General features: G+C 45.7%; 6 protein-coding genes across 11 annotated transcripts in view; 2 read left to right on the top strand and 4 right to left on the bottom strand.

Moving 5' to 3' along the window:
* Positions 1-13795: 13795 nt before the first annotated feature.
* RPS29 (ribosomal protein S29) lies at positions 13796-14868 on the bottom strand. The gene is made up of 3 exons (XM_040969638.1): positions 14688-14868; positions 14374-14473; positions 13796-13893 (listed from the first exon to the last, which is right to left on the bottom strand). The coding sequence occupies exons 1-3, from the start codon at positions 14747-14749 to the stop codon at positions 13885-13887; spliced, it is 171 nt and encodes a 56-aa protein (XP_040825572.1). The 5' UTR covers positions 14750-14868; the 3' UTR covers positions 13796-13884.
* A 5991-nt stretch (positions 14869-20859) lies between these two features.
* LRR1 (leucine rich repeat protein 1) lies at positions 20860-38181 on the top strand. The gene is made up of 4 exons (XM_040969643.1): positions 20860-21058; positions 27353-27451; positions 30705-31426; positions 37568-38181. The coding sequence occupies exons 1-4, from the start codon at positions 20870-20872 to the stop codon at positions 37806-37808; spliced, it is 1251 nt and encodes a 416-aa protein (XP_040825577.1). The 5' UTR covers positions 20860-20869; the 3' UTR covers positions 37809-38181.
* A 4297-nt stretch (positions 38182-42478) lies between these two features.
* RPL36AL (ribosomal protein L36a like) lies at positions 42479-43744 on the bottom strand. 2 transcript variants are annotated; one of them, XM_040968906.1, is made up of 2 exons: positions 43655-43744; positions 42479-42938 (listed from the first exon to the last, which is right to left on the bottom strand). In XM_040968906.1, the coding sequence occupies exon 2, from the start codon at positions 42896-42898 to the stop codon at positions 42578-42580; it is 321 nt and encodes a 106-aa protein (XP_040824840.1). In that variant the 5' UTR covers positions 42899-42938; positions 43655-43744; the 3' UTR covers positions 42479-42577. The 2 variants fall into 2 exon arrangements, with proteins under 2 accessions (XP_040824840.1, XP_040824841.1); XM_040968907.1 differs by having other exon boundaries at positions 42479-42929; positions 43655-43723.
* A 90-nt stretch (positions 43745-43834) lies between these two features.
* Positions 43835-46412, top strand: MGAT2 (alpha-1,6-mannosyl-glycoprotein 2-beta-N-acetylglucosaminyltransferase). The gene is made up of 2 exons (XM_040968905.1): positions 43835-44068; positions 44340-46412. The coding sequence occupies exons 1-2, from the start codon at positions 44054-44056 to the stop codon at positions 45684-45686; spliced, it is 1362 nt and encodes a 453-aa protein (XP_040824839.1). The 5' UTR covers positions 43835-44053; the 3' UTR covers positions 45687-46412.
* Positions 46413-48537: 2125 nt separating this feature from the next.
* Positions 48538-56705, bottom strand: DNAAF2 (dynein axonemal assembly factor 2). 2 transcript variants are annotated; one of them, XM_040968756.1, is made up of 3 exons: positions 54879-56705; positions 51621-51764; positions 48538-49362 (listed from the first exon to the last, which is right to left on the bottom strand). In XM_040968756.1, exons 1-3 carry the CDS (start codon positions 56703-56705, stop codon positions 48865-48867), a joined length of 2469 nt encoding a protein of 822 aa, XP_040824690.1. In that variant the 3' UTR covers positions 48538-48864. The 2 variants fall into 2 exon arrangements, with proteins under 2 accessions (XP_040824690.1, XP_040824691.1); XM_040968757.1 differs by lacking the exon at positions 51621-51764.
* A 6279-nt stretch (positions 56706-62984) lies between these two features.
* Positions 62985-69476, bottom strand: part of POLE2 (DNA polymerase epsilon 2, accessory subunit) — a 28989-nt gene continuing 22497 nt past the window's right edge. The window contains exons 12-19 of one of the 4 annotated variants that reach the window (XM_040968758.1): positions 69036-69125; positions 68823-68877; positions 67669-67728; positions 67500-67577; positions 65704-65812; positions 65067-65243; positions 64167-64234; positions 62985-63089 (exon numbers count right to left, since the gene is read on the bottom strand). In XM_040968758.1, coding sequence (XP_040824692.1) covers positions 63071-63089; positions 64167-64234; positions 65067-65243; positions 65704-65812; positions 67500-67577; positions 67669-67728; positions 68823-68877; positions 69036-69125 — 656 coding nt within the window. In that variant the 3' untranslated portion in view covers positions 62985-63070. The remainder of the gene's footprint in view (positions 63090-64166; positions 64235-65066; positions 65244-65703; positions 65813-67499; positions 67578-67668; positions 67729-68822; positions 68878-69035; positions 69126-69476) is intronic. The other 3 variants (XM_040968759.1, XM_040968760.1, XM_040968761.1) reach the window with 3 other exon arrangements.

Below are 69476 nucleotides of genomic sequence, written 5' to 3'. Positions count from 1 at the left end.
AACCATAAATTGCATGCATGCCAGTGGTTGCTCTGATCCTTACCTGTCTATCCTTACCTGCATAGCCCCTCACCTGTCTTGACCTTTGCCTTAGATGTTTAGCCTGACCTAACCCAGCCTGCCCCCAGTCCCTACTCTCACTGGTGGGTGATAGAAACCAGCCAGGCATAGTCTGTTCCCATCCCTGGCTATGCAATCCAGTAGGTGTAACAGCCTAGCTCAGCTCAGCATGACCTTTGCTCCAGCCCAGTTTCTTTTTTTTTTTTTTAAAGATTTATTTTTATTATTTATTTTATTTATTTATTTGGAAAGGCGGATATACAGAGAGGAGAGACAGAGAGGAAGGTCTTCCGTCCGATGATTCACTCCCCAAGTGAGCGCAACAGCCGATGCTATGCCGATCCGAAGCCAGGAGCCTCTTCCGGGTCTCCCACGTGGGTGCAGGGTCCCAAAGCTTTGGGCCGTCCTCGACTGCCTTCCCGGGCCACAGGCAGGGAGCTGGAAGGGAAGTGGGGCTGCCGGGATTAGAACCGGCGCCCATATGGGATCCCGGGCGTGCAAGGTGAGGACCTTAACCACTGCACCACCGCGCCGGGCCCCTGCTCCAGTCCAGTTTCTGCGCTTGCCATTGAGCAAAGGTTTGCTCAGTCCTTCCCAGTCTGCCCACTTCCAAAACCAACTGACACATTAGCTAGCAGTTGGAATTACTTTGCCCAGTTTGCCAGACCTTCAGGCCTGCACTATGTGATCACCAACAGGAGATATGACCCACTAGGGGAGTTTCCCATGTTCCCCCACTTGGCCCACTCACTGACCCAGATCTCATACATGACAGTGTTAGGACCTTGCCCAGCACGCCCTGCCCCTCTATCTTGGCCTTGTATGAGCTGGTGAATGTTGCGGTCCAACCTGCCACACACCCTGTTTTAGGATGCACATGCAGATGCTGCAGCCTGGATCTGCCCAAACTGCTCTCGGTCCCTGTACCTGTGAGTGGTGGCAGGTTCCACAGTCACACCCAACTCTTAAGCTAACCAGCAGGACTTGTATTTCCACAGGGTTTGGCCCATACATCCGCCACAGAATCTACCCCCAGACCTGGTTCTCTCACATGCTGCTTAGTGTCATGGCCCTGTCTAATGCGACCCATCCCCTGTTCAAACATTCTCTCAGGTACTAGGATCTAGCCCTGCTAGACATGCCCCCTGCCTTAGCTGTCACATGGACTGGCATGTCGTGATCAGCAATGTTCCATGATAACAAGCCCTACTCAGAATTCACATGTAGACTGGCTTATCAGTCTGACCCATACAGGTCGTCAGGACTCTCCTCTCCAAACCAGTGGGTCTCAGTATACTCTCTTACTTTCAAGTACAGTGAACCTGTCATTGGGAGTCCCTCAGGATTTAGTCCTCAGCAACACGCACAGTGGCCTTACACATGGATGTCCCTAGGCAGTAATTCCACAATCCCAAGACCCCAGGGCTTGCTACCAGGCAGTCAGTGGGCAGAGCCCAGCGCCAATTGGCATGCTGATACCTGAAAGCCTAGGACTTGCTCACCACATGGCAGCTGTGGTTAGTGCCCCAAGAATTGAATCCAATCTGGCTCAGGTATTCCCAGCAGCCGCCAGGCTGCTGGAAGCTCTCACCACCCAGGCCCAAAGGCTGAACTCACCTAGGTCTCTCCCACCCTAGATGGTGGCAACAGGTGGAGCCAGGGCCCAGCCCAGCTCTCAAGAGTTCCCTTCACAGAGTACGTACCATGAAGGGAGAAACCTCTAGGGCCCGGGCAAGCCCAGGACTCACTCACTGTGTGGCACCAGTGACTGTAGGCACCGGTTCTTATTGTTTGTATTCCCAAGCCTTTTGCAACCTATTGTCAGTGCAGGAAAATGAGAAAGCCACATTCTAGCTCCATTTGCCACCAAGGAGCTAAACTCAGCTGTATTTCCTGACTCCCTGATAAATTCGGGAGTTGGGGGTGAGGTATAATCCAAGGGAAACACCAAAATACAGGTAAATTTGGAAAAAAAGAAAAAAAAAAACCCTTAGGGAGATGGAAAGGTGCTTTGGACTAGAGGTGGAGAGGTGGGCAGATACAGCTTATCTGGATCAGGAAGCAGCCCACACAGCGGTGACCAAAAGAGAGAGAGAGAAAGAGAGAGCTGCCCTCAGACTCTTAATCCTGCTTCCCCACTCCCCGTCACCCCAGAATGTCCCATGCAAGCTTCCTAACAGGTTGGATTATTCACACCGTGATCCAAGTGTCCTGAGAAATAAAATCAGGCAAGGAGCTGAGAAAACAACCTTCAGCCTTGAGAATAATCATTTAAAACTATGTGACAAAAGTAACAGCAGTGAGAAGCATGTACACATGGAGGGACTTGCCATTGTGTGTTCAACAGCAAAACTTTGACCAAAGAGATCTGGCTTTTGGGTTAAGTTCTGGAAGCTTTTGGAAGACCTAACTAATAGCAGCATCTTTGTTACCTGTGAGTCTTGGACCAGCACTGTGATTCAGGGCAGCATTTTGAGCCATGCCAACAGGTAGAGGAAGCAACGACTTCATGTTCTCTGATTCAGTGCAGCTTTGCCAGAGTCCAGCTTCAGCTGAGTTCGTGAAATAGGCGTAGAGAGAAGAGACGGACCACTACATTTCCAAGATCATTGTGGACCCTGCAAGAAAGCTGTCCACTTTATACAGAAGCAGTACAAGGTTTTCTTTTAGGGGCAATTTGACATAACCTCAGGAGGCCACATTTTACAAGAGCTTGAGAGATAAATGGGGGAGGATTACACATTCCTTGTTTATCTCGGCTTGCCAGTCCCCACCTGCTCTCCTCAAGTCTGGGTTCAATCCTTGGCACCACCTGTGACAACCAGACCCCTACCTTGAATTATGTATGGGTTAGTAAGTCCGGGGCCTTGGTTTGTGGGCTTGGGGGCCATTGGCACTACAGTCACGCTGGCCATTAGGCTTGCAAGCTCACACAGTTTGTTAGCTGAGCAAGTAAAGCAAGAGTTATAACGGCGAAAATAACTGCAGTTAGCAATGAGCCATGTTTACTCCATTTTGGTTTCAACTCTACAATGGACAAGTGAGTGTTTCCAAAGATAATTCTACAAATTGTTTCACCTTAAGACAGGGCATTATCCATTTTGATGTTGCAGTCAAAAATTTCTCAGTAGACAACACATCTTAATCAGTAATATACTCCTACTAAAATTCTTATTCTACAACTTATCCATCACTTAATGGGACAAATACATCAAAAGAGAAAAAACATAAAGATCTAAGACAAAAAGTTTCAAACATTAAATCCCTCTACAACTGCAGGCTCTACAACCTCATAAACGATCAAACAATAATCAAAGTATATCTTTATGATGTTAGTAAAATCGCCCTATATTTCCTCCACCTAAAAAAGTATGAAAGCAGCTAAAACAACTACATTTTCTATGTTCTAAAGAGTTGCAAGGACAGGCTAACCATTAAGGTCACAGTAACTATATTTTTTGCCATAACAGGATAGCCTTTAGGGTCACAGTAGCTATGTTTTTTGTCATAGCAGGATGGCCTTTAGGGTCCCAGTAACAGGATAGCCTTTAGGGTCCCAGTACCTATATCTCTTGTCATAGCAGTTTCAGCCCATACTCCCATCACTTCCATTAGTTTGTAAAATTCTTATCAAGCCATTTCCCAGAAGGCATGCTATATGTCTGGGCCAGATTTCATGGCAATGGGTAGGCACACAATAAAGGTGTCCAGAAGCAGCATGGGTTTAATTTTACTCCTATGAGCAGTTGAAGGCCCATTCACCAAGACATTATCAATAACATTAACTCTCAAGCTCATGTTGGTTGCAACAATCATCTCACATGGGCAAACAACAATGCCTCAATAGATTACAAAATTCTTAGTGGGGTGGTTGAGTGTCCATGCAAAAAGGGGGTGAGACTGCATCAAGGTGGTCAGAGGGAAATCCGCCAGGCCCTGCCAAACAGCTGGAAGCTCCCGGGCCGTGCCAAGCAGGGGAGCTGTTCTCTTCCCACCTTCTTGTTATCCATACCTACTGCACGGACCCCAGCACAGCTTCCTCAGGGGTTGGAGAATGAGGTCAGCCATATGGTTAGTCTGTCCTGTCTACATGATATGTTGGTACCCCATTAAAGACCCTGAGCTCCAGGCTCAAGTGAACTTCCTTGGTTGGAAGTATTCATGGGTGCTGCTCCACATGAGCTCTGAGGAGGTAATGCTGTCCTGGATTCCAAGAAAAGAGAACAGCCAAAGTTCTGCGTGGCACGGGTTACGTGCTTCTTTGCTTGGGTAATAATCTGTTACCCTTCTCTGAAATAATCCATAATGCTGAGTGGGAACAAGTTTCAGTGAGTTCGATGAGTCCTTCTAGGGAATTACTGAAATTGGAAATAGTTTTGGGAAAGTCTGAACTGTAGTTGGTGTCAGGAACCAGGGAGGTCAGGCAAGTTGTACCCCTAACTGTGCAGCCATGATGATGGGCTGTAACATCCAACAACATGAAGACACCAGTTCTAAAGAAATACACCTGTAGATTCAAGGTAATCCAAAGCAAAACTACATCACCAAAAAAATTGAACAAAAATGTTCATAAAAGCTTGTTATAGTAGCCATAAAATGGAAACAGTGAAAACAACACAGATGTTCATTAGCAGAACAGGGATAAAAAATAATACAGTCATGAAGAGGATACTATCCCCTAACAATCAAAAAGAATAATAACTATGACACTTGAACTAACTTTGCTGAAATTATGTCAAGGAACAGAACCCAGACACAAAATAATATACACTACAGGATTCTAGTTCAACGAGACTCAGGAATAAACAAGACAAATGTGACAGAGATAGAAGTTAAAATAGTGATTACCTAAAGGTGGGGGATAGACAATAGTTGCCTAGAAAAGAAAACAGTATTCCAGTATCCTAGAAATGTCCATATTTACATGTGGAAAGTCGTGAGTGGTTTCCCCCTTTGTCTCTCCCCTTCCTCCAGAAACAACAAGAAGAAATAGCAAATTTGGAAGCAACAGGTTCACCCAGTTTTCCCTAAACCTCTATCCTTCCCACCCTGATCAATTATGTAATCATTATAAAAAATAAATTAAAAATGGAATAAAAAAGAAATGTCCATAATTTATTGTGAGTGGTAATTACAAAGATGTGCTTATGTAAGCATAGAAATATATCAAGCTATCTACATAAGATTAGCGGTATACTTTATGTCCTTTGCTCTGTGTGCTATACATCAATTTCAAAAAGTTTAAAAAAATCCACAGTGAGGTGCATGAACATCTACAATAAACAGGATAAATAAAACTCACACATAGTCACATATCAGCTCATGTCACATCTTGTCACAACCTGAGTTTCTGACAGCAAATTTTATTTTTTAATTTTGTGTTCTAAACTTTCTGGATTTCAGCATTATAGATAAGGGATTGTGGACCCAGATTCATTTCATAGACTCGTAAAAGTAAAATGAGATGGTGCATAGAAATTTCTGGTGCAGGAGCATCTTCTGACAGGTACTCAGAGGTGTTATTAGCTCTCTCTCCCTTCCTCTCTTCCCCTCCTCCCCTTCCCACCATGTTCTTTCTGCCTCGCTCTTTCTCTCTTTCCCCCTCTCTTTCCCGCTCTTGCTCTCTTGACACTGGGTCTTCCCTCTCTTCCCCCTCTTTGTCTTTCAGCGTAAATGTATAAACTTCTATCTGCCAGAGAAAAATGTATTTTTAACTACTTTGGTGGCACCTACATAAACGATTTTGAAGGATATATGCACTGAAAAAAGAAAATAACTTTTCCTGTATTATAATTCATTTTTCTTTGGAGAAATTTGCTGTGCCTGACTGCTATGAAAATCATGGTCTGTTCCAGTCAGCTGTGGAGAGAAGCAAAATCCAATTTACAGAACAAGCAGACGAAACTTATGACTGTGGTATGCTAAATAATACCTCCCTGGGGTGCAGGCAACAGGGTCCTATGCATCCCTTCCAGATTGCAAGGCTTAGAGACTGGAATATTTAGATTCTAAAATTATAATTTCCCTATTTTCACGTGTTCAAATTCTTTCAAAGCATCCTTGTCAACAACTCTCTCCATCAATAATGTTTTCAACTCTGACTGATTGACAGTTTGATCTCCTTGATCATGTTTTCCCTCCTATCCTCACACTGAATAGTCCATCATCTTGGAGAAATGCTAGCTTCCTCTCTTTGCAGACCTACCACTTCCAGGCCAGGAGACTCCTGATACAAGGATCACTGGAGCAGGGACAGCAGCAATGAAAGTAGGATGGACAGACTCCACAAAAGGCTGACTCTGGTGGCAGCCGGAGGCAGTGACTCCACAATGCCCTGATGTGGCAGTCCCTGAGGCAGATGTGCCTGCAGCCCTACACACCCTGAGCTCGCCAACCCTGATGATTCCAATTATGACTGACTATTCTGTAGAACAATGTGAGATGCTTGCTCTGAGTGGGTTCACCCTCCCCTTGGGGTTTTAGATACCTGCAGGATCAGTCTTACATTGAATTCCTTGGCCGGGCCCAGTGTGATGGCTCAATGGCCTTACCTTGCAAGCACAAGAAGCCCAAATGAGCACTAGTTTATGTCCCTTCTATTTCACTTCCCATTCAGCTCCCTACTTATGGCCTGGGAAAACAGAATAAGATGGCCCAAAGCCTTGGAACCCTGCAACCATATTTCATTGACACTTCACTGTGTACAGGAAAACAAGCATTCAATTAGTGTGTAAAAGTCTAAGAGTGGGAACTTTTTACTTGCAGAAAGGTTAGAGATCAGTATAAACTAGCTTATCTCTAGGTGAACACAGATCACAAAGAGACAAAAGATGATCAACTTCAAAATCATGCAAGGAGAGATTGTATAGAACACTCTAGAGCTGAAAGTTGAAATGGCTGGAACAGATGTTGATCTACCCTCCCATACAGGCCCTCAATAAATGAGCCTTTTTATTTTATCCCTCGAATCCTCTACCTTCCCTTCTGTCTCCCTCACCTTCCAGGAAAATTTATTTTCAGTCTTGTCAAAAGGCAGATTACCACTTTCAGGAAGACCCAATTATTCTACCCGATAGTTCTGACACCCACATGATGTAAGTAGGCCTAGGGATGGCTTAAAACCTAGCACCCTGTACAAGTATAACAAGGCAGAGGTTGTGCACTTGCCAACCTATTTCTCTCAAGAATTTTCCAAACTTTATCTCATTTTTCCACATGCATTGCACTGAGAGAGGTAGGGAGTAAATGTTTTCCTAGTGTTTTTCACACACAGGTTAGGTAACTGATCCTACAGTGAATGGCAGGGTCTTGCAGTAATGAGATAGTCATTCTGCTCATTTGTTCCTTGTGTAAAAAGGCAGGATGGAGAGGAAAATGATATATTCCCACACAGACCGCTTCCTAACTCCCTTACCCAAGAAAAACCCAATTTTAACAACTGCCTGTTTTAGAAAAGCCGATAGTTGCAGGATTTGCTATTCTAAACTGTGAAAAAGAAATAAGGAATCTGCTATACAGGAAGGAAGTGAATGAGCAAGGTATCTTGGTCCATTTTGTGTTACTGTAACAGAATCCCAAAGCCTGGGTAATTTATAGACAGAAATGTGTTTCCTAACAGTTCCGGAAGGCAGCAAGTCCAAGATGGAGCTGCCAGCACCTGGCAAGGCTGCTTACTGCATCATCTTCTGGCAACAGAGCAAAGGAAAAAAGAGGAGAGGGGAGCAGGGCAAGGAAAAGAGAGAGCAACAGGGTACTGAACTCAGAACTTTTTAATGAACCCCTCATGTGATAAGGGAATCCTGTGATAACAAAATGAAGGCACTCGTGATGGTAGAATCCTCACAATGCCAGCACATGTTGACATTCCCACGCTAGGGCTCAGCTCAATGAGCTCTACAGAATATACTCAAACCATAGCACAAGTCTCCATAGAATAAGACTCTCATGGTTAGAAGGAACCCTAGAAATTAACGATCAGATGCCACCTCCACTTGGTAGAAGTTACAAGTTCACACACCATAGTTGTGAGACAGGGAGAGAAAAACTAGTTGGTTCCTATTATCTCTATGGAGTGTGGTTTTGGTTTCTCTTGCTCTGGAGATTAACAGTCCCTCTTTCTGCACCAGATTCATACCAGTTTGGAGGGCTAAATATGACCTATACTGGCCAATATACACTCAGTGTGACCCTTTAGTAAGCTACAAGATACCCCTACCAGTCATTATGACAAGAAACATTGGACCACATAAGGATTAAAAGAAGTAGCAGCTCAGGCCCAGCACAGTAGCCTAGTGGCAAAAGTCCTCTCCTTGAATGCATCAGAATCCCGTATGGGACCAGTTTAAATCCAGCTCCCTGCTTGTGGCCTGGGAAAGCAGTCGAGGACGGCCTACAGCCTTGGGTTCCAGCACCCATGTGCTGGGAGAGACATCTTCTACTTGCTGATTGACTCCTTAGATGGCTGCAAGAGCCAATCTTTGACCAGAAGAAAACCAGGAGCTAGGAGCTTAATCCAGATCTAGGTGGCTGGGGATCCAGGCACCTAGACCACATTCCACTCCTTTCTTTCCCAAGTGCGCTAGCATGGAGCTAGATCAGAAACAGGATAGCCAAGCTTTGAACCAGAGTCCAAATGGGATGCTGGTATTGCAGGATGCAGCTTAATTCACTGTGCCTCAGTGCCAGCCCCAATCAATAAATCTCCAAAAATTAAAAATCCTGATACTATACAATTTCAAATCTAAAAGCTTCATTTTAAATGCAAGATCCAAAAAAATAATTCAGCTCTTCAACAGTAGTGCTTTTTCCAAGAGCTGTGAATGCATTCTTCGCCAAGAACAGAAGTTTAACAAAGGAAGATGGAGAAATGAAAGAATTTTAGAAACAGGACCTCCAAAAGGCAGCCTCGGGTTTCTAGTCAGTGACGTGAACACATCTTCTCACCGGGAGTCCTGACTAAATGTCAGCAACTTTAGCCTCCTTGGGCAAAGTGTGGGAATTTCAGAAACTATAATTCCCTGAACTTGGCCTTTAGACCAAATCCTACGATGATAGCGATCACCTTCTGTGTTTTTCACGTAATTGGTCAACCGCACTCAGAAGTCCCAGGTATTCCAATGGATCATCTCTAGCTCTTCCTGTCTCAGCTGCACTTCCAAATACGGATTAATTTCACAAACCCTGCCCCTTGTGATTGACCAAACACATCATCTATGCTACAGATCAACACTCAATCCTCATGAATGCCAGTAAGAGTCAATTACCATCAAAGAATGAGCAGAGGCAAGGTGAACCAGACTCAGCCTGCAACTCAATCAGATTGTGAAGAAATGGCCTCCATTTCTTTTTGTTTTAGCCTTTTCTTGATTTCCTGTGCTGCCACTAATGTTTATCACCTTGTCAACTAACCCTTTAATACATAATTTTGTTACTAGAAGAAATAAAGCAAAAATCTTTCTTAGCGTTCACACAATGACATACTACTTTTATCAGCAACGAGATTTTAGTAACCTGCATGTCTTTGGTTCCCTAGGTAAAGGCTTATTGATTTTTCTAGCTCTTGCTGTTAATATTTAATGTTTGGCGATGGAATCTCAGTCTACACAGGGGAGTTGTTTACATGATATGCATAATTATTATTGAATTGTACAACATGCACAAGACTACTGGTACTTACACTCTTACAACATTATTAAGCTAAATCATTCTTTCATTGCCGCAGCAGGCAGGATCACAGATACCTATGGTAAATTTATTGGGAACTCAGGTGAGGCAGTCAGGAATTACAGTCAGATCCTGAACATAGCCTGTCCTAAAACATGATCCCAGAAGCCATCAGGATCCTGCATTACCGATGACAGAACCACTGTAACACACAAGCAGAAAGAAGCCGTCAGCAGCCTCTCCTGTTTCGCCAACCTGAGCAGCTCCAGCCAGCCTCTGCCAATGGGATTACTTCCAGGATGCTGGGTTTGGGCACTTGTCTCCAACACAAGAAAAGTACTGAAGGACAAGACATAGGTAACGGTCAAGAGAAAAAACAAGATTTATTTACACACCAAGTCCAGGTACGCAATCCCATAAAGGAGCGAGGGTATGTTCTGGAGAGAACCATACTCAGATTGGCTCAGGTTCGGATTCACTCTTTTGTATGAATTGAAGGCATCAGGGATGATTTTGGAGGAGGAACTTAACTAAACATTCAAAGAGGTGGGGTTGGGAACAGAACTTGAGTACTGCTCATGTCCTTGCACCTTCTTAGTAAATTTGAGAATGTAATGGTGTCAGGTGAGAGTAGGTCCCATCAAGAGAAGTTTCAGAAACCTTTCCCCAGGTAACAATCAGGGGATCTTCAATAATTCAAGCAGTGCTCCAACGGCTACACAATTACTCTCATGTTCCGAAAACAGTGCCTTCAGCTGCCCCTTGGACCAGTAATCCAAAGCATACGCCAGAAGTCGCACGGCGATCGTGTTAATTCTCAAGAAATTTCCAACAAATACCACCTGGTTAATGTTCTGAGCACATCAAAAACAGGCAATTAGTTTTCACCTTAATTTGTTTTCTGATAAAAGCTACCCTAAACTGAGCAGCGTGTGCAATTTCCAGCAGGAATTTGCTGATCAAACTAAACTGAGCTGGTCCAGGGCTGCTTCAGTGCGACCCCAGATAGCTCGGGACTTACTGTTACAGGGAACGAAACAGTGAGGCAAGGCATTTGTATTAAATACGAGTATCACTACTATGAAAATGTTCACATCCAACACAGAATGCAGAGTATCACCAGCAAGCAACCAATGCCCAGCTCTTTGTGAGTGATCCAGTTTACAGTCATGAAACAGCATTTTTGCAAAAACCATGAAGTGGCAGGTACACCAACTAAAATCTCTAAAAGACGTAAGACAAAGGAGGAAGCAGGCAGTGAAGACAAAGGGTGACGCTACGCAGATGGAGACATTTTTAATTGGCTCCTGAAGCAGTACTGTTAAAGTGACAAATCCTCTGGTGCCTTTGGAGGCCTCAATTGTTTAAGTCACAAGGCTGTATTTCCTAGTTAAAGAATGATTTTAAGCAAAAACGTGTAAGTAGGGACAAGACGCTTTTCCCCAAGGGCAGCCCATTCTTGGTTCTTAAAAGAATAAAAGAATTTTAAAAAGAAAGATTGGGCCCGGCGGCGTGGCCTAGCAGCTAAAGCCCTCACCTTGAACACCTTGAACACAGCGCTGGGATCCCATATAAGTTCCGGTTCTAATCCCGGAGGCTACACTTCCCATCCAGCTCCCCGCTTGTGGCCTGGAAAGCAGTTGAGGACAGCCCAAGGCTTTGGTATCCTGCTCCCGTGTGGAAGACCTGGAAGAAGTTCCTGGTTCCTGGCTCCTGGCTTCGGATCGGCATAGCATCAGCCGTTGCGGCTCACTTGGGGAGTGAATCATCGAACCGAAGATCTTCCTCTCTGTCTCTCTTCCTCTCTGTACATCTGACTTTGTAATAAAAATAAATAAATCTTTTAAAAATAAATAAATAAATCTCCAAAAAAAATCGATTAAAAAAAGAGGCTGAATTTAACAAAAGGGCAAGAGGGTCTCAATGTCGAAATGCTGGGTGTGTGCATACGAATTAATTTGGGATCTAAAGAACATAAGTATTATTTTACTGGTTCCAGATGTTCACTGTCAATACTTTTATCAGTATTGAGAATAGATATAACAAGTGTAACCTAGATGTGCTAGTTATTATTTAATGTCATTTTTTTTTTTTGGAAAATAATTAAAAGCCAGAACTACCGTTCTTCAATTACTGAAGAACCCTTTTGTTAAATTCATTTCAGCCTATCGTGTATTATCAACTGACACTCACATTGTCTTTTGGCACAGGCTGCTCTCCCCAACGTGTTAGCAGAGCGGGACCCAAAGCAGGCAGCTTGGACTTCCATCGTATGGGACACAGGACCGCAGAGCCAGGTTCTGAGTTTCAGTCTGGCCCAGCCTTAGCTGTTGCAACTACTCGGGAAAGGGCCAGCTGCCTATTAGTCCCCACTCTTTTTGACAATTAGAAGGTAATACCTTCCACCCACTGGTTCACTCCTCACATGGCCACAGCCCCCAAAACTGCTCACAGCCCCCAGAGGCTGCAGGCCTTCTGCTTCTCCAAGGGGATCAGCAAGAACGCTGATGACTCAGCAAACAGCTGGGACTCACCAGGATGTGCATTACACCATGACACCAGCCCCTTACATAATTAAAATTCATTACCTCCCAAGGACATACCTCCAAGAACATCCCATTAAGTCCACTTACTAAATACTGTCTACCTGATTCCACTCTGCTGTAACCCTATGGACTTAACATTTGCAGTTTAAGGACCAAATCATCACTGAATTAATTTAACCCAGTTCCCCACAAAACTGAGGGTCTTCTGATAAATATGAGGCATCTTGCTTCCATACTGTGGCAGACGTGAAAGGAAATTCAGCTTAATCCCAGGGACATTACAACCAGGGCTTCGTCCTTTTACCTCAAAGTGTGTTAAGCCGATTCAGCTATTGTGGCCATTGGGAGTGAACCAACTGTCTTCTCCCATAAACCTTTCCAACAAAAATGGATGCTTTAAAATCAGCCCACCCCTAAAAAACTTTCCGACCCAATAGAGAAGCCAGACCACCTATCCTTAACAGCCTTCCCACTCACATAAGGTCAAGGGTGGGGCAGAAAACACCTCCTTTGCATAAGCTCCCTAACACACTGCACAACTCAGTTATATTTGAAGTATACTGGCCCAGCTCACTCAAGATTTAACATGATCAAGCCAAACACCAGTGATTCTGCCCTTCCACCTGCCAAGCGTCTACTTAGTTCACATGGCACATCATCCACTGCACTACCAGCTCACCCACTACCACAAAGCTCCCCGTGCTGCCTTCCAGCTCCTCACCGTCAGAAATTTTCCCTGGAAAGGCAGACCAGACCAGATACAGAAAAGATCCTCAATCTGTTGGTTCAGCGCACAAATGGACACGACAGCCAGAGTTAGGCAGGTCCAAAGCTGGGAGCGCGGAGCTTATTTTGCGTCTCCCACGTTAGTGCAGGGTCCCAAGGTACTGGGCCATTCTCTACTGCTTCCCTGCTGCAAGTATTTATTAGCTTCTCCAGAACAACCAGGTATGGACGATGTGGCAGGGCCATCATCTGGATTTCCCAGCCACTTAAACCCCATCACATACACCCAGTATCAAAGCCTTCACGACACCGCTACACTTCGCCTGTTACTAAGCCCACTCAGTAGCCTACTGCCAAGACCATGGCTTAATCCACAGCCCCCTCCCCTTTCACTCCAAACGATTCAAGCAAACAGATAGTAACCTTTCAAAACTCTAAAAAAACCTGACATTTACGGCAATAAATCACCCACATAACTAAGAAGCCACATTTTGAAAAAACACTTCAAGAAAAAATGTTTTAGGGGCACATATTTGGGCTACTTCTGAGCGCCGAGTTCTACAGCTGTCTGCTGGTGGCCCCCCAGCAACGCACCAACTGATGATCAACTAATTGGGTCCCAGCCCCCCATGCGGGAGCACCCAGCTTGCCCTCCTGCCCCAGGTACAGACAAGCCCTAGCTGTTGAATATTCAGGGAGCAGATAGGCATTCTCTTCTTGGGCCTCAATCAAAATTTAAAAACAAATACATAAAAAGGAAATTTTCCCAAAACAATAACTCCCAGTCACTAAAACACTCGTAAATCGAAGTTCTTTATTTTATGTACAAAGAGCCGGCATGATTTTCCAAAGCGCCGATGTCTTGCAGCATCCACTCAAGGAGCATGACTTAATCCAACTGAAATAAAGAAGAAATGAATTACTTAATAATGCTTAAAATCCCAACTTACACTCTACAATTACAAACTCTGTACACTAGAAATTTGACCGATTAAACTGACCTCAATTAAGGTGTTTACACCTTAATTCTACACAATAAGCAAGCTCTGAGTTTCAAGATACTTTCTGTGACATCACAGTAATTTCGCATTAGTCATTCTAGCAAGTAGTTTCATCAAGGAACCACTAATAAATCCGTTGACGCCGAACGAAAAAACTGGCAAAGGTTAACTACTCCAAGGAAAATTACAAAATATTCCCACAGCATTTCTGCGAGTAGACCCACCCGACACCTCCTAGTTGAGACTGGTGTTCTCCAACATTAAACGTGGCTGCTAACACTGCCACAGCCAAACCAGGCAGCAACAACTGTCATCCAGGGCCCCAGCTCCCCGCACCCATCTGTCACCCGCTCCCGCATCCCGACGCCCGCGCCCACCTTGATGAAGCCGATATCCTTGGCGTACTGGCGGAAACACTGGCGGCACATGTTCAGGCCGTATTTCCGGATCAGGCCGTGCCGGTTCGAGCATACTCGGCTGCAAAAATAAAAACTTTTTTTAAAGCCGCCCAAGCGATCCCGCCCTCCCGGAGGCACCGGCCGCACGAGGCCCAGCCCAGCCTGCTAATGGCGGCAGGAGCGGCTGCGACTCGGCCGCCACCGCGCGCACCTCCGACCCGCTTCTGCTGGGAACCTCCGGCACCGTCGCACCCCAAGGCAGCCCTCCCCGAAAGCCACGAGACGTTCCTTACCAAGAGCGCGAGCCCTGGCCGAATTTGCGCGGGTGACTCCAGTAGAGCTGCTGGTGACCCATCTTGTCCTCACGAGGGCGAAGAGGAGAAAGGAAGAAGCAGCCGCACGCATGCGCTCTTCAAACCTGGGTGGGCCCCACGGCATACCCAGAATGCAGTGCTGACAGATGGCGCATGCGCGATACAGCGAACTCGCGGAGCAGGGCAGTCGCGGCGGTTAGTGACGTCACCGGGCTGAACGTTTAGTAGGCGCTGGGCGCCGTCAGCTGCCGCCGGGCGCGGTGGCGCGCGCCTGTAGTCCCAGCTACTCGGGAGGCTGAGGCCGGAGGATCGCTTGAGTCCAGGAGTTCTGGGCTGTAGTGCGCTATGCCGATCGGGTGTCCGCACTAAGTTCGGCATCAATATGGTGACCTCCCGGGAGCGGGGGACCACCAGGTTGCCTAAGGAGGGGTGAACCGGCCCAGGTCGGAAACGGAGCAGGTCAAAACTCCCGTGCTGATCAGTAGTGGGATCGCGCCTGTGAATAGCCACTGCACTCCAGCCTGGGCAACATAGCGAGACCCTGTCTCTTTTGAGCACGTGAATAAATTAATTTTGACTCTTCAAGATGCATCAGCATCGGAGATTCGTGTCAAATCAAGCTTCGACAGAACCTTTATGGGTTTCTTTAAATAAAATTTTACTCCTAAAACAGAATTTCCACCTTGACTCACTACTGACACCTACTGGAACACACTTGCAAAGCAAGTGAAAATCAGCTGTAATAATTAGACTGAACGATAGGAGATTCGATTAGACACAATACGTTTCTTTTTTTAATTTATTTATTAATACACTTGTTTCCAAGTCTTGCATTTCTCTTTTCCTGTATCTTGGGAAAGGGAGGAGACAAAGGGAGAAGCCACACCCAGCCGCACAACCACCCCAGTCTCCGGGGATGGGAGCCGCCAATTGACCCAGGGTTCTGATGTTGGTGTATTCCAAGGGCTCTGCCCAGGTGGTTTCGAGAGTTCTGAAATGCTGTCGATGTCCAAAAAGTCCTCTTGCCAATCTTAATATGATGGAAGAAAGCAGAAATTTTTTTAAACCAGATATGCTTGGATACCTGCCCTCAAAACTTGCAAATTGTAGAAAGTAGAATTGTCCAGCTTAAATTTTTGTTCCTCAATAATAACCAAGAAATAAGTTAACGAAATAGTCTACGATCAGTGACAGATGCACTCATGAATTAAGAGAGGAGCAAAAAAAAGGAATTAATTCCACATTGAAGTCCATGTTTGGGACCTTTGAGACAGACCTTTTTTTAATGGGATTTCTACAGGCATTGCTTTATGGAAGGAACCACGTCCTGGCAGAAGGGAAGAGTCTGAGGCAAGTAATATAAATAAATAAATAAATAAATAAATAAGATAAAGTTAAATAAAATATTGAAAAAATCTTGGGAAATGTGAACAACAACCTTGTGTCGGATACACATAGAAGGCCTACTGGAAAGACAAGCCTAAAAAGGGGACATTATCCTTTTATATATTTTTTTTATTGGTTACATTGCATTATGTGACAGTTTTATAGGCACTGAGATCCCCTCTCCCGCCCCCCATGATGGATTGCTCCACCTTGTTGCATTACCACAGTTCAAATTCAGTTGAGATTCTTTCATTGCAAGCATCTACCAAGTATAAAGTCCAGCGTCTTATTTTCCAGATAAGTTCAAAGGTTTCTTGGGGAGACCATCTCTGGTCTGAAGGTAGAACAGACAGAGTATCATCCCAATCAATTAAAAGCCCCAACATTACATCAGTAACATAACGTTATGGAATTAGTTGACATGGTATTCAGTAACCAGTATGTTAAAAGAGAAAAAAAAAAAAAAGAATGCAAGTTCTGAACCACATCCTGTGACTTCTACATTGGCATTTCAATTATTAGTTTATATACAACTGGTTTCTATACACCTTAAAATGGCTATAGATTACTATTCAGCTGTCTCATGTCTATTTTAATTTTAGCATTTAGCAATTTATAGCGTTGAAGCATGATTTTGCTAAACCTGGCTGTTTTTCGGGTAGTCTAACTCTACAACTCTAACGAGACATATGTCAGCAGTTTAGGTGAACAGTTTTAGGAGGGGTGTGCAGAGAAATCTTCAATACCCTAGTGAGGAGTAACTAATCTTTGTGTCCCACCCAGTGAGTTATAAGTGCATCCCTGCTGACTGTTTCCTGTCTGTTTCTAAGCTTTCCTTGTTTTTCTTATCTATTCTAGTTTTCTCGTTTGTTTTTGTTTGTTTGTTTTGAGGGGTTTCTGGTGCCATCCTGATGGTCATTGCCAGAGAGGGTGGGGACCCAAAGTTGGAACCAGGCAAGGACCAGAGAAAGCTCTTCTCCCTAGTTCCAAAGGAAGTTTACTGTTCTTCTGTTTCTGCAGACCGCTCAGTGCTCCTGGTTGTCGTTCCGATGACCTTGGTTCCTGCAAGGCAGGATTTGGGCTTCTTCCATCCCATGTGGTAGATCCAAACGGGGGTGGGTGACCTCAGAGTTCTCGGCCTCCGAAGGCACTCCATTTCCCCATGGTCTCCTTGGCAGTTGGGATGTAGTCCTCGGTGCTCGTACTGATAGTCCTTGGTGAGGATCTGGGAGTCTTCAGGGTTGGGATACAAGCCTCCTCCTGAGGGGACATTATCCTAAAGCCCAACTATGGAGGAGTCCAATGTCTAGCTTCTATAATTTTACTGGATTTTTTAAATCAGTCATGAATATAGGGTTTTCAAAATCCATCTGCCTCTCAAAGGCTGATCCAGGGGCAAACTCCGACCAAGCAGTTGAGACATAGTTAAAACAGTAGCACCCCTTGTCCCAGCACCTGATTTTGAATTCTGGCTCAATTCCTAATTCCAGCAGCCTACTAACACACACCTTGGGAAGCCAGAGGTAATGGATTGGCAATCTGGTCTCTGTCATTTGCATGGGAGCCTGGATTAATTTTCTGTCTCCCAGATTCAGCCTGGAAGCCCCAGCCATTGTAGATACTTGGGCAATGAATCCCAAGTTCTGTTCAACTATCTATCTCTTTCTATCTCTGGTATGTGCCTCTTTCTGTCGCTCGGTAGATATATAAATAGCTTTAAAAAGACACATCAATTTTAAGAGAATCTGCAGTCTCTAACACCAGCAGACACACAGAAGCCTAGGACAGAGGCCACACTCCCCTCCCTGGTACCAGGGTCCTTGAAAGAAAAGACAAAGAGTAAAAGAAAGCTGGCAAGCTTAACTGAATCTAACATTTCTCACAAGCCTCTCGAGCCAAAGAACATGAGCTTGTATGGGTTATTAATAATTGGCTCACTCCCATTGGAGAGCATGAGTTGGGACGGTGGCAAACCAGACCAGACAGGGCTACAACGCCTGTGGGCCTCATGTGAACTGGATCAGGGAAAAGCCAGGCTGAGCTGACTGTTCCGACTGGTGAAAACTACAATTAGAGTGGATGAGGGTTGGCTGGGCTTTGCCGCAGCATCAGCTGGCTGGGGCTGGCACTGGGGGCTAATTCTGTCAAGTTAAACTGCAGAACCATCTATAGAGAGTGCATGATCTGGGAGTAGGAATGGACCTTGTAGGGAAATAATGGGTGCCTCCCTCTTGGGTTACCACTCCCACTGGAGAGCATGAAAACCAAGACAGGGGCAGGGATGGCTAGACAGAAAGGCATCTGCCAGTATGTGTGTGGATTGGATGCTAGGGCTGGTTGGCTGGAACCAGGCTTCAATGCCATTGACATGTATGAGAGCTAAATGGGATGTGGGACAGAATGAACAGGTCTGCTGTACATAGTGGCAAGCAGGGGAACCAGCGTAGGGGGCAGGCCTGGTGGGGGTCATAGAGAGTCACCCCAACTAGGCTGCAGCTCCCACTGGTTTGTGTGAGGGCCGAGTGTGAAGTGGGCAGGATCAGGCTGGACTGCAATTATCATTGGTTCATGTGGAAGACAGGGCTGGAGACAGAAGTGACCCAGCAAATGCAACGACCAGCACATGCATAAACTAACTGGGGCTACAGACTGTGCTGGACCCTGTACTGGCAAGCACACACAAGAGTCAGGTCTGGGATACCTCTGACAAAGTTTCTCTGGGGATCCCTCCAACTGAACTGATCTCAGAACCCCAACCATGAAGAGACCATGTCAGCCTGTAGATTCTGAAGAGATTTCATTGTGCTTGGAACGGTGAGATTGGCAGCAATTCAAAACTGCTGAACTATCAAAACTGCTTGAGCAGGACCCTTGGAGCATGCCCCACACTGGGGACCCTTGGGTGGGTGGAGGGTGGGTGGGACTTCTCCCTTTGTTTCTCCCTTGACCTCAGATAGATACAGGGGGGAAAAATGATATTAATGTGGAAAAAGTGGTCTTACCCACTTCCCTGTGGCCCTTGACCCTTTGTGTCCTAATCAACTATGTAAGATTACAAAAAAAAAAAAAAGGAGTTAAAGATTGAGAAAAAAATATAATATACAGTTGACCTCATTGGTTTCATTTTCGGCAAACTGCCCTGGGCCACTCAACATGGCTTTAATTGTTCCTGATGTTAGTGCACGCTGTGTTTTTACAATAAATTCATGACCATCAGAAGATATCAACTTGACATACATGGTGTCAGGGCCTTCACAGCCACCATAGGTTTTCTCCTATCCATCCATTATGTTCTTATGAAATCCCACTTTTCTTCCACAGAAACTTGAGTAGTTTTCTCAGCAGCCCCACAGCGAGCGCAGCCCCCGCAGCCGGATCCCCTTGAACCACCACAGCCCCTGCTCAGGGCTGCCCCCACCCCTACCCCATGTATTTCCATTTTTATTACATTTACAGGTGAGCTGTTAGCAGACATCACCAGTGGCCCATCCCCTTGGAATGTTGCCCAGCCCTAAGCCTGAAGCAGGAGCTGCTCCCAGGAGAACTCCATTGCTTAGAATCAGTAAAGGAGATGCAGAAGATGTCAGAGAAACTGCCTCTGGGACAAGCAGTTTAACCAGGGCTGTTCTAGCAACGGTTAGTTGAGTGTCCATGATCAAGAAAGGGCCCTACTGGCTGGTAACATACATCCAAGATGTAGAAAAGCAGGAACCCAAGGGTTCTTCACCCACAGTGGTCTGCTGTGCTCTCCCTCTACAGGGTGGGCTGCACCCTGCTAAGTATGATGCTGCAACAGGAACTTTCCCCCTGACTCCCTCTGTAAAACAAGTTCAAAGGCCTGGTGTGGTAGCCTAGTGGCTAAAGTCCTAGCCTTGCACACCCCAGGATCCCATATGGGCACCAGTTCTAATCCCAACGGCCCTGCTTCCCATTCAGCTCCCTGCTTGTGCCCTGGGAAAGCAATAGAGGATGGTCCAAAGCCTTGGAACCCTACACCCATGCGTGAGACTCAGAAGAAGCTCCTGACTCCTGGCTTCAGATTGGCACAGCTCTGGCCATTGCGACTGCTTAGGTAGTGAACCAGTGGATGGAAGATTTTCCTCTCTGTCTCTCTTCCTCTCTATATATCTGACATTCCAATAAAAATAAATGAATCTTTAAAAAAAAATGTTGAAGCTAGCAAACTCTTATATCGTCCCCCCCTTTTTTTAAACTCTCATACTCTTTTCCTGTGACTCCGTTCAGCTTAACGCAGATCAGATTGGTGACAAAACCAGTTTGAGGGTAAATTTTATTAGTGTGAGACAGGGAAGTGGTGGCACTAGATCTCCAAAACCGATGTTGAAGCATGAGTGTCTCTCTCTCTCTTTTTTTTTTTTAAAGATTGTTGCTTTTCTAAGCTCACGGGGTCCTGAAGTGACTGGGAGTGCAAATCCTCGGAATCCGCCCCCATCAGAACGCCTGCAGCCGCCCCGCGCCGTGAGGGAAGGACCTCGCGCCCCCGGCGAGCGCCGGCTTCCACCGGTACACTCCGGCGGTCTCACCTCGCCGCCCGGCTCTCAGCGAGGACTCAGTCCGGCAGAGGAACTGAGGCCAGCACCCCGCCGTGGGCCTCGGAGGACACGCACCTGGGCGGGCCCGAGACCCCGCCTCACGCCCGGGCAGGCTCAGCCGCGGGCAGCCTGTGCGCCCGAGGACCCCGGCGGCCGCGCGCGGGAGGCGGGAAGACGGAAGTCTTCAAAATCGAGGTCCAGGCTAGTCCTGGCTCGGGCGCGATGAAGCTGCACTGCGACGTGGAGGTGGTCAGCCGGCGCTTGCCCACCTTGGGCATGAGGAACCGGGGCAAGGGCGTGCGGGCCGTGTTGAGTGTTTGTGAGCAGACGCCCAGAAGTCAGCTGCCCGGGCCGCCGCGCGCCTGTCTGCTCGTCTCCACCCTGAAGGATAAACGCGGGACCCGCTATGAGGTGGGCGGACGGGGCAGGCGGTGGCCGGGTGGGAAGGGTCCAGAGCTCGGCGGAAGGCAGCCTTTCGATCGTTACCTGCCACTCCGGGTTCGCGCTGTTGTTGTGGGGCGAGATTCGGCGTGTCTGAAACCGCTGCAAATTCTGCCTGTCACGGTTTGTAACCGAAGCATCTCGGAGACAATAGGAGTCGGTAGGCCAGGTTAGTTCAGCAGCGAAATAGCGATGCTTTCAATTATGGGTAAGTGTTCCCTCCCTGGGTTCTTAGGGTTCACAGCATTTTGGTATTTGCCGAGCAATAGTAACTGCTGGACAGGCTCTTGGGAGTTTAGAAACTAAAGAGCGCAGGATTTGTAACTTTTCCTTTCCACCGTGTTGTTTTTGTGAAAGTGACTGGGGTACTTGTGTGTCCACAACCGAGAGGGTGTTTCACCACGCCCCCTGCTATTGGACTTCTGATGGGATGAAAGGGTTTCTGGGATTATTTCCTTAATGGTGTTATGTTCCACGGTGAACATGCTTAGCGGAGGAAATGAAATGTTACTGTTCATTTATGAAGCGTTAGGTGTTTGACGTAAGTAATGGAAAGCCTAAATGTTTCCCTGTGCCTGACATCATTGATGACACTTTTGGAATTGAAAGAAAATTTGGAGGGCCTGGTGTGGTAGCCTAGTGGCTAAGGTCCTTGCATCGCACATGCTAGGATCCCATATAGGTGCTGGTTCATATCCCCGGTGCTCCATTTCCCACCCAGCTCCCTGCCTGTGGCCTGGGAAAGCAGTTGAGGATGGCCCTTGAGACCCTGTGTGAAAGATCTGTAAGAGGCTCTAGGCTCCTGGCCTTGGATCAGCTCACCTCAGGCTGTTGCGGCCATTTGGGGAGTGAACCAGCAGACAGAAGATTTCTCTGTATCTCCTCTCCGTAAATCTGCCTTTCCAATGAAAATAAATGAATCTTAAAAAAAAAATAACACTGGAAATCCCAATATATTGTGGATTAGAAACTATTAGGTGACAGAAGCAAGCTTGCAGCTCGAATTGGCTCTCCAGTTGTCTTCCCATAAACTCACTTCTTTCATACCCATTTCAGGTACTGCTGATTTTCCTCTTTATTTTTATTTATTTATTTATTTATTTTTTGAAAGGCAGATTTACAGAGAGGAAAGACGAGGTCTTCCATCTGCTGGGTCACTCCCCAAATTGCAGAACTGAGCTGATACGTAGCCAGAAGCCTCCTCCAGGACTCCCCCATGGGTACAGGGTCCCAGGGCCTTGGGACATCCTCTACTGCTTTCTCAGGCCACAAACAGGGGATTGGATAGGAAGTGGAATAGCTGGGACATAAACAGCTGGGATATTGGCACTTAGCGGTGGAAGATTAGCCTGTTGAACCACGAGGCTGTGCCCACTGCTACTTTTAAAAGCCTGCAATGCTGTTTTTCTTAAAGCTTCTACTGCAATGACACTCTGGTGGGAGTTCAGATCTCCCATGTGGGTAACAAACCCAGTTCATTTGTACCGATATTGCCGCCTCTCAGTGTCTGCATTGCAGGAGTGCTGGGTCCGTAACCACAGCGGATGTGGGCTATGGATATCTTAACTACTTGACTAAATAAATGTCTACTTCGCTAGTGTTTTTTTTTTTAAGATTTATTTATTTTTATTACAAAGTCAGATATACAGAGAGGAGCAGAGACAGAGAGGAAGATCTTCTGTCCGATGATTTACTCCCCAAGTGAGTGGTGCTGCACCAATCCGGAGCCAGGAACCAGTAACTTCTTCCAAGTCTCCCACGTGGGTGCAGGATCCCAAGGCTTTGGGCTGTGCTCGACTGCTTTCCCAGGCCACAAGCAGGGAGCTGGATGGGAAGTGCAGCTGCCGGGATTAGAACCGGTGTCCATATAGGATCCTAGCGGGTTCAAGACGAGGACTTTAGCTGCTAGGCCACACCGCTGGGCCCTACTGGTGTGTTTTTTAGATGGATTTTGTTTCTTGAAAGAGTGACAGAGATCCTCCCATTTGCTGGTTCACTTCCCAAATGGACACAATATCTGGGACTGAGCCGGGCTGAAATCAGGACCTGGAAACTCCATGCAGGTGTCTTACGTGGGTGGCAGGATTCCAAACACTTGGGCCATCGTCCACTATTTTCCAAGAACAGGACAAAGGCATGCAGTTGGAAGCCAGGAATGCAGCTCTGTCCCAGACAGCTTGACCTGCTGTACCTTAGTACCAGCTCCCACTGCAGGGTTCTTAATCAAAATTTTGTTGTGAAGCTTGAAGCTTTAGCTGCAGCACTCAGGACATATTAAGTGCCAAATAAATCTACGTGGATTTAGGTGAATTAGGTGATGCTAGGCCTGGATACTAAAGGATGAGTGTTGGTGCTGCGTGAAGGAGGTACCCAGGGATTCTTGTTAAACCCTCTGCCTTGCTGCCTCATGAATTTAGCTTCAGCTATAACTCTTGACTCCTAAATGTTTTTATTAGCTAGTCCTTTTCCTTAACTTTGAACTTGAATTTATTGCCTGTTGGAAGTCTCTTGAGTTTGTATTTATCTAAAACACATGAACAGCTGTCTTCCATCTCTGGGCACCTGTACAGCCAGTCTGACAAGATCAGACACAGAATCCCAAAACCCCAGAACACCCAATGCGGTTCTGCTGCATAGGTGGCAGGGAGATGAGGTACTTGAGCCACTGCCTACTGTTGTCCTTGGCGTGTGACACCCGGAAACTGGATGTGGAATTGCAGCCAGGACTCAAGCCGAGCCACTCTGATTCAGGATGGGAGTGTTCCAACTGGCGTTGCAACCACTGTGCCACATGCATTCCCCTGGAATTTTTTTTTTCAGAATTGTTTATTTTTATTGGAAAGGCAGATTTTGCTGAGAAGAGATACAGAAAGAAAGAGCTTCCAACCGCTGGTTCACTCCCCAAGTAGTTGCAATGGCCAGAGCTGAGCTGATCTGAAGCTTGGAGCCAAGACCTTCCTCTGAGTCTCCTGTGCGGGTGCAGGGCCCCAAGGCCACAAGCAGGGAGCTGAATGGGAAGTGGAGCTGCCGGTGCCCATATGGGATCCCGGCGCATACAGGTGAGGACCTTAACTGTTACGCTATTATACCGGGCCCCCATGTGGAATTCTGGTGCTTAAAGGTGGAGGATTGGCTTGTAGAGCCATGATACTGGCACCTAAAAAAAGTTACTTTTTTTGTTGGTTTGTTTGTTTTTGTTTTTTTTTAAAGATTTATTTTTATTATTATTTTTTTATTGGAAAGGCGGATATACAGAGAGGAGAGACAGAGAGGAAGATCTTCCATCCGATGATTCACTCCCTAAGTGAGTGCAACAGCCGATGCTATGCCGATCCGAATCCAGGATCCAGGAACTTCTTCCAGGTCTCCCACACGGGTGCAGGGTCCCAAAGCTTTGGGCCGTCCTCCACTGCTTTCCCGGGCCACAGGCAGGGAGCTGGAAAGGAAGCAGGGCTGCCGGGATTAGAACCAGCGCCCATATGGGATCCCGGGCGTGCAAGGCGAGGACCTTAACCACTTGCGCCACTGCGCCGGGCCCTGTTTTGTTTTGTTTTTAAAGATTTATTTATTTTTATAGGAAACACAGGTGTACGGAGAGGAGGACAGACAGAGAGAAAGATCCTCTGTCCGATGGCTAACTCCCCAAGTAACTTCAACAGCTGGAGCTGAGCCAATCTGAAGCCAGGAGTCAGGAGCTCCTCTGGATTTCCCACTTGGGTGCAGGGTCCCAAGGCCTTGGGCCATCCTCGACTGCTTTCCCAGGCCACAAGCAGGGAGCTGGATGGGAAGCAGGGATGCTGGGATTAGAACCGGCAGCCATATGGGATCCCAGTGCAAGGCGAGGACTTTAGCCACTAGGCCATTGTGCTGGGCCCTACTTTTTTATTTGAAAGACAAAGTTACAGAGAGAGGAGAGACAGATTTTTTTCAGCTTATTTACTCCCAAATGGCCAGGAGGGCTGATCTGGAGCCAGGAGCTTCTTTAGGTTCTTCTAACATGGGTGCTGAGGCCTAAGGAGTTGGCCATTCATCCTCCTCTGGTTTCCCTGGCACATTGGCAGCAGGTTGGTTCAGAAATGGAACAGTGGGGACTCAAAGCATTGCCTTTATGGAGTATCAGTGCCACATGCAGAAGCTTAACATGATACGCCATGCCTCCAATCCCATAACATGACTATTTTTAAAAATACTTTTTTTTTTTTAAAGATTTATTTTTATTATTTTTTTATTGGAAAGGCAGATACACAGAGAGGAGAGACAGAGAGGAAGATCTTCCGTCCGATGATTCACTCCCCAAGTGAGTGCAATGGCCGATGCTATGCCAATCCGAAGCCAGGAGCCTCTTCCGGGTCTCCCACACAGGTGCAGGGTCCCAAAGCTTTGGGCCGTCCTCGACTGCTTTCCCGGGCCACAGGCAGGGAGCGGGAAGGGAAGCGGGGCGGCCGGGATAGAACCGGCGCCCATATGGGATCCTGGGCGTGCAAGGCGAGGACCTTAACCACTTGCGCCACCGCGCCGGGCCCTAAAAATACTTTTATTTGAGAAAGATATCTCTGCCACCCACTGGCTCACTCTTCAGATGCCCACGGAATAGCTGGGATGGAATTCAGTCTGGGTCTGTCCTGTGAGTGGCAGGGACTCAACTGCTGCCATGTAGAGGACATACTGACAGGAAGTTCAAATCAGAAGATGGGCTAAGACTTGAAGCCAGAAACTCCAGTATGGGATGCAGGTGTCCCAAGTGGCTTTCTAGACACTATACCAAATGACCACACTCTGAGGAAATTTTTTTAAGGATTTATTTATTTATTTGAAAGGAAGAGTTACAGAAAGGGAGAAGCAGAGGCAGAGAGAGACATCTTCCACGTGCCTGCTCACTCTCTCTATGGCTGCGGCGACCAGCACTGAGGCAAACCAAAGCCGAAGCCGGGAGCTTCTCCTGCGTCTCTCATGTGGGTGCAGAAACCCAAGCATTTGGGTCGTTTTCCAGTGCTTGTCCATGTGCATCATTGGTAACCTGGATTCAAAGTGAAGTAACCAGGACTCAAAGTGGCACCTAAATGCGATGTTGGCACTACAGGTGGTGGCTTTACCTGATATGATGCAACACTGGACACATTTTTAAAAATAAATAAATAAATTTATTTGTTTGTTTGTTTGTGTGTTTGTTTTCCATCTTGATAGCCAGAATAACAGTTGTTCCATCTGCTGGTTTTCCCCTAAGGCTTGCAACAACCAGGATTGGGGTCCAGTGCAATGGCTCAGCAGCTAAATCCTCACCTTGCACTCACTGGGATACCATATGGGTGCCAGTTCATGTCCCAGCTGCTCCACTTCCCATCTTGTTCCCTGCTTGTGGCCTGGGAAAGCAGTCAAAGATCACCTGAAGCCTTGGAACTCTGCACCCGTGTGGGAGACCTGAAAGAAGCTTCTGGCTCCTAGATTCAAATCAATTCAGCTCTGGCTGTTACCATTTGGGGAGTGAACCGGACGATGGAAGACCTTCCTCTGTATCTTCTTCTCTTTGTAAATCTGACTTTCCAATAAAAATAAATAAATCTTTTTTAAAAAAAGAATGAAAGCCAGAATCTCATACTCGATCCAGTTCCCATGTGGGTGGGAGGGACACCAGTCACTTGAGCCATCAGCTGTGGTATCCTAGCGTGTACATTACAGAAAGCTAAAATCACAAGTAGAGCTGGGCTTCACACCCAGCTACACTGTCAGGGAATGCAGGTGTCACTAGCACATCATAATTGTTGCACCATATGACCACCTCTCAAAAAATGCTACAACACCCACAATTAAAGGGCTGAAAAACAAACCCCAGCCTGACAAAGTAATTGGCACATTTTAGGTTGTTATAAATATTGCAGGGCCTGGCATGGTAGCCTAGTGGCTAAAGTCCTCTCTGCACACACTGGGATCCCATAAGGGCACCGGTTCTGGTCCCAGCGACCCCGCTTCCCTTCCAGCTCCCTGCTTGTGGCCTGGGAAAGCAGTCGAGTACAGCCCAAGGCCTTGGGACCCTTCACCTGTGTGGGAGAACCGGAAGAAGCTGTGGGCTCCTGGCTTCAGATCAGCACAGTTCTGTCTGTTGTGGCCATTTGGGTAGTAAATCATCAGACAGAAGATCTTCCTCTCTGTCTCTCCTCCTCTAAATATATCTGACTTTTCAATTTAAAAAATATAAGTCTTTAAAAAAGATATTATTGCATAACACTATCTGGTTTAATCTCTTTTTTACCCATTGATTTTAAGCAGCTGAAGGAGAATATTGAACAATTCTTCACCAAGTTTGTGGATGAGGGGAAAGCAACTGTTCGGTTAAAAGAGCCTCCTGTGGACATCTGTTTAAGTAAGGTATGGTATTAGAAACATCAGTAATTAAGATGCTTAGCTGTGTTTTCTTTTTCTTAGATTTATGAATTATTTATTTATTTATTTATTTTGGTCCCAATGTATTGGCTCAATGGCTGTTGCAAGTGCTGTGATCCCATATGGGCGCCGGTTCCAATCCCGGAAGCCCTGCTTGTGGCCTGGGAAAGCAGTCGTGGATGGCCCAAAGCCTTGGGACCCTGCACCTGCATGGGAGACCTGGAAGAAGTTCCTGGCTCTGGATCAGCTCAGCTCCAGCTGTTGCAGCCATTTGTGGAGTGAATAATTGGACAAAAGATGTTCTCTCTGACTCTCTTTCCATAAATTCTAGTCTGTTTTTCCAGTAAAAATAAATAAATATAAATTTTTAAGATTCATTTATTTTTCTTGAAAAGGCAGATTTACATCCTCCGCTACTCCTCTCACCTCTTCCCTCTCGCCACTGCCTTGGCCCTGGGGACAGTTGCAGGGAGCTTGACTGGAAGTGGAATAACCAGCAGGCACACCAACCAGTGCTCAGGGCATGTTAGTACTGCAGGTTGTAGTGGTCCAAAGGCGGTCGATTAATTTGCTACGTCACAGTGTGTCCTCCCTCCCTGCCTGCCCCCCCATTTGATATTTTAACTATGAGGCCATTCACTCCTACAAACCACATACCATTTTTTAACAATAATTAATGATTTTAAGGCAAAGGGATAGGGAGAGAAAGCAGCCTTCCTTCCACCTTCCAATGGCTCATTTCCCGAGTGGCCACAGCATTAAGGGCTAGTCCAATCTAAAGAGCGGTACGGGGAACTCCATTCAGGTCTCCCGCATGGTGACCCAGGCCCCAACAGTTCAGACATCGTTCACTGCCTTTCCAGGCACATTATCGAGAAGTTGGATAAAAAAACCTTAGCAGTCGCAGTATGGCGTGTCATTTTCCCAAGGAGTGGTTTAACCTACTGTACTAGAATACCAGCCCCTTGTCTTGTAATTCCTTTTTTTCTGTGAATTTTTTAAAAAAAATTTATTTGGGCCCCGGTGCGATAGCCTACCAGCTGAAATCCTCACCCTGTGCACACTGGGATCCCATATGGGCGCCGGTTCTAATCCCGGCAGCTGTACTTCCCATCTAGCTCCCTACTTGTGGTTGGAAAAGCAATGGAGGATGGCCCAAAGCCTTGGGACCTAATACCTGCATGGGAGACCTGGAAGAGGCTCCTGGCTCCTGGCTTCGGGTCGGCACAAGTCCAGCCATTGCGGCTGCTTGGGGAGTGAATCATCAGACAGAAGATCTTTCTGCCTCTCCTCCTCTCTGTATATCTGCCTTTCCAATAAAAATAAAATAAATCTTAAAAAAATGTATTTGTTTTGAATGTCAGAGTTAAACATAGAAGGAAGAAGGAAGGGAATAAGAGTATCCTTCTGCTGGTTTACTCCCTAGACAAGACAAAGTCAGGAGCCAGGAGGTTCATCAGATGTTCCATTTTGGTGTCAAGGACCCAAGCACGTGGCCCATCATTTTTTTTTTTTTAAGATTTTATTTTATTGGAAATTTTGATATATAGAGGAGGAGAGACAGAGAGGAAAATATTCTGTTAGCTGATTGACTTCCCACTTGGCCGCAATGGCCGGAGCTGAGCTGATCCGAAGCCAGGAGCCTGAAGGCAGGTGCAGGGTCCCAAGGCTTTACACGGTCCTCCGTTGCTTTCCCAGGGGTCTCCGGGATTAGAACTGGCGCACTTTTGAGATCACAGCACATGCAATGTGAGAACTTTAGCCACTCTTCCACCACTCTGGGCCGCACTTGCGCCATCTTTGCTGCTTTTCCCAGGCCTTTAACAGGAAGCTGGATCAGAAATTAAGCAGCTGGGACATGAAGCAGCACCAGTATAGTATACCAGGCTTGCAGGTGGGGGCTTCACCCATCACGCCAGCCCCTGTCTTATAGTCCAGCCCAAAATTCTTCAGTGGTTTCTCTCCTGCCCTTTCCTTTCTCCTTACGTCCAGGCTTACTTACAGTCTACCATATTTCCAGTCTTTCTCTTCTCCCTAGCTCCCATTTTCCTGCAAGATCTCTTGTCCTTTACCTATACATGTTAGCTTCCCAAGTACCCTCCCAGTGTTAGCTGTTTTTCAATGAGATGCTACTTTATCGATAATTTCTCCATCTCACTCTTGCCCTGTGTGTTTTCTGGCATCATGTTTCAATAAGGATGTCACTGTGTGTGACTCACTGTGTACATGGCACCCTAGGAACAGCGCACAGCTTCCAGCATGTCCTGTTTCAAAGGTAGTGGACAGTTTGGGTCGTTTATCTTTAAGCCCAAGTCTCACATGGAACCTGTCTTATTTTATACTTTTATTGTTTGGCCTTTGAACAGTTTTATTTATCACCTATAGAAAATAGCTTTATTTAGAATATATATTCGTGACATAGTTTTTTTTTTCAAAAACCTTTTATTAATGTTATGTTTATTGAAAGGCAGATGCATAGAGAGAGGGACAGACAGAGAGAGCTTCTATTTGCTGGTTCGTTTCCCAGATAGATAGAGCAACAGTGGCTGAACCAGACTGAAGTCAGGAATCAAAAGCTTTTTCTGGGTCCCGCACATGAATGTAGGGTCCCATGTACTCGGGCCATATCCTGCTGCTTTTGCTAGGTCTTCAGGAGGGAGCTGGATTGAAAATGGGGCAATCAAGACTCAAACCAGTACTCACAGGACACCAGCCCCTCAAAAAGGTTACATTGAAATTTAGTCCAAATGCTAAAATATTTACATTTTTAAAGTATTTATTTATCTATTTTATTTTAATTGGAAAGTCAGATATATAGAGAGAGAGGAGGAGAGACAGAGAGGAAGATCTTCCATCCAATGATTCACTATCCAAGTGGCCACAACAGCCAGAGCTGTGCCAATTTGAAGCCAAGAACCAGGAGCTCTTTCGGGTCTCCCACACAGGTGCAGGGTCCCAAGATTTTGGGCCATCCTCCATTGCTTTCCCAGTCCACAAGCAGGGAGCTGGATGGGAAGCGGAGCTGCTGGGATTAGAACCAGCTGCTACAGGGGATCCTGGCGCGTTCAAAGCGAGGACTTTGGCAGGTAGGCCACTGCTCCGGGCCCTAAAATATTTACGTTTTAGATCCAACTTCAGTTAAGTGATTGTATAACCTTCATATATAATTCTAGAGTTAGCATGCGTGTATTATCTAATGTACAATATGTAATTGCACAATTTATTTTCATTTATTCAGGCCAACTCCAAGCACTTAAAGGATTTTCTTTCAACTGTGAGACTGGCTCATAGAGGCTGTGGTGTCAATGTGCAACTTTCAACACTTGCGCCAGTAAAGGCTTCTGAATTTGAAAAATTTAAAACTAAAATGATTATCACATCCAAAAAGGACTATCCTCTAAGCACGAGCTTTCCCTATTCCCTGGAGCATCTTCAGACTTCTTACTGTAACCTCGTCCGAGTTGATATGCGTATGCTTTGCCTGAAAAACCTTAGGAAATTAGACTTGAGTCATAACCATATAAAAAAGCTGCCAGCTACGATTGGAGACCTCATTCACCTTCAAGACCTTAACCTGAATGATAACCACTTGGAGTCGTTCAGCGTAGACCTGTGTCAGTCTACACTCCAGAAGTCTCTTCGAAGCTTGGATCTCAGCAAGAACAGAATCAGAGCGCTGCCTGTGCAGTTTTGCCAGCTCCGAGAGCTCATCATTTTAAAAGTGGATGATAATGAATTGATGCAGTTTCCTTTCAAGATAGGACAACTAACAAACCTTCGGTTTTTGTCAGCAGCTCGAAATAAGCTTCTGTTTCTGCCAAGTGAATTTAAAAATTTATCCCTTGAGTACTTGGATCTTTTTGGAAATACTTTTGAACAACCAAAAGTCCTTCCAGTTATAAAGCTGCAAGTGCCATTAACTTTGTTAGAATCCTCTGCACGGGCCGTACTTGGGAAGAGGTAAGGTTTTAATAGTTACAAGGTGTGGTCTTTGGTACCAACCTAGGTTTGTCACCAGGTTGTTCCTTATCATAGCTTACGTACTTCATTCAACTCTCTGTCCAAGTATCATTCCAGAAAGTTCTTTTTTTAAAAAAATTTATTTATTTTTATTGGAAAGGCAGATATACAGAGAGGAGGAGAGACAGAGAGGAAGATCTTCCATTCGATAGTTCATTCCCCAAGTGGCCAGAGCTGCACTGATCCGAAACCAGGAGCCTGGAACCTCTTCCAGGTCTCCCACGTGGGTGCAGGATCCCAAGGCTTTGGCCCGTCCTCAAGTGCTTTCCCAGGCCACAAGCAGGGAGCTGGATGGGAAGAGGAGCTGCCAGGATTAGAACCAACGCGCATATGGGATGCCAGCCTTCAAGGCGAGGACTTTAACCACTTTGCTATTGTGCCGGGCCCTCCAGAAAGTTCTTACCTGACAGTTGTAAAGTTTCATTCCCTAGCTCTTTACGTGACTTGAACTGTTTTTTTGTCATAGGATCTGTTGCTTGGCATGTACACACACGTATATATATGTGTATATTTATATTTACATTTGTATCTATGTATGTATCTGTGTATTTGAAAGAGTTAGATCTTAGCATACCCTGGGTCACTCCCCAGATAGCCTCAATGGCCAGTGCTGAGTGAGGCCAAAACTAGGAGCTTTATACAGTCCCCAACTTTGCTGAAAGGGACTCAGGCATTTGGGCCATCCTATGCTGCTTTTGTCAGGCTGTTTGCAGGGAGCTGGATTGAAAAGTAGCCAGGGCACAAAGCAGCTCCCGTATGGAAAATGTTTTGTAGGTGGCTGCCCACCATGCCAGAACATTGGCTCTGGCATTATATGTTTTGTTTACAATTCATTTATTTACTTGAAAAGCAAAGAGAGCTTCCAAACACTGGTTCACTCCTCGTATGGCTGTAACAGCTGGAACTGAGCCCAACCAGAACTAGAATCCCAGAGTTAGGAGCTTATTCCTGGTTTCCCACCTATGTGTAGGGCTCCACGTTGCTTTCCCAGGTGCATTGTCATGGATCTGGATTAAAAGTGGCGCAGCAGGGTCTCAAGCCAGCACCCATGTGGGATGGCGCTTCTGCTAACGGTAGTTGCACTTGGGATGCTGCAGAGCCTGTCTTTCATTTTGGACATTGTTGTCAGTTTTCCCCAGTGAAATGCAGAATCCACGTGAGCGTGGATTTTGTTTATTCTCCACTGTTTTTATACATTCTAACTTGTAGTATCTTCTGGTCTATGAATATATCACTGCTTAATATGTATTCAGGTTGAGGCTGGGCATTGTAGTACAACCTCATACGTGGGACAACTGCTTTGTGTATTAGAGGGCCAATTTGAGTCCTGGCTACTGAACACCTGGTCCAGCCCCCTGAGAAGCTGCACGTGATGGCTTGAACCCTGGAACCCCTGCCAGCACAAGAGACTGCTGGATTCTGGGCCCCTGGCTCTAACCTAGTCCATCTCCATCTGTGATGACCACTTGAAGAGGTAACCAGCAGATGGAAGTTGTCTTTTTTCTCTTTCGTTTTCATTACTCTACCATTCATACAGGAAAAATTGATAATTGATCTTTTAAAAAAAAATTGAATGAGGACCCGGCACTGTGGCCTAGTAGCTAAAGTCCTCGCCTTGAACTTGCCCAGGATCCCATATGGGTGCCAGTTCTAATCCCGGCAGCTCCACTTCCCATCCAGCTCCCTGCTTGTGGCCTGGGAAAGCAGTCGAGCACAGCCCAAAGCCTTGGGATCCTGCACCCACGTGGGATACCTGGAAGAAGTTCCTGGATCCTGGCTTCGGATCGGCATGGCATCGGCCGTTGTGCTCAGTTGGGGAGTGAACCATCGGACGGAAGATCTTTCTCTCTGTCTCTCCTCCTCTCTGTATATCTGACTTTCCAACAAATAAATAAATCTTTAAAAAAATAATTGAAGAATGAATGCATTTTTTCAAAGTGTAAGTCCCCTTACCCCCAGCATTAGCATTGTCTAGAAGTTTGCCAGAGATACAAGGTCTTGAGCTACACTCCAAACCTAAATCATGGGACTAGGATACAGTTGCTTTTTTTTTTTAATTGGATAGTCAGATAAATAGAGAGGAGGAGAGACAGAAAGATCGTCGGTCCAATGATTCACTCCCCAAGCAGCAGCAGTGGCTAGAGCTGAGCTGATCCAAAGCCGGGAGCCAGGAGCTTCTTCCCACACAGGCACAGGGTCCCAAGGCTTTGGGCCGTCCTCAACTGTGTTCCCAGGCCACAGGCAGGGATCTAGATGGGAAGCAGGGCTGCCGGGAGTAGAACTGGCGGCCATATGGGATCCCAGTGCATGCAAGGCAAGGACTTTAATTTTTATGCTATGGCACTGGACCCTCTTTGATTTTTTTTTTGTTGTTGTTTTTTGAACACTCACTGTAGTTGTTTTCATGACACTTTGAACTTGTTACTAATCTTATTTATGTTTCTTGCATGTAGATGTGGAAGTTAAAATGTGAATCAAAGGATAGAAATATTTCTTTTATTTTTTAATATTTATTTATCTGAAAGGCATAGTTAGAGGGAAAGACAGGGAGATCTTCCATCCATTGGCTCACTGTCCAGATGTCTGCATTTGCTAGGGCTGTGCTAGATCAGAGCCAGGAGCATGGAGCCTCTTCCCGGTGCAGAGGTTCAACCACTGGGCTGTGTTCTGCTACTTGACTAGGCATGTTAGCAAGAAACTGAATCATGAGTGGTTCAGCTTGGCCTTCTTATGGGATGCTGCTGTCTTAGGCAGTGGCTTCATATGCCACATCACAGAGCCAACCATCACAAAGCTGACCCCAGGAATATCCTGATTCAAAAAAGACATTTTTGGGGACTAGCGCAATAGCCTAGTGGCTAAAGTCCTCACCTTGAACGAGTGCCGGGATCTCATATGGGTGCCGGTTCTAATCCTGGCCAACCTGCTTCCCATCCAGCTCCCTGCTTGTGGCCTGGGAAAGCAGTCGAGGATGGCCCAAAGCTTTGGAACCCTGCACCCACATGGGAGACCAGAAGAAGCTCCTGGCTCTTGGCTTCAAATTGGCTCAGCTATGGCCATTGCGGCCGCTTGGGGAGTGAATCATCGGACGGAAGATCTTCCTCTCTGTCTCTTCTCCTCTCTATGTATCTGACTTTCCAAATAAACATGAAAAAAATCTTTAAAAAAAAAAAGACATTTTAAGCTTCTTTTTAAAAAGAGGGATATACTGTTTGAAAAACTAAACAGGGTCCTGCACAGGAACATAGCAGCCTAAAACTGTCTGTGGGACCCGGCGCGGTGGCGCAAGTGGTTAAGGTCCTCGCCTTGCACGCCCGGGATCCCATATGGGCGCCGGTTCTAATCCCAGCGGCCCCTCTTCCCATTCAGCTCCCTGCTTGTGGCCTGGGAAAGCAGTCGAGGACAGCCCAAAGCTTTGGGACCCTGCACCCGCGTGGGAGACCCAGAAGAGGCTCCTGGCTTCGGATCAGCATAGCATCGACCGTTGTGGCTCACTTGGGGAGTAAATCATCGGACGGAAGATCTTCCTCTCTGTCTCTCCTCTCTGTATATCTATCTGCCTTTCCAATAAAAAAATTAAAAAATAATAAATCTTAAAAAAAAAAAACTGTCTGTGGTGATGGCATCTAGTTCCACCTGCCCCGCTCCTGACCCTGCTCCCAGCTAGCACCTGGGAAAGCAGTGGAGGCTAGCTCACAGGTTAGGCCTCTGCAGCCAGGTGGGAGACCCAAAAAGAACTCCTGGATCCTGGAAAAGCAGCTGAAAACAGCCCAAGGCCAGGAAGAGACTCCGGGCTCCTGGCTTTCAGTCAGCTCAAGTCTGGCTATTGTGGGCACTTGGGGCATGAACCAGCAGATGGGAAATGTTTGTGTGTCCTTGCTGTAAATCCTGACTTTCCAGTTTAAATAGATGTTTTTTAGAAAATTACATGTTTTTTTTTTAAAATAAATTTATCTTCTAATTTCTTTTTCTATGAGCTTTTTTCTTTTTAAAGATTTATTTATTTTTATTGGAAAGGCAGATGTACAGAGAGGAGGAGAGACAAAGAAAAAGATCTACCATCTGATGGCTCACTCCCCAAATGGCCGCAACGGCTGGTGCTGAGCCAATCCGAAGCCAGGAGCCTCTTCTGAGTCTCCCAAGCAGGTGCAGGGTCCCAAGGCTTGACTGCTTCCCCAGGCCACAAGCAGGGAGCTGGATGAAAAGCGGGGCCGCCGGGATTAGAACTGGCGCCCATCTGGAATCCCGGTGTTGTGTGAAAGGCCAGGACTTTAACCAATATGCTGTCACACTGGGCCCAAAAAATTGCATGTTTAATGACAATGCAGGGATGTGTGTTTGGCACAGCAGTTGATATAAGGCTTCGTTCACTCATGTTCCATTGCAGTGTCAGTTTGAATCCTGCCTCTGCTCCTGGTTGGAAAGGCATGCACTGGGAAGCAGCAGGTGCGCTCAGGTACTTGTATCCATGCCATCCATGTGGAAAACCCAGAATGAGTTTAGGCCTCTGACTTTGGATTGGCCTCGACCTGACTGTTGCAGGCAATTGTGTGGTCAACAAACAATTGAGAGCCAGAGCTCCTTCTGTGCCTCTGTTCTTAAATAAAATAGAAATGACGATATGTGTAATAGCCAGTAACACTGTTTGACTCATAAAAGGGTGTCAATACTTAACTGGATATAGAAGTACATGTGATGGGCCCAGCACAGTTGCCTAGTGGTAGTCCTCACCCAGCATGCGCTGGGATCCCATTTGGGCGCTGGTTCATATTCTGGCTGCTCCACTTCCTATCCAGCTCCCTGTGACCTGAGAAAGCAGTGGAGGATGGCCCAAAGCCTTGGGACCTGTGCCCATGTGGGAGACCTGGAAGAAGTTCCTGGCTCCTGGCTTCGGATCAGCTCAGCTCTGGCCGGTTTGGCATCTTGGGGAGTGAACTAACAGATGGAAAATCTTACTGTCTCCTTCTCTCTTGAAATCTGACTTTCCAATAAAAATAAATAAATCTTAAGAAAAAAAAAATCAATGCATGTGATTTGTTTTCCTGGAATTACAAGTCAGTGTTACCATTAATGACGGAATAACTTTATTTAGATGTGTATGTATGCATTTAAACTGCAGAGTGATGGAGACAGAGAGAGAGACAGCGAGACAGGACACCAGGCTGAGAGACCCCAGGCCAAAGCTGGCATCCACGAGCTTCAGCAGGGTCTCCTGCATGGGTGGCACGGGTTCTAGTATGTGGACCACTCTGTGCTGCTTTCCCAGGTGCCTTAGCAGGGAGTTGGAGCAGAATTTGAATAACCCAGATTTGAACTGGTGCCCAGATGGGATGCCAGCATTGCAAGCCATTTTCTAATCCACCGCACCACATCACTTGCTCCCTAGGGGAACTTTTAAATAATATACTAAGAGATATATAGGACCAGCATTGTGGTTAAACTGCAGCCTGCGTTGCCAGCATCGCACGTGGATGGCAGCTCCAGTCCCGGTGCTGCATTTCCAATGCAGCTCCCTGCTGCTCTCAGGAGTGTCGCAGAAGACGGAGTGAGCGTGTGGGCTCCTGCCGCCCTGTTGGATATCTGGATGAAGCTGCTAGCTTCTGCCTGGGCCAGTCCTGGCCACTGGGGAGTGAACTAGCAGATGGAAGATCTCAGTCTATCTTTCATTCTAACCTTTCAAATAAACTAATCTTAAAAGACAAAAATACAGATGCCTAGGTTTGACCTCTGTCCAACTGGTTCAGAATTTAGAATCTCCAAAAATCAGTGGTTAATTTTTGGATATTTGAAGAGTTTATAAAGAAAAGATGACTTCCTCATTCATGTTTAGTGGAGTATGATATTAAGTGGTGGTGCTGAAAAATAACATTGAATGTATAGATTGGCTTTTAAGTTCGCAATATGCCATATACTGTTTTTAGCATATTTTCCCCATTCCTACTTGATAAAACAGTATGCTCTCATATATGTGATAATTTTTTGTCATGTGATTCAGTGTCCTAATAATTCCTGTCCTAATACTTGAAGCTACAAATTTAGTAACATATTGTAAAATGTTTTTAAACATTTTTTTTCCAACAGGATCCCATATGACTCTCATAGCATTCCTTTCCATCTTTGCGAAGATTTGGATACTGCAAAAACCTGTGTTTGTGGAAGCTTCTGTCTCCGCTCCTTCATTCAAGGGACTGCTAACATGAACCTACACTCTGTTGCTCACACTGTGGTCTTAGTAGATAACATGGGTGGAACTGAAGCACCCGTTATTTCTTACTTCTGTTCTCTAACCTGTTACGTGAATTCAACTGATACGTTAAAGTAATGAATAATGCCACAAAAACAAATTTCATTTACTTACAGATCACATGGGAATTTCTTTCTGTTTTAACACTGTCAGAGAAAAGGGAAGCTTTCTTTATATGTTTACATAATAGGAGGAAAGTATGCTAAGCTACTCTTTTAAGGCATTTGACTGAAACTTTAATTTCATTAAAACCAAATTTACTGGGCTCAGCACAATGGCCTAGTGGCTAAAATCCTCACCTTGAATGCGCTGGGATCCCATATGGACGCCAGTTAGTGTCCTGGCTGCTCACTTCCCATCCAGCTCCCCGCTTGTGTCCTGGTAAGGCAGCTGAGGATGTTCCAACACACTGGGATCCTGCATCTGCATGGGAGACCTGGAAGAAGTCCTGGCTCCCGACTTCAGATCTGTTCAGCTCTGGCCATTTGGGGAGTGATCCAGCAGATAGAAGATCTTTCTGTATTTCCTTCTCTCTGCAAATTTTAATTTCCAATAAAAAACAAATAAATCTTTTTTAAACATTTACTTTTATTATGAGGTTAAGTTTTTAACCTGTTGTACTTGTGTGAAATTCAGCCTGAAGTTTTCAGCATGAATGTGTGATTATCGCTTAAGCAAATGCTGGTCTACTCAATCACTCTGGTCATGTATGTATATATACGTGTGCGTGTGTTTTTTTTTAACCAACTTTCTTCTATTTATTAAAGGAGAGACATCTTCCATCTGCTGGTTCACTCCCTAATGACCACAACAGCCAGAATTGGGTCCACTGGTCTGGGTTCAGGGGCCCAAGGACTTGAGCCATCCTCCAATGCCCTCTTGGCCACAAGTGGGAAGGTGGATCCAAAAACAAAATCAGCACCCATATGGGATGCCAGAGCGAAAGGCAGAGGCTTAGCGTACTGCTTCATGGGCCCAGCCCTAGTCGTCTTTGATTTCTATTAAACAGTAATTTCAGAGGCCGGCACAATAAGAGAGCAGGCTAATCTTGCACCTGCAAGACTGGCTTCCCATATGGGCACTAATTCAGGTCCTGGCTGCTCCACTTCCAGTTCAGCTCCCTGCTAATGGCCTGGGAAAGTGGCAGAAATTGGCCTGCACCCACACGAGAGACCTGGAAGAAGCTCCTGGATTCAGATCAGCCCAGCTCTGGCCTTTGTGGCCATTTGCGGAGTGAACCAGCAAATGGAAGATCTCTGTATTTCCCTCTCGTTCTATAACTCTGACCTTCAAGTAAAAATAAGTCTAAAATTTGAGTTTGGGGGCCACTTTTGTGGTACCACGAGTTAAGCCACTGTTTGCTCTGCTGGCATCCTGTTTCAGAGTGCTGATTTGAATCCTGGCTACCCCTCATCTCATCCAGCTCCCTGCTATGAACACAGCCCACTTGGACCTGTCATCCATGGTCAGAGATGAGGATGGAGCTGCTGGCTCCTGTCTAGCCTTGCCCAAGCCTGCTGTTAAACCATTTTGGGAATGAACCAGTAGATGGAAGATCTCTATCTGCTTTTAAAATACATATAAATATTAGAAATTGTGTATAATAATACACCAGTGAGGACTAATACATTCTTTTTTTTTTTTTTAAAGATTTATTTTTATTATTTTTTTTCATTGGAAAGGCGGATATACAGAGAGGAGAGACAGAGAGGAAGGTCTTCCGTCCGATGATTCACTCCCCAAGTGAGCGCAACGGGCCGATACTATGCCGATCCGAAGCCAGGAGCCTCTTCCGGGTCTCCCACGCGGGTGCAGGTTCCCAAAGCTTTGGGCTGTCCTCGACTGCTTTCCCAGGCCACAGGCAGGGAGCTGGAAGGGAAGCGGGGCTGCCGGGATTAGAACCGGCGCCCATATGGGATCCCGGGCGTGCAAGGCGAGGACCTTTAACCACTTGCGCCACCGCGCCGGGCCCGGACTAATACATTCTAAGTATTAGAAGGCAGCATAGGATGGCTCAAGTCTGTGGGCCCAAAACCCATGTGAGAAATCTGGAAAAAGCACCAGGCTCCTGCCTTCGGTCAGTTCTGGCCATTTTGGGAGTGAAATAGTGGAAGATCTTTCCTCCACTTTTCTCTGTAAATTTGCCTTTCAAATAATAAGTAAAAATTTTTAAAAGAATATATTAGTTTACCTCCAAGATAAGGACCAGGGCAGTGGCATAGTGCAGCTAGCTCATCCTTCACTTACAACACCAGCATCCTATATGGGTTATGGTTCATGTCACAGCTGCTCCATTTTTTTTTTTTTTTTAAGATTTGCTTTTTGGGCTTGGCACAGTAGCCTAGAAGCTAAAGTCCTCACCTTGAATGTGCTGAGATCCTTTACGGGTGCTGATTCTAATCCCTGCAGCCCTGCTTCCCATCCAGCTCCCTGCTTGTGGCCTGGGAAAGCAGTGGAAGAATGCCCAAAGCCTTTGAACCCTGCACCTGCATGGGAGACCTGGAGAAAGTTCCTGGTTCCTGGTTTTAGATCAGCATAGCACCTGGCATGGTGGTCATTTGGGGAATAAATCATCTGATGGAAGATCTTCTCTTTTCCTCCTCTCTGTGTATCTGACTTTGCAATAATAGATCTTTTTTAAAAAAAATGTTTTTTGGGGCCCAGCGCGGCGACCTAGCAGCTAAAGTTCTTACCTTGCACATGCAGACATCCCAAATGGGTGCCAGTTCTAATCCCAGAGGCCCTGCTTCCCATCCAGCTCCCTTTTGTGGCCTGGGAAAGCAGTGGAGGACGGCCCAAGGCCTTGGGACCCTGCACCCGCGCATGGGAGACCCAGAAGCTCCTGGCCTCGGATCAGTTTAGCTGCTGGCTGTTTTGGCCTCTTGGAGAGTGAGCCAGTAGATGGAAAATCTTTCTCACTGTGTTTCCTCTCTGGAAATCTGACTTTTCAATAAGAATAAATTTTTAAAAAATGTTTTTATTGGAAAGTCAGATATACAGAGGAGAGACAGAGGGGAAGACCTTCCATCTGTCATTTCACTCCCTAAGCAGCTGCAACAGCCGGAGCTGAGCTGATCCAAAACCATTTGGCAGGAGCCTCCTCCGATCTCCTACACAGGGGCACAGGGTCCTAAGGCTTTGGGCTTTTCAACTGCTTTTCCAGGGAGCTGGACGCAAAGTGGGGCCACTGGGACTAGAACTGGCACCCACATGGGATCCTGGCCTGCACAAAGCATGGACCTTAGCTACTAGGCTACTGTACCATGCCCCACCCCCCTTTTTGAAGATTTATTTTTATTGGAAAATCAGAGGAGAGACAGAGGAAGATCTTCCTTCTGCTGATTCACTTCCCAAGTGGTCACAACAGCCAGAGCTGAGCTGATCTGAAGCCAGGAGCTTTTTCCGGACCTGGCTCCCATATGGGATCCTGGTGCATGCAAGGTGAAAACTTCAGCTACGAGGCTACATCAGGCCCCCACGTGCTCCAGTTCTAACTTCCTGCTTATGTCCTGGGAAAGCACAGAATGGTTTAGGTCTCTGCGCCCTACCTGGGAAGACCTGGAAGAAGCTCCAGGCTTCATATTGGCCCAACTCAGGCTTTTGTGGCCATGTGGGAAGCCAACCAGTGTTTGGATGCTCTATCTTTCAAATATTTATTGGCTGATAATAGCTGTGTGTTGTTGTACAGCACTAAATGTGGTTTATGTAATTCGGGAACTCCCATTTTTAAATTGCCCAGTTATATAAGGCACCTACTGACCCGACAGATCCCTAACTTGGATCTTGTTTCTACAAGGAATGCTGTAGTCTCAGCTACTCAAAGATTAATTCACTTTACACACTAGCTACTCCACAGCTCTTTTCAGTTATTCAACCAAGATCTGGATATGAAATGAAAAATTCATAAGCTTTAAATTGTATGCTGTTCTGATAACATCAGGAAACCTGCCATCCTGCTCAAGCCAGCCAAGAATGTAAACCTGCTGGCCACCTGTTACCAGATCATGTCACATATCAGAGTGGTATATTAGTGGCTAAAATCATGGCCCTACCCACACTGGGATCCCATATGGACATCAATTCATGTCTTGATAGCTCTACTTCCCACCCAGTTTTCCTGCTTATGGCCTGGAAAGGCTAAAGATAGCCCAAAGCCATGTTAAAAATAAATATATTTGAAACTTCTCAAGAAATTAACTAAAGATTGTAGAGAGAGAAAAAGATCTTACATCTGCTGGTTCACTCCCAAGATGGCCACAATAGGCAGAGATGAGCTGATCTGAAGCCAGGAGTTCCTTCCGGGTCTCCCATGTGGGTGCAGGGTCCCAAGGCTTTGAGTCACCCTTACTTAATATCTGTAAGGACTAAGTAGCGATGCTGGCAATTTTGTTATAGGACTTTACTATTACTATTAACCTTTTACAAATTCAACTCTTCAGTATATATATATATATATATGGTGAAAATACATATAATCTACAGGTTCAGCATCCACTGCATGTCTTCTAACTCATTTATAAAGAGGGGCTACTATGTATTTGAAACTAGGAAGAAAAAAATGGTTATATTAGGTATTTTCCATAATATGTAAGTCATCCTGGACTCATGTTTTGATTATATATACAAAATCCCAAGTCTTAGGAACCAAATTTAAATAAGGGAGATCTTTTATTCCAAAGAATTTGTTATTTCCTTAGTTTAGTTTAGAAACACATTAAACATGAGTCAATAAATACAAAAGACTTGGGTATGAATACCACAGTATTTATTTTCCTGCAAATCATTTTTCTATCCTGCCAACATGTTTGCCTTAAAATTAACAGCCAAATTAATAATAATGCTGAAGTTTAGAACTGGATCACTTGGCCCTTTCTCTTCTTATCTCCTCCCAGTTCGAAATGCTTGCATCTCTTAATGGCCAGCATCCGCTTGGATCTGCAGTTGGGCTCCACGCACTCCAGCCTCAGCACGATCTTCTTTGTGGTTTTGGCCTTCTTCCGGAAAATGGGTTTCGTCTGCCCGCCGTAGCCACTCTGCTTCCGGTCGTAGCGCCTCTTTCCCTGTGCGTAGAGGGAATCCTTGCCCTTCTTGTACTGCGTCACCTTGTGAGGCTGATGCTTGCCACACTTCTTACAGAAAGTCCTTCGGGTTTTGGGTACGTTGACCATTTTTGTTCAGTAGAAGTGTTTTCGACTTGAACTATAACAACAAAGGTAAAAATAGCAGGCATTAGACATTTTCCCAAGTGCTACAGAATAAAATACAGTAAAGCATTCACAGTCGGTAATGCAGAAACAACAAATCATGTACTCATTTAACACCGACACGTGGGCACCTTTCTGGAAAGCTTTTAAATGCAGCATTAGAGAATGATACCCACTAAAAAGCAGAGTAACTACAGAGAGGCCCGGTACAATCAGTTCTCTATACCAGGTGGGCTCCCTCGATGCTTAGTTTCCTTAACTGCTGCCCAAAAAGAAAAGGCGTGGGGGCAGTTCATCTAATCTCCACGCTGGGAGAAGACTCGAGCTTCTCCTTCCTGCCCCACACCCACTCGCTCCATTTCTCTAGCTCTCGGGTCCGTCTACGAAGCGTGCAACGTAGTAGCTGGTGGCTCTGACCCGCCCAGTTCCTTCTCCCAGGACCTAACGAGTCTGGTTTCACTTTTCCTCTCGGAAAGCCCGGTCCCAGTCAGCGGCCCTGAGGGCTGACGTGTCCTTAACCAGCCGGCGTGTCCGACGGCCGGGCGGCCGCCATGCCTGAGCGTCGCTCCCGGGGAGAGAAGCCGGTTCTCGAACTCAACGAACCCAAAGCAGCAGGTGTCGCTTTCCCTTCGATACAACGGTCTAATCCACTCCCCACCCCCCGGATTCTGAGCATCGCAGGCCCCCGTCAAAACGGTTACAGTCTGGTTCTCAGCTCACCGTGAACCGCAGCCTCTGCAGCCCTCGCCTCGCGCCGCTTGCGACCGACAGGAAAGGGAGGAATGAGGCGGAAGTAGGAACTAGACCTGAGCGACAGGTCCGCGAGCCAATAGGCAGGCGGCCAGGCGGCCAGGCGCCTCGGGACGCGTCTGGGAAGCGCCAACCAATGGCCTGAGGGGCGGGCCGGAGGGGTGTGGGCCCGAGGGCCGCGGCGTTCCGCGAGCGAGTCGCGGGTTGTCAGAACGGTCGCCGCCGAACTCGGGCGAGGTGGCGTCTCTCGGTCCTGCCGGTCCCGGGGGCCCGGCGTGAGGATGAGAACGCCAAGGACGCAGGGCCGCTGGAGGCGCAGGTAACGGAGCCTGGGTGCGGTGGGGCTTCTTCCGGGACCCGTGGTGCTGAATGGAGAGGACTGAGGCGACGCCAAGCCGCGGCTCCTAGCAGCGGGGTCGCTGCTTGAGCTGCAGCTGCCAGGTGAGGATGTGTGGAGCCCGAGCGACGTGGGGCAGCTGAGAGAGCCTTCGGGTCCCGGGACCCCTGGGGCCCGATATGAGTTAGCGAGGGCAGCCACGGGGGCCAGTTCCTACCGCTGCAGGCCAGAGCCGCGGCCGCCGCCCGCCTGCCCCCTCCAGTGCAGAAGCCGCCAGCTCCTTTCCGCACCCGCCTGCGCTCGCTCCTGGCCCTGGAGACCATGAGGTTCCGCATCTACAAACGGAAGGTGCTAATCCTGACGCTCGTGCTGGCCGCCTGCTGCTTCGTCCTCTGGAGCAGCAGTGGGCGACAAAGGAAGAACGAGGCCCTTGCCCCACCGCTGCTGGACACCGAGCCCGCGCGGGGTGCAGACGGCCGCGGTGGGGAACATCCCGGCGTGTCCGTGGGCATCCGCAGGGTCTCCAACGATTCGGCGGCTCCGCTGCCCCCAGCGGCCGCGCAGCCCGGGGCCGACAACCAGACGCTACGCTACCGGTCCCTGGTGTACCAGCTGAACTTTGATCAGACTCTGAGGAATGTAGATAAGGCTGGCACCAGGGCCCCCTGGGAGTTGGTGCTGGTGGTCCAGGTGCATAACCGACCCGAATACCTCAAACTGCTGCTGGACTCACTTAGCAAGGCACAGGGCATCGAAAACGTCCTGCTCATCTTCAGCCACGACTTCTGGTCGACAGAGATCAATCAGTTAGTCGCTGGAGTGGATTTCTGTCCAGTTCTGCAGGTGTTCTTTCCATTCAGCATTCAGTTGTATCCCAACGAGTTTCCGGGCAGTGACCCCAGAGATTGCCCCCGAGACTTAAAGAAGAACGCAGCTTTGAAGTTGGGGTGCATTAATGCTGAATACCCCGACTCGTTCGGTCATTACAGAGAGGCCAAGTTCTCCCAGACCAAGCATCACTGGTGGTGGAAGCTGCATTTTGTATGGGAAAGGGTCAAAGTTCTTCAGGATTATGCCGGCCTTATCCTCTTCCTAGAAGAGGATCACTACTTAGCCCCAGATTTTTATCATGTCTTGAAAAAGATGTGGCAACTGAAGCAGCAGCAGTGTCGCGAGTGTGATGTGCTTTCCCTGGGAAGCTACACTGCCAGTCGCAGTTTCTACGGCATTGCTCACAAGGTAGATGTGAAAACTTGGAAGTCCACAGAGCACAATATGGGTCTCGCCTTAACCCGGGATGCTTATCAGAAGCTGATGGAGTGCACGGACACTTTCTGCACTTACGATGACTATAACTGGGACTGGACTCTCCAGTACCTGACTGTCTCTTGTCTTCCAAAATACTGGAGAGTGCTGGTTCCTCAGGTTCCCAGGATTTTCCATGCTGGAGACTGTGGGATGCATCACAAGAAAGCCTGTAGGCCATCCACCCAGAGTGCCCAAATTGAGGCGCTCTTAAGTAATAACAAACAGTTCATGTTTCCAGAAACACTGATAATCGGTGAGAAGTTTTCCATGGTAGCCATTGCCCCACCGAGGAAAAATGGAGGGTGGGGAGATATTAGGGACCACGAACTCTGTAAAAGTTATAGAAGACTGCAGTGAAAAATGTCACCACCACCAAGGCAAAAGGGACAGTCTTCTATTTTTGATATTTGTCCAAACAGGATATACAGTTGAATAAAAGGATTTAGGAACTGGTTTCTGCTTTAATACAAAAAAAAAAATCTTGTAAAAGGTGTCAAAATATATAGTATTTTTTTTCAGTTGTGTCTGATTAAGATTTAAGATTGAAGTTTTCATTTTGGAAGTTAGGTTTTAAAGCTCAAATCTGTATCGCTAAAGATTATGTTTATTGTTGATACAAGGGAAAATTTTATTTAAATTGCATCTGTTAATCTTTCTATCTGAAACTTTGTACACTTTTCCACTTTGAAAGTTTATTTTACGTACAGCAACATTTAAAATGCCATAGCAACATTTATTTTAAAATGTCATAGCAACAAAAAAAGTGTTATGATTAGAGTATTAATGGAACAACCCCAATTTCACTCTTAACAGTTATTAGGAAACGGTTTGCTTTAATGGCTTAATAATTGAGAAGTTGTTTCTTAAAACACCCTGAGGAACGGTCATTTATTTGCAGTATTATGGATTCATCTACTGTTGTATTAAGATTTGCCTGTGCTTTGGAACCGTCACAGAACACACTTTGTTTGGAATGTATTTGAGTTTGATAAGACAGTTTAAACATTGTTTTCACTTCAATACAGAAATGCAGTGGCTTTTCTTTTTTTCATTAGTGTTACCAAAATAAAATGCTCATTTTTTGCATAAAAAAGTTCCTTAGTCATTTTGCAGAGTAAGTTGTTTACTTGTTGTACTAAATTTTATTAAAGGCATTCTAGAAATATTAAAAGTTAACAGCACATCTTGATACTTGCTTGGTGTACCTTGTATAATTAAAGTAAAACTCAGCTCATGACAGTGCATTCCCTTCAGAAGAAACTGTCTTTCAAATTAGCCAGGCATAGTTACTGAGCAAAGCTGCTGTGCAAGGGAAATGCAGCCTAAATTTTTTTTGAAGGCCAGAAATAATATAGATGTCAGTGGTGCCAAAGTGAAACTTGTAGTGCCAGCTTTAACAGAACTCATACTTTTTAAAAGGACAAATGACCCTAGTTAGGAAATGGGTTTAAAATTTACTCCATACTTAATGTAAAAATTAAATATGCATTGCCTTCAACGAAAAATTAGGAAAGACCAATTTGTGTAAAGGTATTAGTCATTTCAAACTAATGAAATGATAAATGGCTTCGAAATGATCGCATAAATCCACATTGTGGTTGAAAGAGGCCTGCGTTCACGTGGATGAGGTAGTTCTGCCTTATGAGCTACTTTTATTCTACCCGCCAGGCTTCTCTAGTAGCAGATTTGTAAATGTAGATCAGGATGAACCACCAGGCTTTCTTGCCAGTTTTAGAACTTTGACCTGATGTCAGCAGGTCAGAGGACTAAGCTCAGTGCGTATTAGCTGGGGATGGAACAGAAATAGATCAAAGTAATGATTAGATCAGCAAAGTTTAATTTTCTTTTTTTTTAATGTCCTGAAAATCTGTAAGAAACAATTGCCCAGAATTTTAAAAATTCTTGTTTTAAAATTCTTAATGGTGTTCTGTGAAACAAAACATTGTGATACTTCAGTAATAACTTCCAAGGGTTTTTTTTTTTAATTTAATATTTTTTGGGCTCTGCGGCCTGGCCTAGTGGTTAAAAGTCCTCGCCTTGAATGCACCGGGATCCCATATGGGTGCTGGTTCTAATCCCGGCAGCTCCACTTCCCATTCAGCTCCCTGCTTGTGGCCTGGGAAAAGAAGTGGAGGATGGCCCAAAGCCTTGGAACCCTGCACCCATGTGGGAGACCTGGAAGAAGTTCCTGGCTCCTGGCTTTGGATCAGCATAGCACTGGCCGTTGTGCTCACTTGGGGAGTGAATCATCGGACAGAAGATTTTATTTTTATTGGAAAGGAACATATACAGAGAGGAGAGACAGAATTACCTTCTGTGTGTTCACTTCCTAAGTGTCTAAAATGGCTAGAGCTGAGCCAATCCAAAGTCAGGACCCAGGAGCTTCTGCAGGCAGCCCACGCAGGTGCAGAGTCCCAAGGCTTTGGGCCATCCTTGAGCGCTTTCCCAGTCCACAAGCAGGGAGCTGGATGGCAAGTGGAGCAGCTAGATCACAAACTAGTGCCCATTGTAGGATCCCGGTGGATGCAAGGCAAGGATTTAGCCACTACTAGGTCATTGTGCTGAGCCGGTTTGGTATCTTTGTTTTTTTGAGTTTTCAAAATCATTACTTAACCTCATACGGTATTTGAGACACAGAACAATAAACTGTAGTTTTTGTGATAAGTATGGGAATAATAATCCTGTTTTTGGCATGTGTATGGGAACAGCTAGTGCAAAAAAAAATGAAATTTCATTCCATGTAATTGTTTACATTTATTCATATTGGTTCGCATAGTTCTAAGGGACTAGCATTGTGACACTGCAGGTTAATGCGGTTGTTAATGTGGTCACTTGCTAAGGAAACGCCCCATTTTGGAGTGCTGGTTCCAATCCAGGCTACTTCACTTGCCAGCGAGCTTCCTGTAATGTGCCTGGGAACGGAGCACGGTGGCCCTGGTACTTAAGCCCCTGCTCTCCATGTAAGAAACCAGGACAGGGTTCATAGCTTCTGGTTTTTGCCTGGCCCCATGCAGATGCAGATTTGGATACTGTGGCCATTGTGGATATATTTCTGTGTTTCTCTCCTTTGTTCTTTCAAAGAAAAAAAGCTCTATTGCAAGACTAAACCCTACGAAGACTTAAAAATAAATTGTACTCCCTCAGAAAGATACAAATATTTGTAGTTAAAACTGCATTTGTGAGAAGTACTCAGTATGACAACTTTGTGAATATTTACTTTGAAACTTTATTAAAATAATGGTCCGTAAAAGCAAAATTCAACAGATAAATAAAGGTTACATGAAAAGTAAATGTTAACTCTCCATTACAAAAATATGCATGTATCATACAAATCACAAAATTTATCTTCATAATTAAGGGAAGTGTTTATAAACTTAAGGCAAAAAAAATACATATCCAATTTCCCCATTAGATTGAAAATTGCAAATTTTACATTTGGTTGAATATCTTGAGTTTTAATGATTAACCAAAAAAAACTTTTAAAAAGGTCCCATATTTGTTACTCCTAACCTTCAAATCAAAAAGTTATTTAGAATTAATCTAAATCATACAGCAAGGAATTCTGGAAGCTGAATGCACAGTGAGTCACGTGATCTTTGATAATCTGCACACTGCCATCCTGCATATTGGTTTCCTTGATGCTGCCAAACTCTGGTACACTGTGAACTGCAGTTGTGGTCGGTAGTGAAGAAAAGTGATTTCCGTGTATCTCTCTCTCTTCATTTATTACTGATTCCTTTGCATTATCTTTCTCCTCAATTGAATAAGCAGCACTTGTTTCTTTTAAAACTTGTGGTTCCATCTTTGACTCAAGTTGCTGAGATTTCCCAAACCTCATTTGCGGAACATCAAGAGGCTCTTCATGTTCACTTGCAGTGGAACCACAGCTATCTATTTCTGGTGCTTTAACTGTTGTTGAATCCGTTGTACAAGTGCTAAGATGCTCTGCATTTTCCTTTTCAGTTAGGTGACTTCCTTTATTGACTCTTTCTTCCTTTACTTGAAGCTGGTCAGAGTGACTACATTCTTGGATCTGTTGAGAGAAACAACAAATTATTTCTTTCCAAGAAAGGAAGATTCAGGTGTGGTATCCTTTGGAAATAAGGTTTAAGTCTTGTATAAACCCTGGCAGGCCTGCATATGTGCTTCCAGGCTTCCGCTGATGTCATCCTCCTGATGTTGCCAGCCATTTCATAACAAAGAAAACCTGGCATTGATGTTTCGATTAAATTCTTTCTTTAATCTCAGCTTCATTATGTAAGTAACAAGTTTTTTATACTTTCTTAGCCAAAAGGCCGAGAAGCTAGTAACAAGGTTTTTATTAAGACCTATAAAACCCTTTAGCAGTCATGCTTATAATGGCATTATTGAATTAATGTCATTTAAGCGAACTTCCTCCATTTTTATCAGTCAGTTGTGCTGGTCACTGAATTATTTTTGCAGTTAATATTGAAGGCATAATGATCAAACTGGGGCTGGTGTTGTGGCGCAACCAGTTAGCCACTGCCTGCAATGTTGGCATCCTATGTAAGTGCAGGTTTAAGTCTTAGGATGTTCTACCTCAGATCCAAGCTCTCTGCTACTAAGAAATCCAGAAGGAGTTCCAGGCTCCTGGCATCGGCCTGGCCGAGCCCCAGCCATTGCAGCCATTTGGAGAGTTTACCAGCAGATGTCTCTTCCTAAGTTGTTTGTTTTTTAAGTCACTCAGTTTTACACTCACCTTGAACAGTATATTGGCAGTGGTTGTTAAAGTGGCTTTGTAAAAGGGGTTCAGTCTGCTAGAAGGAAGTTCATCCTGATCACTGCAATCACTAACTGAAAAAACTAAACTTTATTTTTTAAAGGCTTATTTTTATTGGCAAGTCAGATATACAGAGAGGAGGAAAGACAGAGAGAAAGATCTTCCATCCAATGATTCACTCCGTTGCGTGAGCGCAACGGCCAATGCTATGTCAATCTGAAGCCAGGAGCCAGGAACTTCTTCCAGGTCTCCCACACAGATGCAGGGTCCCAAGACTTTGGGCCATCCTCCACTGCTTTCCCAGGCCACAAGCAGGGAGCTGGATGGGAAGTGGAGTTGCTGGAATTTCAACCAGCTCCCATGTGGGATTCTGGCGCGTCCAAGACGAGGACTTTAGCCACTAGGCCACCGCACCAGGCCCTGAAAAAACTAAATACTTTAAAATAAATACTTTAAAACTGAAACTTTAAATACAACTTGGAAAAATAACTTGAAGTACGGTACTGGGATGTATCAAAATTCATCATCACTAAGTCTAACCTTACTTAAATGACATAGTGCTCCCACATTAACATTCATCCACAAGAAGACCACAAGGGCTGAAGAAACGCACACCTGCACTATCAGGGAGGGAGAACTAGAAGAGGAAGAGGGCTAAACTTTTCAGAGAAACTGCAAAGTAACTTGTTACTCATTGGGCCAATTCCCTACCTACAGATTGGGTAAGATCTCTTATTCCATCCAAACCCCACCCTCAACCCAGTTTCCCATATTTTGGGGGGAAAACCACTCTCCAGTAGGAGCATAAAGTTTTATTTAAATGCCCCCATCCCAGGAATGGGGCTTATGGGCGTGAACAGCTGTTGGCTGGCCAGGAACGGATTGCTGTCTCTTCTGCATCATGTGTTGCTCAGGCGCCATGTTGGGCTCCTAACAGGCAGCCGGCTGTACCACTCACGGCCAATTCCCTTATCCTCACCCTTCAACAGCTTGCTCCCAGGTGCCCCTTCACCTCCTTCCAACCGACAAAGCATGATTACCAAAGGGCAGAGGCAATGTGAGAGCCACTCTCTACCTTTTTGAGCTCCTTCTCCCCCAAGCCACAAACTTCCTTTAAGTCTTCTACCACACTTAAGGGCTCTAGGCAAGCATGCTGGGAAAGCAAGTCTTTGAAAAAAAAAAAAGGACTGGTGTGATGGCCTCGTGGTAAATCCTCACCTTACCACAAAACCATCTACACGAGCTGGGCAAAGTGAGCCTAAGATGTTTGTCTATGTATTTACTAGGTGTCTTCATTTCACATTACTTCATTTAATCCCAAAATAACTGCAATGAAGAACAAAAAGTAGCCAAGGTTTAGGAAGTCTGAATACTCATCCAGAGACAAACCGTGTCTTTTCTCAATTTTTTAAATAATGGGAATTTTGTCAATTTATCCATTCTTATTAGGTAGAGTTGTATCAAGACTGACCGCTAAGTTTTTTTTAACATTTATTTTATTGAAAGGAAGATTTATAGAGGGAAGGAGATCTGTCTGATGAAACCCTTACCTTGGCATGAATTTGAATCTTGTTATCATTAGCCTGAAGGACTTCAATTAGTGGTGGAGTTAGTGGCATTGTCGGTCTCACCGGAGAGTTCAGGACCTCTTCCAGAAACTCACTGACATTTTCTTCACTGACAAACAGCCTCTCCTACAAATAAAAAAAGATACCACATAGGTTAGACTTTACACAGCCGGTTCATGTCCTAGCTGCTCTACTTTCCATCCAACTCTCTGCTTGTGGACTGGGAAAGCAGTCAAGGACAGTCCAAAGCTTTGGGACCCTGCACCTGTATGGGAGGCACAGAAGCTCCTGGTTCCTGGCTCCTGATCAGCTCACTTCTGGTTGTTGCAGCCACTTGAGGAGTGAACCAGCACAGATCTTTGTCTTTCCTTCTTCTCACAATCTGCCTTTCTTATAAAAATAAAACCTTTCAAAACGTCTATTTTTAAAAAATTTTAGAATAATTTCCCTTTTTGGTTCAACTAGGAAAAAATGAAGGACAAGTTTCAAGTTATCTTCTTTTTAACAGTGTTTGAACTTGTGAACTTTTACCAAACAAAAGTAAACCTTTAGAATCTTAAGATACATCTACTGCTCATATTTCTGGACAATATGTTCACCTTTGTGTCACTACCAAAAATCTACCACTTTAGTTTTTAATAAAACCCAAAACTTATAATGGGAATTGTTTTTGTTTTTTAAAGACTCATTTTATTTTTATTGGGAAGTCAGATATACAGAGAGAAGGAGAGATAGAGAGGAAGATCTTCCGTCTGAGGATTCACTCCCCAAGTGAGCGCAACGGCCGGTGTTGAGTTGATCCAAAGCCAGGAGCCAGGAACTTCTTCCAGGTCTCCCACATGGGTGCAGGGTCCCAAGGCTTTGGGCCATCCTCCACTGCTTTCCCAGGCCACAGCAGGGAGCGGGATGGGAAGTGGAGCTTCCGGGATTAGAATCAGCACCCATATGGGATTCTGGCACGTTCAAGGTGAGTACTTTAGCCGCTAGGCCACACTGCCAGGCCCGGAAATTGTTAAAAGATTTGCCTTGTCATTCTAACGGCTGACTTTACTTTTATAGTAAAATAACAACATGTGGTCCTGAAGCTCTAGGAAAATTGCCAGGGAATAGCCAAGGCTGCAATAAATACATTTGGTATTTTTCCATGTAAAATAGCAAATTTCATCTTGATAACCACAAATTTGCTTTACATTATGGTTCTTTTCATATAACGTATATGATAATATATCCATTATAAATGCTTCAGTACTAATGTTTTGTTTTTAAAAATTTTATTTTTTATTGGAAAATCAGATTTACAGAGAGGAGAGACAGAAAGATCTTCCATCTGCTGGTTCATCCCCCAAATGGCCACAATGGCTAGAGCTGAGCTGACCCAAAGCCAAGAGCCTGGAACTTCCTCTGGGTTTTCCATGTGGGTGCAGGGTCCCAAGTCCATCTTCTACTGCTTTCCCAGGCCACATACAGAGCTGAATAAGAGGAGCAGCCAGGACACAAACTGGCGTGCATATGGGAACTTGGCACATGCAAGGCAAGGACTTTAATCACTGAGCCATCACGCAGGGTCCATTAAAAATGTTTTTTAAAATTCAATACTCAGAACCTGGTTCAATGCCATGGAAAATAAAAGAATCAGATATTATGGTTTCATCAACAACCTTAGCAAATATGATAATAAGATAATTATAAATCTATTTCAGACTTCAAAGATAAAAAATACAGTTGACCTAATACTATTTTGGTCTAGCTTCTCCGATAAAATGTTGGCATACTAGAAAATGCTATTAAAATAGTTTTGCATAGAAATTACTTACCCATAAAGTTTTCTTCCCACAGTGGGGGTTATTTTTGCACTTATTAAAACAATTACAGGAAAGCAACTGCCCTTTGCCAAATTTCCCTCTTCTGATAATATAAACATATTCCATTTAGTATTCCCACAAAGTATGTTACCTAGCCTATTTTAGCATTCTTGGCGAGTTTCAAATTAACCACTTCTCATAGAGACCCAGCTCACAAAATAGTTATTAAAAGTGACTGACAAAGAGGAAGAAATGAAACTTTCAGACAATTTAGAGTGCATGGCCAGTAATTAGTTTCTAATATGTAATCTATAATCAATTACCTTTGGTTCTGGGAACATAACTCTTCAATATGTTAAAAGAGGTTAAAGAGAAGCAGGCTTAGCCCACTGTACCATGGTGCCTGTGTCCTGTAAGGGTTCTGATACTGGCTGCTCCACTTCTGATCCAGCTTGTGGCCTGGGAAGGTGGTAGAGGATGGCCCAAGACCTTGGCCCCTGCACCTACCTACATGGGAGACTCGGAGGAAGCTCCTGGCTCCCAGCTTCAGATCAGCTCAGTTCTGGCTGTTGAAGCCATTTGGGAAGTGAACCGGTGGATGGAGGATCTCTCTATATAACTATCCCCCCTCACAGAAACAAGCTTTAAAATCTACATAAAGCTTCTACCATCTGTTTATTTATGTAGTCCTGATTGTGAAATTCAGGAATCTTAATAACCTAGAAGGTACAGATGAGCATAACTACAAGAGAGAACATACTAAGTTGCTCATTCCAAGGATGTGCTGAGTAAAACGGTCATGCTCGACTGTTCACGCATTTGTCCTGAAGAGGGCAGCCGAGGAGAGGAGATGTTCAGTTCGACCACTACCACACCTCCTGAAAGCCAGCTAAATGATTTACATGGGAGGCACCTCAAGTCCACTAAAGCTCTTATTAGACAATTTAAAACCCTTCCAGAATTCTTGACTGGAGTCAGGAGCTTCATATAACCAGTCTAGAATGAGATTTAAGGTTAAATTTGTCTTCCCGCATGAAAACTGTACAGCACTGGCTAAGATGCTTTCTCTCATTGAAGCACAAACCCATCTGAAAAAGCAGAGCTGCAGCTCTTTCCCCAGAGGAAAGTGACGTGTTGCTCAAGTCTGCAAGTCACCCAGAATCCATCCCCCTTTTGCAGTCAGGGGGCCCAGGAAGAACCATCTCTGCAGTCCCCAAATCTATGCAGGCATCACAGGGGATGCGGGCACGTACGAAAAAAAAAAAAAATAGAAAAAAAAATCTAGATGCATGATCTTTCAACAAGGGTATCAGTATCTAGTTTTACAGAAAAATTAAAGCTCAGTTTGTTTTAGAAGAAATTGAGAAAACAATTAACAGCAAATGTTAAAAGTGACATGAAATATTTCCAACCTTAAGACTCTACAAAGAGCTTTTACCTCCAAAGACTGGTCGTTTAAACCACAATACCACTCTCTCCAGTGCCCATAGCTCCCTGGAGCTTTGGCTAGCTCTATCACGGCATTGTCCGAGGAAACGCTAACCACCGGTTCTTTGACACTCAACTGATTCTCTGGAGCAAATTGCAAAGAGAAGGAATAAACTAAGTCTTCCGCGCAGAAGCACAGTTTGTACCCGAGGGGACTCAAATCCCCTTGAAGACTCTGCGGTTGGATCCGCGGCACGTGAACCAGCATGGTCAAGGTCTTCTCATCCTGATTACACTGCAGGGGAGGGCACTGAGGTCCCCTTCTCTCGGGGGCGGGACCTCCCATGGCTGGCTCGCCCGGCTCGCGGCCCACGTCCGGCCGGCACGTGCGGCTCTCCACGCCGAGATCTCCGCGTGGACCTTCTCCTGCAGAGGACTCCTGCCCGTCAAGGTCCAGGACTGAGGGACCTGGGGGCTCTGCGCCGCCGGCTCCGCCGGGCAGGGACCCCGAACATCCGTCCAAGTCCCGATCCTTGGGCTCTCGGAGGAGCGTCTCTTCAGCGCCCGCCACCAGCTCGGAAAAGTCGGGGATTGTGACCCCGACGCTCGCAGCGCCGGTACAGGAATCCTGATCGTCCGCGGCGACACCCCCGGCCAGTCCCGCCTCCTCCCGGCGAGCGGAAGCGCAGAGCGCGCCGTCAGTTCCGGTCGCGCCGTCAGTTCCGGTCGCTGCGGGTCCCTCTTCCGGCGCGGCGGCGGCCTCTCGGCGCGCAGCGGGGGTCACCACGGGCAGCGTGACGACCAGCTGCCGCCGCGCCTTGTGGAACTGCGCTCGGCCGCGGCTGTCGTCCACCGGGTAAGGGAGCGAGAGGCGCAGGCGGTAGTCAGGCTTCCGCGAGTCCAGGCACAGCAGCTTGCCCGTCACCTCCAGCGCCGCCTGCTCGGCCGAGCGCAGCAGCGGCAGCTCGATGGTGACCACCAGCTCGTGGGGCACCGGGCTCGGGGCCGAGTCCCGGGAGCAGCGGTAATCCTGGAGGTCCACGTGGTGCCGCTGCACCACGCTGCAGCGAGGCTCGGTGGGCGCGGGGGGCGCCGTCGCCCGGGGCGGGGAGGCGGCCCTGGGCGGAGCGCCGGCCGAGCGCCCGGGCCGTTCCGGGTAGCTGTAGGGGTACGGGAAGCCCTGCAGAGGGTCGTCCTGATCCCCTTCGGGCCGGAGAGGGGGTCCCCCAGGCAGGGGCGTCCGCAGCACGGCGGCCTCCGGGGTGCCCTTGTACTTGGTCTTGAGGGTCTTGGCATTCCTGCGGTCCAGCTTGACGCCGAACTGCTTCTCGACGGCCTCCAGGGCCGTGGCGTCCAGCATGTGGCGGAAGCGCTCGTGGCGCCGGGCCAGCGCCAGCGCGTCCGGGTGAAAGACCACGTCGTAGACGGTGTAGCGGGTGCCGTTGCGCCCCGCGTACTCGCGGCCCGGCGCCAGGCTGTAGGGCAGGGCCCAGTGGCTGCCGGGTGCCTCGCCCCCGGCGCCCGGCCGGCTGCTGGGCGCGCCCACCAGTGCGTTGCTGCACACGTTCACGAAGCAGCGCCGCGTCCCGTCCAGGCTGGTGCGCAACGCGTGGCCCGGCTGCGGGTGCACGAACCGCACGTCCACCCCGCGCTCCCGCTCCAGCGCGGTGATCTCCGCCTCATACAGACGCCTGTTCTCGGGGTCGGTGAGCTGCTCGGCGTACTCGGAGAACATTCGCCGGAACTCCGGGTCCTGGAAGGCGGAGGTGAGCCTCTGGACCTCCTCTCCGCTCAGGTCCAACTCCTCCAGCCGCGAGGAGCCTGGCCCTTTGGCCATGCTGCCCCACAGTTCCTCACACTCACACCCCGGCACTCCCGACGCTAAAAGTGATGAAGAGGGACCCGGTGTGGGAGGCGCCTCGCCAGGTCTCCAGTCCACCCTGCGAGAGGTGACCACTGTCAGCAACGGCTGTGTCTGCGCGCCTGCTTGTTGCCATAGTGACGCCAACGCCAAAGGGGGGAGGGGCAGGAAGCCAGACGGTGGCCTGGAAAGGCCAGAAATAGCCCCGGGTTTCAACCAACCCCTTCCTTCTTGTGCCTTTTTTTTTTTTAAATGTATGTTGTCCCACTCATTCTCTAAGCTTCCCATCCCATTACTTACCAGAACTCAATCTTAAGTGTGACCAAATTGCAAGTATATGACATGGCACCTGTCAAAAATGGCAAGAGATTTTGTTTCTTTTTTTTTTTTTTTACATTTGCATTTCCTCAGAGTGGGAGTAGAATTTTAAAATGTGTTCATGGTTTTTGACTGAAGTATTTGGAGTTGGTCCTATAGAGTGTGTTCGAGGCAAGTTCATTTATCCTAAAAATTTAGGAGCAACTACAAACAGTGGAAGAGTGGAGCTAACTTTATGATGGAATTTTATGTAGCCTTTCAAAATGATCTCATGTAAGTGTATTTATGTGCTGTTGTTTAATAATTGATGGGTAATTTAGTGATCATTTTTTCTACTCTGGGCAGTACGTAGCACAACTAATGTCATCACCTCCTTGACAAGATTCTTCCCAGGTTTAAGTTTATTCTTAGATTTATTTATTTGAAAGTCAGTTACACAGAGAGGAGAGCAAAGAGAGGTCTTACTACCCACTGGTTCTCTCTCCAGATGGCCGTGATGGAGCTGTGCCAGGCCAAAGCCAGGAGCTTCATCCAGATTTCCCATGAGTGGCAGGAGCCATTTAATTCATTCGCTCCTGCCTTGCCAGAGCATTGGTGGGGTGCTGGGTCCGAAGTGGAGCAGCTGGGACACGAGCCAGTGTCCATGTGAGATGCTGAAGTCACAGGCGGCAGTTCTGCTGGCTATGCCACTGCACCGGCCCCTCTGTTCAACTCTAGGCAGAAATGACCCAATGTTGGGACTCTTGTCTGTCTGTTTGTCTGTCTGTCTCTTTCTCTCTCTCCAGGTATTCTGCCCTAATCAAATGCTTACACTTAAAATGCACATGCCTCAGGTTCTGGATTCCAGACCTCTGGAATATACGCAGCTGTCCATTTGAGGTCTCCATTTGAATATAATCTTAAGTATCAGGCTTGCAATGACAGAAAACGGCACTTGAGGCTTCTCCTTTCCCAAATCATGGTAGCATTCAAAGCAGGTGACTGCCCCTCCAACAAAGATTTTTCTCGGGGTTTACAGACCACCAGGCTCACCTGTCTCTTCTTTTGTGGCTCTACTGTCAGTTCTGTAAATGTGGGAGTCACTCAAGACTATGCTTATCAGCCCTCTGAGCTAACTGTACTTTATACAGTGAGGCTGGTGTTGTGGCTTAGTGCATTAACCCACTGCCTAAAAAAAAAAAAAAAAAAAAAAAACAAAAAACAGCATCTCATATAGGTGCTGGTTCAAGGCCCAAGTGCTCCACTTTGACTCTAGCTCCTTGTTCATGTGCCTGGGAAAACAGAGAATGGCCCAAATGATTGGGCCCTTGAACCCACAGAGGAGACCAGAAAGAAGTCCAGGAGCCCGGTTCTGGCCTGGCATAGCCCAGCTGCTGGGGCTAATTTGAGGAGTGAGCCAGCAAGAGGAAGATCTTGTCTCTGCCTCTCTTTGACTCATCTTAATAAGCTTTTTTTTTTTTTTTTTAAGAAGGGTATAAGATGCAACATAATATATATATAATGACTGTAATAGATCTCAGCTAAATAAATATGCTCAAACTAGGCTATACAGCTGATTGGACAAGTAGGTAAAGTAATACCTACCACTAATTTTTTTTTTTTAAGAAGTTAAAGGAAATGACAGGCAGGCTTATGGAGGCCCTTTCCCGGTGCCATGGGTATTTGTGATTGGTAGAGAACAAGCGAAGTGGAAATGAGCTCTCATTCTCCTAACAGTTTTTTAATAGCCCTCATCTTCTGGTTTACTCTGCAAATGCCTCTAAGCTATCACAAGAGCCCACGTTGGGCACTTTATGTAGATTGTCCATGTGGGTGGCAGGAACCTGTTTACTGGAGCCAGTGTCGCTGCGCCCGAGGTCCTGAGTTACAGGAAGCCCTGGCACTCCGAGGTCTGCTGCAGGCCGTCACCAGACAGCTCCTGTGCCGGTCCTCCCCCGCGTGGAAGCCCACGCTACCTTTCACTGTCGTCCTTGCTGCCCCACCCTTCAGATCGCGGATCCCTTCCTCAGCTCTGCACAGGCCGGTGCTCACGCCTGCCTTTGCTGACTCACTGCTTGCTTGCCGCAGCTGGCCAGCGGTAACCGCTTCATCTCACTCTACCTCATCAGGTTTAAGTGTATCCTGTCTTTGTAGCCACTCACTGGTGCTAAAAAGATCTCAGAATACCTCAGCTTTAATTACAGAAGCAGTTTCTTTTAAAAGATCAAGGGGTACTTTTATCTGATTTTTAAAAATTAAGATTGATTTTTATTGGAAAGTGAGATAAACCTAGAGAGAGACAGCGGAAGATCCTCCATCCGCGGATTCACTCCCCAAGTGGCCACAGTGGCTAGAGCTGAGCCGATCCGACCCCAGGAGGCAGGAGTGTCTACCAGGCCTCCCTGACAGGTACGGGGTCCCAAGGCTTTTGGCCATCCTCCACTGCTTTCCTAGGCTACAAGCAGGGAGCTGGATGGGAAATGGGGCCGCTGGGACTAGAACCGATAACATATGGGATCCCGGCACTTGCAAGGCAAGGACTTTAGCTTCTAGGCTACTGTGCCAGGCCCTATCTGATTTTTTTTTTAAGATTTATTTTATTTGGAAAGTTATAAAGAGAAATCTTCCATCTCCTGGGCCATTTCGCAGATGCTGCAATGGCTGAGGCTTGGCCTGATTGAAGCCAGGAACCAGGTTTCATCTGTGTTCAAGAGGGTGGCAGTGGCCCTTACATACATTAGGCCATCTTCCACTACTTTCCCAGACACATTAGCAGGGAACTGGTTTGAAAAGACTCAGAAGCAGCTCCGGGCTCCTGGCTTCGGATCGGCTCAGCTCCAGCCGTTGTGGTCACTTGGGGAGTGAATGAGAGGACAGAAGATCTTCCTCTCTGTCTCTCCTGCCTGTATATCTAACTTTCCAATAAAAAATAAATCTTTTAAAAAAAATTATGCCTTCATCTAAGCTTCAGTTTTTCTAGACTTTTTTTTAAGGTTTAAATAAATCCTTAAAAATGGAAGGGACATGTAGCAGTTAGGATACAAACCTGCATCCAAATGGGATCCCAGTGCATGCAATGCAAGCAATCTAGCCACTAGGCTACTGTGCCAGGTTCTGGACTGTTCTTTAAATTAAACATCATCAACTCTTGCTCTTCTATAACTGGATCCCTTTTTTTTTTTTTTTAAAGATTTATTTTTATTATTTTTTTATTGGAAAGGCGGATATACAGAGAGGAGAGACAGAGAGGAAGATCTTCTGTCCGATGATCCACTCCCCAAGTGAGCGCAACGGCCAATGCTATGCCAGTCCGAAGCCAGGAGCCTCTTCCAGGTCTCCCACGCAGGTGCAGGGTCCCAAAACCCTGGGCCGTCCTCAACTACTTTCCCGGGCCACAGGCAGGGAGCTGGAAGGGAAGCGGGGCTGCTGGGATTAGAACCGGCGCCCATATGGGATCCCGGGTGTGCAAGGCGAGGACTTAACCACTTGCGCCACCGCGCCGGGCCCTGGATCCCTTTTGTTACTGCACATTTACCATCTTCATTGCACATAGCAACACTGCCACTTTCTCCTTTCTACATTCTACATCACAACATTCAGATTAAAACTCCTTGAGGAATTTTCTCCTTCACTGTAGCCATGTTCAAAGTCAGTAGAACTGCTGTGGTCTGGGGAAACAGTGAAGGATTGCCTAAAGCCTTAAGATTCTCTACCCACATGGGAGACCCACAGGAGGCTCCTGGCTTCAGATCACTCAGTTGTAGCCATTGCAGCCACTTGGGGAGGGAACCAGTGGGCAGGTGCATCTTCTGTCTGTAAAATCTGCCTTTCCAATAAAAACCTTAAGAAGAAGCCAGCACTTGGGATCCTTTCTCATAATGCGTGGACTGACTCCTAGTCTCTCTTCCAATCCAGCTCTTGTTAATGTGCACCCTGGGAGGCAGCACATGATGCCTCAAATACCTGGTTTCCTGACATGTGCAAGGCAGATGCAGATGGAGTTCCAGACTTCCGGCTTTGGTCTGGCCCAGCCCCAGGTGTCACAGGCATTTGAAGAGTGAACCAGTGTATGAAAGATCTGTCTCACTGCTGGTTTTCATGCATTTGAGAAGGAAGAAACATGTATAGTCTAGGTTCTTTACACAATTTGTTAAGCATTTAAAAAAATTATCACTAAAATTAGGGGGCCCGGTGCAATGGCCTAGCAGCTAAAGTCCTCATCTTGCACACCAGGATCCCATATGGGTACCAGTTCTAATCCCGGCAGTTCCACTTCGCATCCAGCTCCCTGCTTGTAGCCTGCGAAAGCAGTCAAAGACGGCCCAAAGCCTTGGGACTCTGTACCCAAGGGACTCTGCACAGGTGGGAGACCCGGAAGAAGCTCCTGGCTTGCGCAGCTCTGGCTGTTGTGTTCACTTGGGGAGTGAATCATCACATGGAACATCTTCCTCTCTGTATATCTGACTTTACAATAAAAATAAAATGAAATGAAAACCTGGAATGGGTCAAGTGTCTGGAGCCACGAGCTCCCCCCAGGTCTCCCACAGAGGCAGCAGGGGTCTGTACATCTGACTGCTAGTCCACAGTGTGTCTTTATACAGATCTGCATATTTCATTAAAGGCTGCAGGAAACTTTTCTGCAAAACTTTATAAAGTGTATCATGTTATAATTTAGCATCAAAATTTCTTAAGATACAAATTCATTCTAAAGTTTATGTCAAGTTTATTTTAAATTAATGTCAAAATTGCATAAAATGGGTTAGGATTCCAAGATAGCTGAATAGGGGGCAGACTTGTGGATTTTGATGATGGACGCGAGTGGAGAAGCAGAGGAAGATGCTGGAAAGTCCTTCAAAAGCAACGTTCGGGACAGCAGAGACACTGTGCAGACGTGTGGACTCAGACGCTATACAGCAGGCAGCGAGAGTCAGGTCTCAGGGCAGGCCAGAGAACCTGCCAGTGCACACGAGGCCTGGATCTGGGGGTGGATCCAACTAGGCTGCAATACCTGCTCGCTCACACAGACTGGATCTAGAGGAAAGCTGCAATGTGCTAAACTGCAGCACCCACTGGCATGCAAGAGAGCTGGGCCTGGGCAGGTCTAGTAGGCGTGGTTAGGGGTCTCCCCAACTAGGCAGCAACACCCACTGACACATCTGAGAGCCAGGTTAGGGGAGAGATTCAAATGGATAACAGACATGAGAAAATACTCAAGTTTTCTAGCAGAGAAATGCAAGTAAAAACCACACTGAGGTTCTGCCTAATCTCAATGGGAATTAAACCATAAATGCTGGCTGGAATGTGAACTAACTAGTTCAAGCACTATGGAGATTCCTCAGAGACCTGAACACAGATTTACTATATAACCCAGCCAGCCCACTTCTGGGAAATATATCCAAAAGAAATGAAGTACACATGTGCGAGCTACCTGTAACGCCAATTATACAGCAGCATAATGCACAATAACTAAGATGTGGAACCAACCCAGATGCCTATCAACTGATAAAATGCGGTATATATCCCAAATGAAATACTACTCAGCCATAAAAAGTGAAGTCTTATCATTTGCAACAAAACAGACACAGCTAGAAATCATTGTAAGTCCTAAAGACAAGTTCAGTGCTCTCTGACCTGTGAAAACTGATATACCGTGCTCTTAAGTCAGATCAGCAATACGGGGAACTAACTTCTGTGTAGAGCGAATGGCCCTTCTCCTGAGCAATGATAGCGCTTCTGTTGTTATTTTTGTTTACTTATGCGATATGTAGTTTTATTTTTTTTCTTTCTGTATTTGCTAAGTCATGATACTTTTAAATGTGGGGAAGCTAAGCCTGTTACTATGAAGCAAATGAATTTACTATTTTAATAATTTGGGGAAAAGTAATAGGAAATTGAAGGGGAAGGAGAAACCATATACTTCCAAATCTGTATTATGCAAAATGTGAAATTACTCATTTTATATACATTAAAAATAATAAAAGCTGAAAAATTCCATCAAGTATAAGATGTATGAAGTCTGTTTCTTCCGATGGGCTTTAGGAATCTCAGAAGCCTTGAAGCTTGCTGAAAAGAGAAACAAAAATCATGAAGTTACATAGTATAGAAACCTGGATTTTGTACATTTCTTAATATTTAGTTGCAGTTTTTTTTTTTTTAAAAAAAAGGTCAGTGCAGGCATATTATTCAGAGTTAAGTAGGGGTTCCTAAAAATAGCCTTATACCCCATTTCTGCCCCTGAAAACAAGTAAACATAGAAAATATAATCAAAGAAAGGGGAAAAAGGAAACTCATAATCACATATATATGTGGGCTTAGGCTTTTAAACCACATACACAAGGGCCTGGTGCAGTAGCCTAGCCCATAGTGGCTTAAGTCCTTGCCCTACAATGCACCATAATCCTATTTGGGCACTGTTTTAATCCCAGCGGCCCCATTTCCCATCCAGCTCCCTGCTTGTGGACTGGGAAAGCAGTCGAGGATGGCCCAAAGCCTTGGGACCCCACACCCGTGTGGGAGACCTGGAGGAGGTTCCTGGCTCCTGGCTTCAGATCAGCTCAGCACCAGCTGTTGTGGCTCACTTGGGGAGTGAATCATCGGACAGAAGATCCTTCTCTCTGTCTTTCCTCCTCTCTGTATATCTGACTTTAAATATTTATATATTATTTAAAATATAAATATTTACACATATACAAAAAAATAGCATGATGCACACTACACCTTTTTTCAGTTAGCAAGTACATTGTCACAATTGTATTAATTCCTTCCTTTATAGCTTGGCAATTTAGATAGAAAAGTTCTGAGAAAGCATACACAAATATATATATATCAGTTATCAGTTGAGCTATCAGTTGAGATCCCATATGCCCTGTCACTGGGCCTGGCTTTTGAGTTCAGCTGTGCTCCTGATTCTAGCTTCCGGCTCGTGTGCACCCTGCGAAGCAGCTGTCTGGGCCTTGGCCACCCAAGGCAGACCTGGGCAGAGTTCCTGCAGCTGCAGATGACTCTGATGATTATGTGTTACACTCTGAGCAAAGCCTAGAATTCCTCATGGGTCACTGCAGGCAACATTTGAAATTTATCTCAGCACATCTAGGAAATGTGCGATGTTTCGCCCCTTACTGATACCGTGGACTCACTTACCTGTCTTCTACTGTTTTACTGGAAGGGTAAAAAACTTTGAATGAAAATCCACTTCTTGGAAAAGATCCCTGTGGAGAAAAAAATTCCTAAGAGAATATTCAATTTTTATTTTAAAAATCTCTATATTTTAAAACTAACACCTTGACCTGACCATGAATCAGAAAATATGACTGAAACAACATGACAGATTTTAGCATGATCTTAATGCAGAGACTTTTCCTATCAAAACACCTCCACTGAGCGCAAGTCTTTAAAGTTGACTAGGTAGCCTGATGCTATAGAGGATTAGGAGTACGTAAGTAAGTACAGCCCAGCATGAATATTATTGTAAAAGTGTATGAATAATCTTTGTTCATACATGCACATGCATATAAATCAGGAAATATATGTCAAAGTATAAATAAAACATTTTGATGTATAATGGAGGTTAAAAATAATCTTACCATGTTCTAAAATCTTTTTTGTACTTGATTAATAATCAGTGACTTTAAATCTCTTTTCAAACTTAAGAAATAAAATTCTTAAAGTCTGCTTTATTCATAACAGGAAACAAAAACAGTACTATGTAATGCTAAATATTCATGCAGGATACTCAAATATGTTCAATAGCCTGTCTTGCCCCTTCCTGAATGGAACTGCAGGTTTGCACTTCCAGTGTGCCCCCAAAGCAACTAAGCAGGAATCCCACAAGTTTGTCTACTATGAGACAAAAGTGACTGAGCACACACACTTTCACATCCCTGCACCCAACCCAATGTCTCCCCACAGTAGACACTCACTAACCTAAGTAACAAGAAGGGTTTATATTTATATACATATGTGTGGCCTGTGTGCTTTGCACCCATGTGGGAGACCTGGCAGAAGCAAATGATGACTATACCAGGCTTAGCACACTCTTACAGGGTTTATGCAGAGGCATCCAGTGTTGGTCACAGTGAAAGGATCGTATTTGTCTGCAATGACGAGTAGATCAGGCACAGGGTACACTCTCAGGGTGTAATCATAGGCCCAGTATACTGGGCTGACATAAAGAGGGAGAGGAGTCAGATGTCCCTGCGATAACAGAGTCTTCACAAACTACAAGGGAACATAAAAAAAAACTAACTTCAGATACTTTGTAAAACTGAAAATACTGAAACATGAAATTCAATTAAATATTTATTTCCAAAGGCACATAGAAAATTTGAAACAGTTGGAAAAGTTTTGAACTGAAGAGTTTTGGGCTATGTTATGAAAATGTTAACTACGCAAAGATGAGCCAGAGAGTACAAATTTCTTGCACTAAAATAAGCTTCTCTTTGAATTTAGTTTTTCCACAAACTTTTTAAAGTACATTTCTGTGTCAGGGAACGCTGGCACTGTAGGATGCAACAGTGCACATCCATGTAGCAAACATGATAAATACAAGAATTTTATTAAACAATGACACCTATATTTTGAGGTACAACTTAAGAGTTTTGTTAAAACAAAAGTTGCAAAGACATTTCTTTCTGTGTTCTACCTGAGATGCTGACATGGCCGCAGCTGTGTGACTTACATGATTGGGGATGTCCAGATTGCTGCTAGGAAAACGGACACAATTCCTGCACATCTTATTCACCAAGTCTTCACGAAAGACAATGATTTCCTGTGTACAGTACTGAATTCTGCAATGAAAACAGTGGTCAACTCATGACTTCCTGAGAAATACGAAATCATTTCAAAATCAAATGTCACACAACACAGAGCCATTGCTTCTCGTTGCTGTTTATCACAGCAAAAATTGCACCTGCGTCTGCCCATCTATTCATTCAACAGTTGTTCACTGAACTCTTGATGTGCTCTATTCAGGGCATGAACAAATAGAATGAAAACCTTGGCGCCTCAAGCAATTTACATTCTAATCAGAGGGCAGCAGAAAATGTAAACCAAAAACATGACAGTACATGGCATACTGGAAAAAGGAGGAAGTCAAACTAAGAGGGATGACATGTGGGCAGAGCGGGCACCAGGCTGAACACAGGCAGGGCTTGCACTGAAGAGTGATGTGCTGCAGGCTTGTGGGGTGAGGGGCTCCACACGCAGGGACCACAAGAGCAGAAGCGGCAACTGGGCAGGTGAGGAAATCAGAGGGGACAGCCTGGGCTGCCACTGCAAGGAATGCATCATTACTGAAGCTCCACAAGGCCCCCACCTTTCAGCACTGGGAAAGAGGGCACATCCTGCTTGCTTCCCTCGGCCAGCATGTTGAGGGAGAAGGGTGACAGTTAAGAGACTGGATGGGAGGCCGTTACAGTAACCTGTAATAGGTGGGGAGAAGTGGCCCGATTCTTTGAATATTCTGAAGTATTAAGGACTTGCTGAAACACTGCATTTGTGAAGATAATCTAAAATATCTGATCTGAGTAATTAGAACATCAGAGGTGCCATGAACTAGCATGGGGAAGCCTAGTCAATATGGTGGTGACAGGGGAGCAAGATTAGAAGTTCATGGTCAAGGTGTCTACTAGACACTCCAGAGGAACTGACTGTGCAGCGAGACGGGAGATTACAGAAAGATGTGAGCTAGGGATAAAAGTGGAGCGTTGCCAATACATACAGCCATGGAACAGGATAACGTCACTGAAGGAATGAATGCAGCCAGCAAACAGAAATGAACCAAAGACTGATAACGCAAACAACACAAACAGTACAAATGTAATCTTTTCACACTTTCTTAAAGAATATATAATATCTGGGCCCAGCGGCGTGGCCTAGTGGCTGAAAGTCCTCGCCTTGAACCTGCCAGGATCCCATATGGGCACCGGTTCTAATCCCAGAAGCCCTGCTTCCCATCCAGCTCCCTGCTTGTGGACTGGGAAAGCAGTCGAGGACGGCCCAAAGCTTTGGGACCCTGCACTCGTGTGGGAGACCTGGAAGAGATTCCTGTTTCCTGGCTTCAAATTGGCATAGCATCAGCTGTTGCACTCACTTGGAGAGTGAATCATCGGATGGAAGATGTTCCTCTCTGTCTCTCCTCCTCTCTGTATATCTGACTTTGTAATAAAACTCCTAAAAACAAAAAGAAAGAAAAGAGAAGGGGAAAGCACCTCCTGAGATACAGCCGGGAGGTGGGGTTCCTCTAAAATTTAAAAAAAAAAAAAAAAAGAATATATAATATCTTTTTAATTCACCCAGCAATCAAAAGCAATTCAAGCATCAAAATCCTTATGAATGAGTCAGTTAAATATAATAAAACATTCCCATTTTGGGAAGCCTAAAATTTAAAAAAGTGAGTTTTATTTTGGGAGTTTAGAAATGAGTTGGTTTTTCCATGACAAGGAAAAGAGTTTATAACAAATTGTTCATATTTACCTGCAAGGATTAGTAGTAAAAACTGAAAATGGAACCCTCTGCCTGAACTCATTAGTGATGCTTTCAGCAAGTGGTGGCCTATGAATGAAAGCAAGTTATTTGATACAGAACATAGTTTTACAATTTTACAAAATGTTCTTAACCACTGCAAAAATCTGAGAAAACCTACCTTGGTAAGATGGAACCAAATCCAGGGTCCTCTGGACCAGGTACAAACACAAAACGACTACTGCAGCAAAATGCAACACATTCGATTAGGAAAAGAAATACTATCCAGTGGTCTGTAAACAACAGACTTTCTCTTCAACAGAACCAGGATTTTTTTTTTAATCATGAGTTTTAAAAAATGAACTCCAGGGCCCGGCAGCATGGCCTAATGGCTGAAAGTCCTCACCTTGAACCCGCTGGGATCCCATATGGGCACTGGTTCTAATCCCAGCAGCTCCATTTTCCATCCAGCTCCCTGCTTATGGCCTGGGAAAGCAGTGGAGCACCGCCCAAAGCTTTGGGACCCTGCACCCGTGTGGGAGATCCGGAAGAAGTTTCTGGTTCCTGGCTTCAGATCGGCATAGCATCGGCCATTGTGCTCACTTGGGGAGTGAATCATCGGATGGAAGATGTTCCTCTCTGTCTCTTCTCCTCTCTGTATATCTGACTTTGTGATAAAAATAAAATAAATCTTAAAAAAAAAATTGAACTCCGGCGGGCATTTGGTCTTGCAGTTCTATTACTTGGGACACCTGCACACCCTCCTGGAATGCCTGGGTTTGAGTCCTGCCTCTGCACTCAGTCCCAGCTGCCTGCTAACGGGCACTGCAGGAAGCAGCAGATGATGGCTCAAGGGGCCTCTACCATCCACAGGGAATTTCGGGATACTGCAGGCATTTGGGGCATAAACCAGGGGAATGGACTTAGTTCTCAAATAAATAAACTAATAATAAAACCAAAAGAGCTCACAAATAAACGAAGTAAAAATGTTTCCAAACACAGCCTAACAATGGGATGAAAGGAATGTCCTCTATCTGTACTGTACAATTACCACGCGTGTGAAGAACAGCTGGCATAGCTAATGAGTTCAGTTTAACTTTTATTTAACCTCAAATATGAAGAGATATGTGGCTAGTGACTCATGTTGAAGGTGCAGACACTTAAGTCACAAAAAAAACCCTAAAAATAAAAACTAAAAATAGCACTTTCTTGTAACCGTTTCATTTCTCAACTTTCTTTCCTCCCTTAAGTTCTTAATTAGCACAGTTATAAACCTTATGATTGTTTTTAAACAAAACTATTTGGATTTGAAAATAAAGCAGTAGAGACCATTACCTTTGGTGAATATTTGGGTATTCACATATTATGTCTGCCAAAGTTTTTAGGGCATCTAAAATTTTAAAGTGATATTAAGTTTAATTTTCATAAAGTACACATAAAAAGTCAAATTATATTTGATTAAATACAACCCACATCTTTTGAATGATATTAAAATATTATGGATGAATTTTTATCAGTTTATATAAGTGCGAAATGGATTCTCAATACCTTTTAAAGCTTGAACTTGATTTTTTCCATATGGTGCAGATGAAAAATTACCACACAGAATAAAGCAGGTTGGAGGTGCTGGTGAATAACCTAAAAAATAAAAGAATAAAAACACATCACTCTTGTAATATGGAAATCAACATAAAACCTTGTAATCATGTTTTTAATAATATAAATGTTTTTGTTGTTGTTAGATTTTTAAAATTTATTTTCACTGGAAAGTCAGATACACAAAGCGGATAGGGCCCAGTGTGATGGCCTAGCAGCTAAAGTCCTCACCTTGAACACACCAGTATCCGATATGGGCACCAATTCTAATCATGACAGCTCTACTTCCTATCCAGCTCCCTGCATGCCATAGAGGACCGCCCAAAGCCTGCACCTGTGTGGGAGATCCAGAGGAAGTTCCTGGCTCCTAACTTCAGATCGGCCATTGTGGTC

This window comes from Ochotona curzoniae, unplaced genomic scaffold, assembly GCF_017591425.1.
Source record: "Ochotona curzoniae isolate NIBS_2020 unplaced genomic scaffold, NIBS_Ocur_1.0 scaffold_4701, whole genome shotgun sequence".
Taxonomy (NCBI): domain Eukaryota; kingdom Metazoa; phylum Chordata; class Mammalia; order Lagomorpha; family Ochotonidae; genus Ochotona; species Ochotona curzoniae.
Note: the sequence above shows the minus strand (reverse complement) of the source record. Positions and strands in the feature narration are given on the sequence as shown.

What these genes read in the sequence shown, in the direction of transcription:
- LRR1 (XM_040969643.1), top strand. Translation starts at nt 20,870, where the DNA reads ATGAAGCTGCACTGCGACGTGGAGGTGGTCAGCCGGCGCTTGCCCACC. An exon ending in AACGCGGGACCCGCTATGAG is followed by an intron (nt 21,059 to 27,352) that starts GTGGGCGGACGG and finishes GATTTTAAGCAG; the next exon opens with CTGAAGGAGAATATTGAACA. An exon ending in CGGGCCGTACTTGGGAAGAG is followed by an intron (nt 31,427 to 37,567) that starts GTAAGGTTTTAA and finishes TTTTTCCAACAG; the next exon opens with GATCCCATATGACTCTCATA.
- RPS29 (XM_040969638.1), bottom strand. Translation starts at nt 14,749, where the DNA reads ATGGGTCACCAGCAGCTCTACTGGAGTCACCCGCGCAAATTCGGCCAG. An exon ending in GGCCAGGGCTCGCGCTCTTG is followed by an intron (nt 14,474 to 14,687) that starts GTAAGGAACGTC and finishes TTATTTTTGCAG; the next exon opens with CCGAGTATGCTCGAACCGGC.
- DNAAF2 (XM_040968756.1), bottom strand. Translation starts at nt 56,705, where the DNA reads ATGGCCAAAGGGCCAGGCTCCTCGCGGCTGGAGGAGTTGGACCTGAGC. An exon ending in TAAACGACCAGTCTTTGGAG is followed by an intron (nt 51,765 to 54,878) that starts GTAAAAGCTCTT and finishes TTTTATTTGTAG; the next exon opens with GAGAGGCTGTTTGTCAGTGA. An exon ending in AGATTCAAATTCATGCCAAG is followed by an intron (nt 49,363 to 51,620) that starts GTAAGGGTTTCA and finishes TTCTCTCAACAG; the next exon opens with ATCCAAGAATGTAGTCACTC.
- RPL36AL (XM_040968906.1), bottom strand. Translation starts at nt 42,898, where the DNA reads ATGGTCAACGTACCCAAAACCCGAAGGACTTTCTGTAAGAAGTGTGGC.